Source organism: Apostichopus japonicus, chromosome 9 (genome assembly GCF_037975245.1).
Source record: "Apostichopus japonicus isolate 1M-3 chromosome 9, ASM3797524v1, whole genome shotgun sequence".
Lineage (NCBI taxonomy): Eukaryota > Metazoa > Echinodermata > Holothuroidea > Aspidochirotida > Stichopodidae > Apostichopus > Apostichopus japonicus.
The window spans coordinates 33,135,350-33,207,438 of NC_092569.1; the positions used below are offsets into that span (position 1 = coordinate 33,135,350).

Genomic DNA, 72,089 nt, shown 5'->3' on the forward strand with positions numbered 1-72,089 from the left:
TAGGCACCAATTTAATATATCTTGAGGCATCAAAATATGATTGTGATCGAGGAGCTGACGAGGAGGATGATGAGTCACATTCCGATTTATACTTTGCCTGAATTTCTAATTCTTTCAGGTGTGTTTCAGATTCGAGCCGTTTTAGTTCCAGTTCTTGTTCTTGCTTTTGCTGTTCTAATCTGATTTCTTTCTCCAGTTTGATTTTTTCCATTTCGATTTCTAACTGTTTCAGCTGAACGGCGTCACCGCCGATTTCTGTCAGAATTTCACCCTTTTTCCCCAAACATGACTCATCAAGAATTTCTTCGTCAACTAATACATCGATCAACCCATTCTTTACAACTTGTTTCCTCGTTGCTTGCCTTACGCCTAAGCTATAATATTTGGCTAATGCCATCAAATCTGGCTTCTTTAGGCCATCAAATTTCTCCCAAATTACATCTTTGAGAAATTCCTGCGGTTCGAATTCCATGTTCTCTCTCGTTTTCTCTCTAGACAATTTGAGAAACAATAATTCTCACAAATGAATTCTCTTCAAACGAATAGGTCACAAATGTTGTAAACCTTTCAAACGGATAGGTCACAAATGTTGTAAACCGTTCCCGGATAGGCCCCCAATTTTGTTACGTTGGAATGCGAGAGGTCTCGATAACTAATTTTTAACGAGACACAAGCCTGGGTTCGTTTCCGTAAGGAACACAGACAAATTGACGAGTCTAGAGATTTTAAATGAGAACGTAAACTATATTGAACAATGGAAATTTAACCAACAACAACAAATGGTAATTACAAATATATAGAAAATTACTCACAAACTTAACAAGATAGGATACACTTTAAAACACGCTGGTCTCTTCCAACGGCGATATCCCCAGCGGCCACGACCTCGATGACGACGATTCTCGGTCCGTTGTACCGCGAAATTCACTGGTCCTCGACGAAGTTTCTCGCGATCCCAGAAACAGCAGTCACCTTCTTTCCGGCGATGCTCCAAAATAGAAGACGGACTTCCAGCCACAATAGAGTGAAGCACAAGTCGAACTTCTCGCCGACTAAATATTACCAGAGTCAGTCCAAAATCAGCTTTATAGCCACCAACTCCTGGCGTAGCGAACTTCCTCAACGGAGACAGAAATTCTCCACCTTCTCCGAAATAAAGACTGTAAAACTGTAGTTTCACAGCAAAGTCCTCTTCAAACTTCTGAGTGGAAGTGTAGAATCAATCTTAGTATCGATATCTCAATCCTTCAGAAAGTACTGGCATGCTGCAGTTGAGCACTGACGATATATAGTAGAATGGTATTATAAGTGTCGTCGCTTGTATTCGTTCAGAAACTGAAAAAAACCTCCGATCTGGGCGGGTTTTTATACGATTCGCCATGTCAAGAATCATCTAGATCTTTCTCGATACACTTGACCCAGTTTCTCTATTCTTGGAAGTCCTTTGCATATCTAGCGAACGTTCCAGAGAATCCACGAAGATGCCGTGCACAGCTTACACGCGATTCCACGTAAACCGACGTTAACCCGAGACCAGCGCGTCATCATAAGAAATATACCAGAACAATCGTGTGTTATAACATTCTGACACGGTAACCCGACCTAATTTCTCAAATACTGATTTATCACGTAAGCAATTTTAAATACTTTCTATAATATAACAGTAGGTTTCTCACTAGCAGTAAGTAGCGTTAGGCTACAATGGGCCCTCGTAACACAGGAAAGAAGAAGAACATGCAACAACAACTACGAACGGGACGATTCAAAAAATATTTCATTTTTAAGGGAATGAGAAGATAGCATTAATTGAAATTGATGTCAAATATTAATATTAACCAACTTATTGTTGTTTAAAAGTTCGTAAATTGATTATTGTATGAGTCTCACAAAAGAATCAAAATAAAACATTAACGTAACTTGTTCATTAGTCCTTAATGTTTTGCATCCCTCGTAATCAACCCTAATCCTCCTACCCCCCCCCAAAAAAAAATATTATTTGTTGGTTGGAAATTAACAATTACATTAAGTAAATACCTAACGATTCTTGCCCTTTAGGACAAACACACACACATTTTATAACTTACATATTTATATTTATATAAGTATATATATATTCATATAATTGAAATTGTAGTTAGTTGTAAAATCAGAACAGTTGAAAAACTTCCAGCCTCCACCGGGATTCGATCCCATGACTGCCGCTTGTATGCAACCCGCAAGGCAGGTCTTAATCCCACTGTAGGCGTTTGTCACCTATATCGAACAATACAAATTCTGTTTTGGTGACGTATTTGCCTAACTCTAGAGACCAACCATAATTCTGTCGTCGTTGCACATTAGCAAATCTCGGATACTACGACGGATCTACTCGAGGAACGCACATGTTCTGGAATAGTTATAGTTTGAACAGTTACGGATGTAGCCTGCAATACACAAATACGAAAATACAAACGGTGTAGACAAAACACTGTATGAAATAACACACTACCCAAAAGAGCAGATTCTACTTAGAAAGTAAGCAAATATCCATCCAGATCTTCAAGCTGGACGTGCCATAGACAAGAAAGAAGAAGAAAATTCAGCAAAATTTACAATCGGGACGATTCGACAAATAATTAATTTTTAACGGAATGCGAAAATATTAATTGAACTTGATGTCAAACTATGAATGCTAACCAACTTACTGGTGTTTGCAAATTAATTATTGTATAAGTATCACAAAAGAATAATTAAAAAAGAGAAAGTAAACTGACCATTTCCCCTAATATTTTGCTAACCTCGTAGCCAACCCTGACCCTGACCCTCCCTCTCTCCCAAAACAAAGTATTATTAGTTTTATTATTGGTTGGAATTAACAATTTCACGAAAGTAGATATGTAATAATTCTTGGGATCTAGGACACACACTCACATCTTATCTATTTATATGAAGTCATTATCAGGGTTGCCGCAGAACTACGGACAAAACATTGGGTAACATTTATATATATTTACACTGTCTATATATATATATATATATATCTATCTATATCTATATATATATATATAAATAAATAAATAAATATATATATATATATATACATACACATACATATATTTGTATATGTATATATATATATATTTATTTATATATATATATATATAGATATAGATAGATATAGATATAGACAGTGTAAATATATATAAATGTTACCAAATGTTATATATATATATATATATATATATATGTTTTATATATATATATATATATATGTTTTATATATATATATATATTTATATATATGTTTTATATATATATATTTATATATATATATATGTTTTATATATTTATATTTATATATGTATATATATATATATATATATATATATATATATATATATATATATATATATAAATGGGAAAAATGGGAAAAAATTATAGGGTCTCACCCCTTTGTCATTTTTCCAGCCTCCTCGGTCACTCGTCTTTTTATGTTGTGCATCCTTGACTTGTTTTAAAACCTCTTGAGCTTTCCCTGCTTCCTTTTCTACTTCTTCCGCCCACTATTTTAGCCAAAATTTGAGATAACATAATTTTTTTGTAAATAGCAACCAAATTTGAATTTGTAAACTAGACATTGATCTTATCAAACCCCAATTTTTTTCTTTTCTCCTGACAGGTCTGTTACATTAAAAGAAGAAGAAATCTTTTAAATCTACTGTAAACTTAATTTATTTTACTGGAGTTAATTTGTTCGAAATTTCTTTAAACTCTGCAATTTCCCAATGGTTGTCGCATGAAACAGTAAGTATAATATGGAGGTCAATTTCACCCATGGAAATTGGAAAATGTGTACATGTCAAAATCTGCTAAGTTATTCAAGGGAAGGTCTAGAAGAATTCATATTTCAGGGAAAAGTGTAAATTAAACAGACAAACAGCACTATTATAGTTTCCGTTCCGCGCCCGAAAAGGGCCGCTCACATGGGATATTCTGATCTCATTTCTTCCAACTATAGTCACCCAAATAATAAGGAGGAATACCCCCAAATTTACTTTGTATATTTGTTTTCTTCAAACTTTCTACTGAATGTGCTCAAAACTTAAAGTTCGACATTTATATGACAAAAAAAATCGACTTTTATCAAACGTTCCGCTTCTTATTACAATAGTATCCCAAAAGTTCTACTGGTTTACGTAATTTTTCTATAAAATGTACACAAGTAGAGCTAGACAATTTATCACTGTCACGGATTGCATCCTTATAGTTGAAAAGAGTATCATTTTTTTATTTTCTTATTAATGTGAATGCCAGTCATTGACAAAGAAAATTTGGATTTATTAATTACTGTACTATTTCAGGCCGGTTCACGGAATGTGCGTGAATTGCATATAACTTCGATGACGGTTGAATTTACGTTTGTATTGATATGACTTTATATGACAAATACAGTCTCTACCCTCTACTACGAAAGACAATTGAAATATAAAGGACGCAAAAATTGTTCTGACGTCCGTACAGGGAGGGGCTAAAGAGGCGGGGCTTACGGGAGGGAGCCTGTGAGATGAGTTTTCTGTCGATAAGAGATCTTAGAAGCTAAACGATGATGTCATTTCCATTATTTGACTACATTAAAGTGTTTCATAAAATGCTAACCATTGCAAGAAAATTTGGGGGCAGGGCAGGTACTTCTTCGCGTGGTCCCAATGGCTACGGCCTTGTATATATTAACGAAATAAAACATTTAAAAATACATAGTAATGTTCGTGAGTAGGTATTCACATTTATCTCCTTTCTCAGTGATCTTATATTAAAGACGACAATCCAGTGCCGTTCGACTCACGGAACTTTGACAAGAAGTATCAATTACTGACTCAAGTTAACTTGTTTAGAGAAATCTCTTTCTATAATAAGAATGACTATAGCTAAAGAGGGGAATCTTATGAGAAGCAGATCACACCGTGCTGTAAAATATAGTAGCCTATCATAGCTATTTATATTTTTGCCAATTTTTTTTCCATCCCAGTTTCTTCACCGCAAATCTTATGTGTATGGGGGAGGGGGTACATTCTATCTACCTCTGGCTACGCCACTGTCTGCGAAATAATAATTTGGTGTAGGCATGCTGGCACTCATATAATATTCATCACTTGCAGTTGTCATTTGTTGGCTAATACTGTTGGGAACCAACCCTCAGGACTCCCCTGAGAACTACGGGCCAGGGACATATTAACTGATTGAACCACCTGTAGCTACGCCTTTCAATATATCATAGGTTTATGTGAAAGCAAAGTATGATATGAATGTACCTTATGTACCTATTCTATATAGAAGATAGCATGGGTGCCCCCCCCCACCCCCGAGGTAAGGAAAGGAAGGAAAACTACAATGGCAACTGTTGATATGTTAACTGGCATATCTGTATATGGCACAACTGGCAAAGGAACTTCAATATATCATCCTCACTATATGGCGCAATGAGAAAATAATAATAATACACATTAAGATTCAAGGATCTCAGAGACTATAAAAGTTAAGTGAATAAAAATGTCTGTCTGTGAATTTAATTCCTTGTGCGTCAATTTCCTTAATTGCATTTTTACGTTTTGAAATTAAATCTAGCAGATCTATGCTGACATATAAATAAACAAAAAAATATATAATGAAAACAAAAATTTGTTTGCCATTTTACATTCTTCTCGTCTAGCATCATCCAACCTACTTGAATGACGGTCTGTCTTTACGGGTCAAAAGTCAAAGGGATCTACGTTGTCCGTACTACCCGTAATCCAACATCCGCGCGGATATCCGGCGCGTATCCAGGCCAGGGGGGGGGGGGTGCACCTCTATTCAACACAACACATACAAATAAAGTGAATATTATAGCACAACCGTGCGTATATATCTAATTTTAACCTAGTTGTAGCATTACTACATATGCCTCTTAATGCAGTTTCAAATCTATGTTTTTAATTCTTTTCCAAACAAGGGTCACCCGCATAGCTGTTTAAATTCTGGACTCTTACGTGATTACAGAAAAAGTAAAGCATTCTCTATTGACAAACAATAATTGTCAGTTACTCTTTTGACCATGCTGTTTATTTAATCATACTCTAAATAAAAGGGAAAAAATGAATTAAAAGTTGTTCCGAATCCAATGAAAGTATTACACTATCATCTTCAATTATGTTTGCATTGCCATTGTGTAGATGTTTATAATATTGATGTATTGATCAACAGTTATCGAACTTGACATATATCGATCAGTATTGTCGCGTTCAAACGGATGCGGAAGCGGATGGCGATCGCGGAATAGAAAATATCGAAAGAGTTTGTCGAGGGGTTTATATTAACATCTTCGAGACCTTTACATTCCAAATGACATACATGGAACTAAAATTACGCTATTACATTTACTTAGTGAGACACATGTATACATGTCGCAGAAAACCAGGTCCGATCCTGAAGATCTTTATGTAACGGGAACCTCTTTGTGAAGCCTTTAGTTTTCCTGAAGTATATTATGACATTGAGGAAACATTATTCTCTATTCACAATTTATTCAGGGCTGTAGCTCTCCCAACCCCTCCCCTCTGGTCAGATCTATGTAGTTACTCAAGAAATTGATAGACTGTCTAATTGATGGACTGAATACTCGAAAACTGAAAAAAACTTCATATTTATGTTGGTCGCGAAGAAGAAAACCAAGAGATGAAAGATGACATAGGAGTAAAGAAAAACAATAACATAACTTAAATTATGGATAAACTCCAAGAAATAGAACGAAAGAATAAATACACATAGGAGATGAGTACAGCTATTTATAATATATTTATAATGAATAGCATTATATGGTATAAGAACAAGAAAGACACCAATGTCTTTTCGAAGGTGATTTATCCAAATATCACTTTTCGTAAATTGTTGATTCCAGTATGCTTATCAGCTGAGATGAATATTATAAGAAACTGATAACACCAACAAGTCAGGCAAAGCAAGTTTTATAATCTATCACTCTGTTTATAAATCAATTCATCTCTTTATCATTTATAATATTTAGTTCATACCTACTTATGATTTGCTCCTTAATATTTCATAAAGATGGTGTCACTAAATAAAATTGAAGCTTTATGTTATTTAATATAATAGTGCAAATCAGTGCATATTGTTTACGTTATTTTTGTAGTATGCTACTCTTTGTTTATATAATCTAGTAAATAATGGTGTTTTTGTGAGATTCAAATCCATCGAAAATAGAGAATATTTTAGCAGGCAAGATTGGAATGGGGCGAAATTAACATCATAAATACGAATCGTCTTTCCTGGAACAAAACATGTGACAGGGAAATCATCATGTTTGCTTCAGAAACTAATAATGTTCAAACTAATAGGAGTATATTCCCCTTATCTATTTCATATCTATCTATCTCTATATCTATATTTAGTAAATGCATCTGGTAATAACAGAGAGAGTGATGTCATCAGTGCATTTAAGTTGAATAGCTTTTTTTTAAATATAATATTTTAATCATTTATGCTTGGAGGAAACAATTCACATGTATCAAGTTTGAAGGATTAATCAACATAAAGTCTATAATAGACTATAAATAAAAGTTTGAAGAGTAACTGCTTTTGTGACATGCACACCAAAAAATTGATAACATTTTAATGAACTATATTTGGAGTTAGGGACAAGGTATTGACATTAGGCTTTCAACCAACAGTGAAGGATAACATTAAGCATATGATGACAGTACCTTGGAAGTTATTAGTCATTTCTAGCAATGATACAACGCCCACCTTTCCACATATTTATAAAATAAAAACGACAGGTAGCGCTTGGCTCATGTAGTGGTGTGGTGGCAAAAAGGGAAAAAAAGTAGAAAAAAAAGAAGGCAAATGGCAGTGCTGGAAAAGACTCTGGTTCGGAAATGTTGACAACTTAACCTAGTCGTTGCAATTTCAAAAGGAACGTTCAAACTTCAAGAGGAATAATGGTGTATTCTTCATTTTGAGAAAATTTGAAGAGAATAAGGAAAGTACTTATGTGTGAAACTCTTAGTTATCAAACAAAGTATTATGTTTACGTACTTCACAGGTTTCTCTTACAATCGCAAAAAGGATACATTTGAACGAAAACTCTAGTGTGTTCAGCACATGTCGTCATAAGATGTTATATAAAAAAAATGTCTTATTTTTCAACAGTGCATAGACAAGATGAGAAAAATCAAGAATGATAACAGCGATGATGGGATACATTGTCCGTATTATTATGTAAAACACAAATCCGATTATTGTTTAACTCACATCACATACTGCTGTATGTTACCTAACTTTATTCCCTAGTATTCATATTGACTTTACGATCTCATGGCGCACTGGTTCAATGCTGCCTGATTGTTATGGTTTCTTTTCACTACTCATAACAAATAGAGATCAATTCTACTCTTCCGTGTATGCGTACAACTTTAACTTGTCTCAAACCTGATTGATGACGATCTCATACATAGTTCATGAGTATATGTAAAGTAGTATCTATCTTTCAACATCCTATATACGGTTCTAACACCAACCACCACATCAAGTTCACCATTGTGTACAAAAAACAAAACAAAAAAACAATACAAGCTTAAAGTTGGTATTGTGGAATAATGACTATTGAATATAAATCAAACACATTATAACATTTCCATTAAGAACTGAACCAAGTTTTTTCTTCAAATCCATATGTTTATCTTCATACCAATTGAAGCTTATGAATATTCAGTATAAGGATATGAGATAATTCAAGGTCTCCTTAGTCTTGTCAACTGTTTCCTTGATTCATAAGATGTATCGTGTTTAGTTGAGATTTCTTCATTCTGCTGATAGACTCTCTCCAGATCACTTCATTCTATAAAGTTCATCGCTTCACACCATAAAACATGAAGTTGACGTTATTGTGTTTGTGCGTCTTTGGTGTTTGCCTGCAACGGTTGGATTTCACCGAATCATCAGGACAGGTGGTAAGTCTTCAAATATTTTCGTGTTTTCAACGTTTGGTAATAGACCATGGCTTAATTTTAACGTAAATCTCTCTGTTTACTGTTCTTTAACTTCTTTTCGAAGCTTCTTTATGCTAAGCTGCAGCAAAACTTAAACTTGCAAATGCATTATTTTCAAAGCACTTAAAAAACGACGACCTATACCAAAGCAAGACCAAAACAGATAAACGAAGCAACTCTGTGTTCTAATAATCTTGTATCATATCAACGCTTAACTATAATCCAGTTATTTATATGAGTTTTTTGTTTATAGGACTTAATTCTTCAAAACGGGAGCGATTTTATTTATAAATTAGTCACATCTGTCATAAATATACTAACAATTAGTTCGCAAGGATCGAAGTATGTTCCCCCGTTAGTGCTAAATATGTAATTTACAGACAGAAAAAGAAGAATAAAAAATGATACTATCTTGTTTCTCAAAGAAATGTGAACCATTCACTAGATATGTATCAGCCACAACAAGTTGTATAACTTACAAAAACACCGTCTAAAGACTTGTATCACCTTGTTTTAATTTTTCAATGTAAATTAAATATAACAATATTTATTCCCAGCTTGAACATATATAGCAGTATTTTATCTTTCGACGACTCAATTTAAGATAATTTTTGAAGCAAGCTCGTAAATTTAAATATAGTTGAGAATGTACAGAATTCATCAAATTTGTTCTAACTAGCTTGTTTGAAGACAGTCATGTTGTCTGTGATTTAGTGCGTTTTGCATGTGAATTAAATATTTATAACAATATCTTATCCCATCTTTATGATTTAGATTGAAGCTATTTTTTATATAATCTTGCCCTCGAAACTGTCAAGCATGTCAAATTATGTTACACCAGACAACATTAATAGATCTGATACTCTGTAATGAACATCGGTTGTAAGATTATACTAAAAATGACTTACAATTCTACTTGTACTTGTACGGTGATATAGGAAATATACATAATAATTAATTACCATACAAAACTGTAGACTGTCTTCAATCTGTAATTTTTCGTTGATTAATACTGCTTTAAGAAAAAGAACGGGACATGTTTATTGATTTCTCGCTCGTTGTCTGTCATTTGGTTAATATATTGTGACGCGAATTGATGACAACTGAAATCTCATTATGAGTACTTCTCGATATGTAAAATAGTAATTTAAACATGAAAACTTGAAAACCAAATTAACAGTAGTCAGAACTGTAAACTTTGTCGAAAATATTAGCGATCTTATAGCACTCATATTTTACTTTTAGTAGTATCGTCTGATGACGAATTGAACAAAATCCTTTATTTTTTATAAAAGTTGTCGCAATGCTATAGTTATTACACAAATATAAACATATGAAAATTACTTCAAGCAAAGAATATTCGTCTCCTTTTATTTTTTTGCAATTCTTTGTCTGTTTCACTACAATTCATTGATCAGCAAGTTTAAAATGATTTTAACAATAATTAGGAGTAAGTTATTAGAAATACAAAACATAACACCATATTTGGTCGGTAATCTTTACCATACCCTCGTGTACATCCTTACTTGTTCATTCGTATACTCAATCTATACTAATATGAGTATTCATTCTTGCGATCCTTAAACTTTGGTTTACTCATAAATAGGTCAAATACGCGCTTAAAATATTAACTTTTTAAATTGAAATTGAAATTTTTAGTTTTAGTTTAAATTTGTTACTTTGAATATTCCATCGACATTAAAAAAGAAATAGCAGTGCGTTTCAAATTGGCAATTTAACCGTTGAATGTATGTTGTTTTAAGATCACAATTAAGTTTGAAACTTTGAAATAAAAAAGCTATCGAAATCAAACTCAATAAAATTACATAGTGCAACTTTCTTTATCACTATATCTTTAATTTAATATATTTTATAATCGTTTTGTTAATTGTTAAAATAAATAAACATGTATTCTGAATAATTTAAAGTTGTACGATTTTTCTTTCTGTAAATATCGCAGAATGGGCAAACTTTACTCTCCATCCAAGCAATTTACCTTGTGGCAGTATTTTTGTTGTTGTAGATGTTCTGTTCTTGTTCCTAGCGTTATCAGGTCATACTGATGGTATTATATTCTATTACTTTTTGTTAATTGCTATACAACGTTCTAAGTTTAATCTCTCTACTATCTTTACGTGTTAAGAACGAATATTTAGTTGGGATTGATTCTTAAAGAAATTGGTATGATTCCTCGTCTATAAAGATTCCTAAATGATACCAAACTTAATAAAAGAACTTAACCTTCTGGATAATGTTATAAATACGGTTTTTGCTTTAAATATTATAAAGAATGGGGAAATTTCACTTTCCGTGATTTATAAACGACATCTAGCAATTTTTTTTTGAGAATACTATCGTTATGTTATGGACTATAGTAACTGGATAATCATTGAAAAAATATGTTTAGAACTATCCCAGGGAGAACAAATACGCTGATAACTTTTATATGTTTATCATAAACCTGCAGCTAAAATTGACTGTGTCCTTCGGCTGTGTTTTACGGTGTATACTTTTCCCTAAATATTTTTAACAGCTTTCTCACTAAAAAAATAAATCTTCGATTGTCATAATTTATGCCCATCAAACAAATGTAGGTTATTAGTACAAAATAAGCATATTAATGATCCAATTATTAATTAATTACCATACAACATGTTTTGGATTATCTTGAATCCGTAAATTTGCATTTTATTAACACTGCTATAAAAAACAGAACGGTATAAGTTAATTAATCGCTCTTTATCTTTCATTTGGTAACCAAATTTGGACAATTGAAATCTCATTTTGAGTGACTATTGACATGTTAAATAGTAACTATTGACATGTAAAATTGAAAACCAAATCAACAGTAAACAGAATTGTAAACTATGTCGAAAATATTAGCGATATTTGAGCACTTATATTAAACTTGTAGAAGTATCCCCAGATGAAGATTTTAACAAAACCCTTTATTTTTATAATAGTAAACGTATTGCTATAAGTATTGCCCAAATTTAATCATACGAAAATCAAATCACACAAGGTAAAGTCTTCTTTTATATTTGCAATTCTTTGTCTGTTTCACTACAATATATTAATCAGCGATTTTAAAACATCAACTGATTTCGTGATATTACTTAGAACAGACTACATATTTGTTTTCAGGTGTAATGCACCACGAATAACATATTTTATAGTTGTGTTATTAAAACGAACAGTAATATACCTAACAAGTCCATTTCGAATCCATCGTCGAATCTGTGATACCTAAATAACATTCTATCTACTAAGAACTTGTTGATTTGTTTACATATTAACAGAATGATCTGGGACCTTCTGAAAAGATCAGTAGAAACAGACAAAGAGGAGAGACTGAAAGTAAGTAATTGTTTTCAAAAGTTAACAATTAAGTTCTTTATGTGTTCGAATTGGGTGACAGTGTTTTTAAAAGATTTATTTCTAAGTTTTAGTATTAAACATCAAACCCGTGTTAAAGTTTAGCTTTTGCTACCTCGCCTTATAGTTTAAAAAAGTGTTTTGAGCAATGGAGTTATTTGAATATTAGCTATTACGAATATTAGCTATTACGAAATGTTAGCTTTTACGAAAATGAACTTTTTAATATACTTTTACGAGATGTCATCGCCTTTTGTGAGAAAAAAACGATAGAAACTTTATAAATATACATTTAAGATTGTATTATAATGTATCAATGTGAAGGGAAACAAATAGGTAAATATCTCTATTTAAGAAGGGCATCATATCTCTGAATTACTTATACCTGGTATATCTGGTTATTAAGAGAGTTTTTTACATCAATTTTCATCTCGACGACTATTTTATCAGGTTCCTCTTACTTCTACTACCAAGAGCCTCAGTATCCGAGAGATTGCAAGGACGTCTATGAACAATGTGATGATCAAACTGAATCTGGTATTTTCATGATTCAGGCCGACGATGCTCCTGAACCTTTCAACGTCCACTGTAATAATTCAATAGATGGAGGTGGATGGACGGTCAGTTGGCTAAATTTGTGTTATTCTTGTTTCGTGATTACGGTGTGAGCGAGGCGGGTGGGGGGGGGGGGATTGCACGGAATGTCAAATCCTAAGGATTTGTCTTCGTTAACCAATATTAATTTTGGGCTGAAGTATTGCAACCATCGGCAAACAATGAAATTGTTGTAGAAGAATATTTTTCAGTCACTCCCAGAAAATGAACTATGGGCTACGAAAGGTATGTGTATGTGTACGTATACTGTATACATCTTCGAATGACATTAAATATATATCAGCCTTTATATGAATATTATGGAGTTGAACTCATCGGAATTATAAATACATTTGATCATTGAAATCATACATGCTTTTCCCCCAACAGGTATTTCAACGTAGGATTGATGGTGCATGCTGTAGATTTTTATCGACGTTGGGACGACTACAAAGACGGCTTTGGGTTTTTACAACGAGAATTCTGGCTTGGTAACGACAAGTTATCCTACTTGACTAACCAGGGTGACTACGAGCTACGTATCGACCTGGTCAGCAGGAATGGTAATTCTTACTTTGCCAAGTACGACCTCTTCAGGATCAGCGATGAAATCAGTAAATATAGAATGACAGATCTCGGAACCTATCAGCCTGAAAGCACAGCAAGTTAGCATATTTGATATTTGCAAGGAATTAATACAAGAATAGTAACACTTGACGCATGGGACAGACATTTTATAACAAAGATGTTGCTAAAAATAGGTTAAAAAGCTTAAATTGGTAGTTTGGAAGTGAAAATCAATTATATGCTAATAGTCGCATTATACCCAAAGTATCTTTTATTCTGTTATAAGGGAAATGTAATTCTTTTCCATTTTTTTATTAATGCAAACATAAAGTAAATGAAATGCGATCATAAATTCGTTTGGATTATGTAAACAACAATGGTTTTAACCTCAGGTAAAACCTAACGTAAAAAATATAAATGAGCTCCTTACTCTTTACTCCTATTCGATGTTCATCTGAGGGCCCGGGTACCTCACTACCATATTAAGGGCTAAATTTAAGAGTACATCCGAGGAAAATCCATTTGCACGAACATAAGTCAGCGTTTTCCTTTGCCTATATTCTTCACAAAAACAAAATCCCAATGGATGTTGGCAAAGAGCAAGCAGAGGGGATTGCAATACACAGATTGTGACCTCATCCTGTACAACTGGAACTTTACCAATGCTAGCCGTGCGTGCTCTTTGAGTTTTGTCGATAATATAGGAGAGATAATAACGTACAAATTACGCAGTCGGTGACAAAAAAACAAAACAAAAAACACACGTTAAAGCCCCTCGATATATACTTTACATTAAAATCCTAAAATTAAATGAGACTTCGCAGAAGTTGAAATTTGATTAAGATTATCTCGTCGTAACATACAGGGAGAGGGATCACATGAGATCGTCTAATTCACCACTTAGTGTCAGTCTTTTAAAGATGAGGGTTCACTTCGAAACCAAATCCGACCAAAACGGGTTGGGCTAAGGGAGGGCATGTGATCCCTCTCCCTGTATGTTACGACGAGATAATCTTAATCAAATTTCAACTTCTGCGAAGTCTCATTTAATTTTAGGATTATCTCTTACGTAACATACAGAGGTCGGTCTCCCATGAGACTTTAAAGCTTGAAGTGAACACGAAGCAAGGAGAATAACTCGTAGATCAACACATTTTCTGTGTCTTCTTTGTTTTATTTTGTACTTGACTAGAGTGATTCACTCTGCTCAATGACTGTGTACTTACTTGTAAACACAATAAACCATATGGTTAACAACAAATAATATGAATTTCTTTTAGTTATTTGAGAACGTTATTAACAATATACTTTCTTTCCTTTTGCACCAGTGAAGGGAATAATTTCTGTTCTGTCATTTTGTGAACAGAAGCTTACGAACAGAAGGATAACATTGCTTTAGTAACTGAATCTTAGCATGTGTTCAATGCACGCAACACAAATCTGCCTTTTCGATAGCAGGCGTAATAATAGTATTAACTTAACAGAATGTTTGTAAATGTCTCGTTTTGATGGAGAACCTCCTTATTGTAAAACTTCGCAAACGTTTTTTCTGACTTCCATCCAGCAACTTTTAATATTTCTTCGATCGGCACACTCCTAGAGTAGGCGGCTGAAGTTGATGCGGCCCTTGTACTATGAGCGGAAAATGTTTTAGTATCAACTCCGGACAAATCCAAGACCAGCTTGATCCATCTTGCAAGCGTGTCACGAGAAACTGCAGCATGCGGTTTTACATAACTAATAAATAGTTTTGAGCAACTACCTCTTAGGTTCTTTGTTTGTTTGAGATAGAACTCTAATACTTTCACAACACTAATCGATTGATCTTCTTGAAAGTCTCTTAGTACAACTTTTATCGGACCAGATCCAGGTCGTGATTGTTTGATCTGGTCAGGGATCGTAAAGACAAAAGTACTGCCATCCCCATGCACTGTGGAGATATCTAATAGCTGCAAGGTTTGTAATCTTTGAGCGGAAACTAGTGCCACTAAAGTAACCAGTTTCAGTGTTAGCATCTTCATAGAAAGTGAACTTAAAGGATGAAGGCCTCTTAAATACCTTAACACTATTGAAACATCCCAAATGTTATCGTACCGACATGAAGGCGGTCTTAGATGATAAACTCCCTTTATAAATCTTGATACCAAAGGATGGTTGCCTATGGTATTATCAGAATCCCTCATAATTATTGATGAAAGAGCACACCGTGCGGTGTTCAAAGAACTATAACCGAGTCCGGAATTGAATAGGTGGGTAAGGAATGTTACTACATCCGTCAAAGACGGTCGAAACATATCCACCTCCCTTTGAATACAAAACTGTCCCCACTTTCTGTGGAAACCTGCATATTGTTTTGTGTTCCTTTTCGCCATGATGAAATGATAATTTTGCTAGATTCTGGTGAAAATCCTTGCATTCGGAGTGCCTCCCCGACAAGCGGCAAGCCAGAAGCCGCAGTTTGGGGCAAAGCGGATGTCGAATTGTATCTCCCGGAAGTACCAGCATGTCCAACCTCTGTGGAATAATAATTGGATTTGCGGTAAGAAGAGACACCAAAGTTGTATACCAAGGTTGGGAAGGCCAATCTGGCACAATAACAATTCCATATGCCTCATCTATTTTTATTTTTTGTATCATTTTGCCAATGAGACTAAAAGGGGGAAAGGCATAAAAATAAAAGGCTTTCCAATTTACCGAAAAGGCGTCCACAAAACATGCCTTTGAATCTGGCTTCCATGATGCATATGTATCTATTTGTTTGTTAAATTTTGATGCGAATAAATCTATGCTAGGGTATCCAAACCTAGCTACAATATCACCAAAAAACTTTGGTTGCAACATCCACTCGGTATGATGTTTCTGTGGACGTGATAATTTGTCCGCTACTACATTGTCTTTCCCTGGTAAAAAGGCAGCAGAAATCCAAATATTCCGTTCAATTGCCCATAACCAGATAGCCTTAGCAACCAAATTAGACTGCATGGAATGCGAGCCTCCCATGTTATTAACATATGCTACAGCTGTTGTATTATCTGACTGGATACGAATGTGGATATCCTTGGAGCCTAAACACAGCTTTTTCAACGCTTGTAGAATAGCTTTTAATTCCAGTACATTTATATGTAAACTCTGCTCTTGTGGGTTCCACACGCCCGACGCTTGCGCATGCGGCCTAAGTGTAACAGCACCCCACCCAAATAGGGATGCATCAGTTTGAATGATTAGAAGTGGGTCCGGAATCAAAATTTCCCGGTAGTTCCCTTTCAAATGCTCCTCCCACCAAGATAACTCTTCTAATGCTTGGGATGAGAGTAAAATTGGACTGTCAAAGTTACCAAAATTACGTTGGAGAGCCGAAGTTTTTTCCCTCTCTAAAAACCTATAAAAGAGGGGGCCATGTCGCACCCCTGGGAAGAGAGACACAAGGTAGCCAATAACAGCTGCTACCTCCCTCACCGAAGGTGTGAATTTCTGTTTTAACCTGGAAATATGACCCAGAACCTCAATTATCTTGTTTGATGTTGGCCGAACTGTCATTTCTGTTGAATTCAACATGAACCCTAAATAAATTAGTTCTCTGGATGGTTTCAATATTGATTTCTTAGTGTGAACAATGAAACCTAGCTCTTGAAATAAGCTGACTGTTTGCTGAACAGCACTTAAGCAGTCTTCATAACTATTCGCTAGTAAAAATGAATCGTCAATATACCCCATACAATCAACTCCTTGTTTCCGCAAATAGGCAAACAAGGGTTTCAGCAATTTCGTAAAAACCCTTGGGGCTGACGTAATGCCCATTGGCAAGCAAGTAAACTGAAACAGCTCATTTTTCCATCGAAAACGCAAAAATTTTCTGAAGCAATTATATACTGGAACCGAATAGTATGCATCTTTTAAATCCACAGAAGCCATATAGCAGTTCTTATGCATTAACTTTAAAGCTGATGCCAAGGAATCCATTTTGAAATGGTGATACCGGATATGCAAATTTAATCTTCTGAGATTAAATATAACTCTATTTGAACCATCTTTTTTGGGAATAACAAAAATGTATTAAACATATTTCCCCTGGGTATGCGTCACCCGTTCTATTACACATTTGGAGAGTAACTTTTCTATTTCATCTTGAATAATACTCATTTCGGCTATTGTACGTTTTGGTTGTAACGGTGGTCTCAACTGAAATGGCTCTTGGTCCTTAAATTCGATTTTGTATCCTGTTACCCACTCAAGGATAGTTTTATCAGATGTCAACTCCCGCCACCTTGGCAAGCAGTTTTTTTTATTCTACCACCTATGGCTTCTGTTGATATTAACTGAAAATCATTAACAACATATTCCTTACCTCGACAATCTAATGTCTTGGTTGTTTTGGGGGTCGGTAGTGGTTCATTTGTCCTCTGGCACGTTTGTTGCCCACCATGCCACGGTCTAAAAAATGACCAGACCCTCTAGAGAATCCTCTGCCACGAAATGTACCACGTGTGTAAGGTGGCCTTGAACCTCTGCCTCTCCCCCGATTTGCCGTACATATACGTGCGGACACTCGGTTAGCCTCAGCTATGTCTCTTAATTTTTGGGATACATCATCACCCATCAACATTGTAGTAACTGGATTTGACCGGTTACACAGATTTCTATACTCTAGTCTCAAATCTGGTCTGATTAACTCACGCCGAAAATGGTTGAGTTCCATGTTCGCACTGCCCAATAGTGCCAGCGCATCTGTGATCTTAATAAGCGTTGCTTGAGTGCCCATTTTTTCTCTCGTTGACAAAATGTCATCCATTAAGGTTGTTAATGCTGTAATTGCCTTAATATTACAAACTTGCATTTTTTGGAGCTTCACATCTGACGCTCTTGTATTGTTACGAAGGCCATTCCAAATGACCTCATTTATCTGAGTTGTCTGCAGCATTTCTAAATTAGCTGGCATATCATATTTGACCAATAACCCTTTGAGCTTGGTTTCTGCCAGGCGTTGTTTTAATACATTATCCACTAATGTTTTAACTCTGTCATCGACAGATTTTCCTGGTTTCTTTTCTAGTTCTAAGAACGCCACAAGGTCCTGAAACAATGCATCGTTATCTGCAGTAGCTGGGTTTGCCCCTTCCGGAGACAAGGGTGAATTGTTGACCTCATATATCGAGTCCTCAGGCAACAAATCATACACTGCTTCAAGGTCTAAATTCCTGCAGCTGGAGCTGCTTTCATTTTGTGACTCAAGTAGCTTTGAATTTGTGTCTTTCCCTAACACCTTGTTACTCAATACTTGAATTTGGTTCTGCATTGCTAAAATTGCATCTTTCATATCAAAACTTTGAGTAGTTTCAGTTGAGGGAATTAATCGGGATGTACCTGAGCCACCTGGCGCATCCAAAACCCCAGACATCTCATCCTCGTCAATAAGGGACATAATATCATCCTCACAAGTATTAGCCATGATTTTGAATGTTAAACCATTCAAGAGGGGTAGATAGTCTAAATATAACTTTGCTTTAAATTCCCTATTCACCCGGAACAGGAGAACACGTTTGCAATCTCACCCGGAGATTAAAATGCACGTTTTATTGTATTAGCTACAGCCTCAGGTAGGCTAAATCTTAACGTTAACTTTCTGCTGCAATCTCACCCGGAAATTGCTTTATAGGCTAAGCGTAGAGCATATAGCCTCTAATCTGTAATCGCACCCGGCGATTTAACCAACGCTTGACTCAAAATAATGGGCAACACAACAAGAACTCACCAAGTTCAACTGCACGAATTCAAAGTCAGTGTGCCACACACTGACGTTAATAGCCGAGACGATTCCCGAGACGAATTGTAGCGAGGCGTTTACCTTCAGAGGCAGAGGTTAAAAGAACTACAGTATACCAACGTTCCAACAGTATACACTACTAGTACTACACTGCCGTGCAGAACAAAACAACAAATATTTTTCTTATTCTTTCAATACTCAATAGCGCACCACGAAGTACGCCAGGATTACGTAACAGTATATAAACATATAGACAATCTGCATTCCAGGAAGGAAAGCACCGAATTATCTAACAGTATAACACTAAGCCTATTCAGGAGCCGGGAGAACCGCTGTAGACGGTCCTTCCACGGCAAGGTGAAGTTAAACACTGAGTGGTGAATTAGACGATCTCATGGGAGACCGACCTCTGTATGTTACGTAAGAGATAATATTGCTTTATGAAAGTCAACACACTTTGCCCTGTTATTAATACATATACATTTGATTAGAAGAGGAAAATAAACAAGATATGCGATTTTTTAACAATAAGTAAGACATGTTATCTTTGCTTCTAGAGAAATAAGAATATAATTAAATACAATCAACGCCAAAAATTAACAACAAGAACAACGGAAAACACATAAAATAAGTGGCTTCGAGTCACCAGCTTTTACAAATCGGAAATTACTCATTTCCCTCGTCTTTTCCGATAAAGAATATGTATAAGAAAAGCGGTGACTTATCTGTTACTACTACAAATTGAGAAACGATGAAAGTAGCCAAATATTTAAAACGTGTACAGATGAAACAATGGAATTATTTAAATAAAATAAGTAAAATGTTCCGGACTACAATAAACGAATTACCTGTACTTGGATTAAAAACAAAGTCTTTGAAACAACGTGTTTCCAATATTGTGTAAATATTGCATCATTATTTCCCTTTTGAGAATGACTCATATTGATTTTCTTAATCCACCTTGATGAAGTTTGTGGAATGCTTCATCCTTAAATCTGGTATGTTTTGATACAAGAAAATGTTTCGTAAGTTTCTCATTTACTGATATGAAGATTTCGCTAACTACAATGTATTATCTTCTTTCTTCATTCTAGATTATGACCGCATGGCTTATCATCGAAACATGTCCTTCTCTATCTGGGACAGGGATAATGACAGGTATAGTAGTGATAACTGTACATCTTATGATCATGGTGCGTGGTGGTTCAATGCTTGTTATCACTCTCACCTCAACGGTCTCTACTTCGACAGCCATGACTCTCACAAGACCATTTCTTGGTATGACCTTCCTGGTGGGCGATATTACATCAAATATACAGAAATGAAACTACGCCCCGTTTCCGCGAGATAGTTAGAAAGAAGAGGAATTCATGTAAACAAGTAGAATCTTCTCAAAATATGTTTTGCGGATATCCATTAACAAATTTCTAAACCTTACTGTTCCACAAAAAAACTATGCGACACAGACAATCGAATTCGATTATACTGAAAAGCTTCGTGTATTAACTTCACATTATTCATATTTAATAAGCTATAACTCTGTCAAAAGATTTAGAAACCTATCGAAAATAAATATGAAAAAATAACCCTTTTTATTGTATACTTGTCTTCATTGTTTTTGAAAGTTAATGATTTTTTCAACAAAACTAAAATAATGTGTAACGATCTTTATCTATGTTTTATGTACTTTGATTCACATCAGCAAAACTGAAAATTGTTGAAACTGTTTGCACTATTTCATCATATATCCCATTTAAGAGTGTAGAGTAACTTTGTATCAATTAAGACTTGAAAGACCTAAGACATTGCAGCGAGTTGTTAAGGCCTGGTAAATACAGTTAATAGTTCTTTCAATATCTTAAATAATATAACTTATACATGCTTCAAATCAACATGATCATCATCTTACGTATAAAAGAAATAAAAGCAATATGTATTAACATTCTTACAATTACAAATTTCTTTGGGCTAGAGATTTTTTTTAAATGAGTATCTTACAATACTCCCATTTTGTCTTCCTGTTAGTGACCCCAAATACATAAACAACGCTTTATGCCTTCGATGGTTAATATCAACAGCCATAAGTTCAAGTGGGTAAGGGTGTTTGATGTATGGAAGCATACTGAATCGAAAGCGTCACAAACGTGTTTGTACTGTTCAAATGTGTGTGGTTTGGGGCCATTTTCTATGAGCATGAGGTATAGTGTAGAACTACATTGTACTGTCTAAATAAATATATATACATATATATTTATTTATATATATATATATATATATATATATATATATATATATATATATATATATATAAATAAATATATATATATATATATATAAATATATATATACATGTATATATATACATATATATGTATATATATATATATATATGTATATGTATATATATATATATATATATAGTTTAGAATTTATTATTTATATATAATATATATATATAAATAAATATATATATATATATAAATATATATATACATGTATATATATACATATATATGTATATATATATATATGTATATGTATATATATATATATATATATATATATATATATATATATAGTTTAGAATTTATTATTTAGACATGGTTTATATTCGTCTGAATAATACATTGCCGCGTTTAAATATCATTTCTGATCGGATGGAATTTCCTTTCAGTCTTTTCCTTTTAATACGTCATGGGAGAAAGTTGATCAGAAAGTTATTGGCAGCTGCGTACTAGAATAATACACACAGACTTTTATTAACGTCATGATCACATGACATCATCCGATAGAAGGTAATATAACTTTAAGAAAACAAAGATAAAAGCGTTTGTGGTCTGACACAGGCGTTCGCAACGATATGGTAAACTTCGTATTACCATTTGGATATCTGACCTTGTGACCTCTTCAAATCTCCTCAGAATGTTAATTTACCGCGTTTACACTCACATAAATATCACTTTACTGTTCTGCAAACTTTGTAGCTCTGAACTTGTATAAGGTACCTCAACTGCGTCTACCAATTGAAAAATAGTTAAAGGGTTTCATTATTGGAAATTTATTCGAGAAAACTTGACCATCTACTACTTATGAACAAAAGTCTTGTAATCAAACAACTAACGATTTATGAACAATGTTTTTAACCATCGTCGTCAGTTTGACTTTATGGGACACCGTTTTCCATGTCGTGAAACACACACAGACGTCATTGTATGAACCATTCAGGAAAACCCCAACTATAAATTTGAATTTTGAAGCAGTTGTAACCGCCTATAATAAGGAACACCCTTTAAGGAACTAATCATCATAGTATCCCTCCTCTGGACCTTTTCAAGTACTTCCTTATCCTTAGCAAAATATGGGTTCCAAGCCTACACAGCATACTCCAGATGAGGCCTAACCAACTGCTTATAAAGCCTAACTACTATGTCCTCTTTCAGAAAACTGAAGTTCCTCTTTATCATACCTATAAAATCCTACTACCTCTTTAAGCAGCTTCAAGACAAAGGTTATAAGATTGCAGAGATGAGTCAATGTAGATAACTAGGTCTCTTTCAACAAAGACCTCATGTAACTCCACACCATTTAAGATTGTAGGTATACTTTTGGTTACTACTACCAATAAGCATCACCTTGCATGTATCGTTATTAAAAGCATTTGCCATCCCTGAGACCAGTAAAAACCATATTCAAATCCGTTTGAAATTTCTCAGCATAGCTTTTGGAAGAGACCTCAGAATACAGTTTGGTGTCATCAGTAAACTTCTTAGCTGTACACAAAATATCTCCGTCAATGTCATTGATATAGGCAACAAACAACAAGGGACCCAAAACAGACCCTTGTGGAACCCCACTAGTGACGTCCTGTCAAGAAGAAGCACAGCCTTTAAATTACCACCCTCTGTTTCTTATTACCAAGCCAATTCTCGATCCAAGACAGTAAATTCCCATTGTCTGGGGAATAAGCGGTGAAGGCCGTATTCAACTGTGTTCTGGAAAGCAACTTTCAGTGACGGATTCATTGCGTGGAGTAGTTTATTCCCATTCAAAGTTGGTTATGTACGTGATAATGTAGGCTAAGATATAGAGCGTTACAGGAACATTGTTGGGTTATTTCTTGTCATGAAAATGCCAGATGAGAAGTAAGGTTAGTCTGACAAATTGCAATTACTGAGTTTTTCTAACCGGAAATATGCTGACAACATGGCGAGTGATGGAATTTTCTTTGAATGTGTCTATTATAGTATTATAATGTTAGGTATTAATCCACAGTGACTTATACGACACTGATGTGGGTACAGCTATGATAGTGTATGTTGTCTCATAACCATGTTCCACTTTCCACCAGGTTGTTACCAACTTCATTCCGCTACGCAACAGATTATCTCCTATACTGCGATGTAATTTATGTGTTTCAGGGCGCCGTAACAATGCCTGGAATATTTCTTTTCACCAATGCCTCTTTTATTCGTACGATGTCACGACATTTTGTTTATGTGATCGTATTAAGACAAATGACGACGATAAAGTCATTACTGTTGATAAACATTTCATCTCCCTCCTATACAAAAAAGATCATTGGTCATTATGGCATGTGAGTTAACAACCTTTCTGTTAAAGCGTATATTTTAATGGCGAGATAACGGTTGCTATAATGTAATGAACTAGCTATTGTGAGCTGACCTTAATTAATATCAATGATTTTTTCTTCAGTAAATGAGTAAATTGTGACAAACAATACATAATTATGTAATTAGCAATTTTCTGGAGTCTCTTTTATTCATTTTTTGTTGAAATTTCGACAAATGCACACTGTTGCAAATGCACACTCTTACGCAAATCCAAATAAGAGGAATGAGTAGCTTTCTTTCTTCGCGTATGTCATATCCTCAAAATAACAGCATGCATAAATATCAGTATTTACTTTCTGAACATCCTACCTACGGAGCTTGCAGCAGCCATCATAACAGAGTTCCTTCTCTACAAAACTATGAACAATTTTGGATGATGTCAGAACATTAAAGTTCTCCTCAGTCTTGTCAAATTTTTGCTTGTTGCGTGAGATGTATCGCGTTAAACTTAGAACTCTCCATTCTGTTGTCAGTCTTGTTCTGGTTCACTTCATTCCAAAAGTCTCATTATTTCACAAAGAAAGAAAGAAGTTGACATATCTGTGTTTGATCATCTTTGGTGCTTTTCTGCAAGAGTTGGTTTTCTCTGAGACATCTGGACAGATGGTAAGTTTACATACATTTCACGGTTTTTATCATTGTCGTCAAGGCTTGGTAAATGTGAAATTCTGCTTCAATTATTGCCAGATAATTCTTTGCTTTCTCCTGACATTATCTTTGACTTATTTTCAGCTCATTCATATAATTCTGCAGATTTTTATTCTTTCTGCAATCATGTTGGATATTGACTGTAACGTCAGTAAATGTCGTATTAAGAACATTATAGGCACCCACCTATAAGCTTTGGTGAAACCGTAAACAATAAAGCCAAGATAGATGTGTGTTTTTATTCAACCTGGTATCCTTTCCAACACTAGCAAAACAACCTTAACATTTGCGTTGGAATCAAAGCATTATTAAAATTCCCCGTTTAACGATTGTGGTAAATCTAGCCCATTCACCTCATTATAAAATACTTCATCATATTTTCTTCAAAGTACATTAAATTATGACTGATTTTTTGTTGTTGAAAATTACTAAGTTGATAACAATTGTTTTGAAAAAGGGAAATGAAGTCAAGAAGATCAGTGCAAATCAATTTGATAAAAAGACAAATAGTTCGTTTGAAGCGATTAGACCCTTTTCTTTTCGTAATACTGTATCTAACGATTTCTGAGTCACTAGTAATTTGATAAGATTTATTACAGTGTTATTCCTCTTGTCATTTTAAATGGAGAGCAAGTTAAATTTGGCATGAAAGTACGTCGTAAAATAACCCCCAAATCACTAAAACGTATCATGAAGCTCGTTCCGTAACCTGTATATTGTTAACAAAATTCGTAATTAAAATTTCACATCATACAAACAAACTCTACGTGATATTCACTCTTAGTTAGAAATTATAAGATGTAAATACTGCAGAACAGAAATGTAGAGATATTTTGCAAATTCTAATTTGTTGAGAAATATTTTATATTGCTAGTTGTATTTAGTATACCTGATTGTACGTTTACTTCCACACTTTGTACGGATTTAGAACTTTCTTGTGTGATTCTAATCATTTTATTTAAATTCATAGGCGTAGGAGGCGGGGGGGGGGGCTGGGGGGGCTGCAGCCCCCCAACCAAAATTTTTGGTGAAAATTCGGGCAATAGGCTGATAATTTTTCGGGCACCTACTGAAAGAATAAAAATTTGCAGTGTGTTTTTCAATTTGTTTTGGTGAAAATTCGGGCAATATGCTGATAATTTTTCGGGCACCTACTGAAAGAATAAACATTTGTAGTGTGTTTTTCAATTTGTGTTGGTGAAAATTCGGGCAGTATGCTGATAATTTTTCGGGCACCTACTGAAAGAAGAATAATTTGCAATGTGTTTTTTCAATGGTTAAACTGATATTATGATTGTAACGACTTCGCCAATAATTATAACCAATATGGAAGGGTAATAACACGGAAAATATAGCCAGAATTTTTCTTGCGCTTTGCGGGCGTTCAACATCTTAATGTGCATATAGGCATTTATCGGTTATTTGCATATGATTTCCGTAATAACCGATGAATGCCTATATGATATGCACATTACATTACTTGTTTTCATTGTTTTTGAAAGTTAATGATTTTTTCAACAGAACAAAAATAATGTGTAATGATCTTTATCTTTGTAAAAGGCACTTTGATTCAAATCAGCAAAACTGAAAATTGTTGAAACTGTTTGGACTATTTCATTATATATCCCATTTTCATCAAAGTGTAGAGTAACTTTGTATTAATTAAGACTTGAATGACCTAAGACAATGCAGCGTTGTTAAGGCCTGGTCAATACAGTTAATAGTTCTTTCAATATCTTAAACATATATAACTTCACAACAACATGATCATCGTCTTACGTATTAAAGAAAGAAAAGCAATATGTGTTAACATTGTTACAATTACAAATTTCTTTGGGCTAGAGATTTTTTTTAAATGAGTATCTTACAATACTCTCATTTTGTCTTCCTGTTAGTGACCCGAAATACATACACAACGCTTTAATTAGGCGTTCGATAAGTCAGGGTTCAAGTGGGTAAGAGTGGCCTAATCAACGTTTGATGTATGGAAGCATACTGAATCGATAGCGTTGCAAACGTGATTGTACTGTTCAAATGTATGTGGTTTGGGGTCATTTCCTATCAGCATGTGAATCAGATGAATACATGAGGTATAGTGTAGAACTACTTTGTACTGTCTAAATATCTTTGATAAATGTGAAAAGACTTAAATGATATATTCTTCTTTCTAAAGAAAGAGATGAAGATGACATCTTATATGACAACTGATATGTATAATATATATATATATATATATATATATATATATATATATATATATATATATATATATATATATATATATATATATATATATATATGATAGATGGCATTAATTCCGGGTGAAGAGTGCTCAATATACCTGGGTATAGAGCTGGATAGATATAAATAATGTACACCCGTACAAGGTTTGCGCTATTACTCGAGTTTCATGCTTCTTCGCAATCGTCAGATAGCTAATGATCAGGTTGTCTGTCTGTAGCGTGGTGCTGTTATTTTTCCGCTTTTTTCTGTGTCGTCACTTTGACAAAAGCTCAGTTCTTTTATTCAGCAGATTTTGGTTTCTCAGCCGAAGTATTTCCACCTTCTCCTCAATGCAGAGATTACATTGATCCGATGTACGCATTTGTGTATTAGATTGTCGGATTATTTTCCACGTGATGCTAAAATCTTTGCTTCGCTTTTTGAGCTCCCAAACGTATTTTGATAGTTCTGTTTCCTTCGCGTGTCTTTCGTGGTTGAGTGATTTTTTGTGACTGTTGTACCTTAGTTTGAACGGCCCCCCTGATAATCCAACGTAATTCTTTTGTTCGCCCCCCGATGTTACGTCCGCTCTGTATATTACTGCCTCGGTCAGACATTTACCTCCGAGGGGGCAGGCCTGCTTGTCCCTGCAGTTGCATTTTCTTTCACTTGCGTCTGGTTTTTCGTTGCTGATAATCTTGCTGTTGTGTGATCTAATGATTGATTTTATGTTCTTGGTGCAGCTGTAGCTTATCTTATTCTTACTGGCGATTTTAATATTCATGTGGATGATCGCACTAGTACTGATGCGACTAAATTTACTGATATAATGAATACGTTTAGTCTCCAGCAACATGTCTCCATTCCAACTCACGACTCCGGACACACGCTTGATTTAATCATCACACGATCCACTAACGATATCGTGTTGTCATCTCCACAAGCTGCTTTAAAGGTGTCTGATCATTGGTCAATTAGATGTTATCTTGACCTTCCTATTACCAAACATTCAACCAAAGAAATTAAATACCGGAAATATCGAAGTATTCATATTGATCAATTTTGTACAGATATTTTGCAATCCTCATTATGCACAGCTGAATGGCTTGATTTAGAGAGTTTAATTGAATGCTATGTTCGTACTTTAACATCTGTCCTTGATATCCACGCACCAGTTCTGACCAGAGTAATTACCGTTAGGCCAACAGTACCTTGGTTCTCCGATCATTTGAAAATACTACGTTCCGCTTGTCGAAAGGCTGAGAGAGTTTTCCGCAAATCTAGTCTTGAAACTCACAGACGGGTCCATCGCTCTTTGCGGAATGAGTATTCATTCCATCTGGACTATGCTAAAAAGTCCTTTTATACATCAACCATCCGGGACTGTGAAGGCGACACCAGGAAACTGTTTACTGTTGAAAAGTCATTGTGTAATAAAAAGCAAGTTGTTTCTTATCCGCCACACCAGAATACTATGGAACTTGTTAATGACTTCGGACAATTTTTTATATCTAAAATTGATAAAATTAATGCAAACATTGATTCCATTGCTACTGGTCCTTTTGAACCTTATGTTCAACAGCATTTCCAATCGAAGTTGACTGGGTTCAAGCCACTTTCTAACGATGAAGTTCGCACAATTATCAAATCCTCCAATACGGCTACCTGCAATCTTGACCCAATACCCACTTGGTTACTTAGAAAGTGTCTTGACCCCCTTTTGCCTGTATTGACTACCATGATAAATCTTTCACTTAAAGATGGTAATGTTCCTGACAAATGGAAGATTGCTACCGTTACTCCATTGTTAAAGAAAGCAGGTTTGGACCCTATCTATTCTAATTATAGACCAATAAGTAATTTGAGTTATGTTTCTAAGTTAGTTGAACGAGCTGTAGTTAATGAGATTGTCTCACATTGTTCATCACATGCTCCTTTTCCTGATTGCCAATCTGCGTACAGGCAAAATCACTCCACAGAAACTGCACTTATGAAAATTCATAGTGATATATTGATGAATATGGACCAACAACAATGCACTCTTTTAGTCCTGTTGGATTTGAGTGCAGCGTTCGATACTGTTAACCATGATATTCTTATGAACATATTGCGTACCCAATTTGGTATTGTTAATAATGCACAAAAATGGATTGGTAATTATCTGTCTTTCAGAAAACAGCATGTATCTATAGAAAATATCTCATCGAAACATTTTTCTTTGAATTGTGGTGTACCACAGGGCAGCTGTCTCGGTCCTGTTCTTTTTCTTTGTTATGTTTCTCAGTTGTTTACCATTGTCTCTAAACACCTTCCTAACGCACATAGTTATGCTGATGATACACAGTTATATTTATCTTTCAATGCTGGTTCTCTGTTATCTGAGGAACGGGCTGTTCTGGCAATGCAATCACTTATATTCGAAATAAGACATTGGATGATCAGCAATAGGCTAATGATCAATGATTCTAAGACTGAGTTTCTTTTAATTGGGACTCGCCAACAAGTTGCTAAGACTCGGGTTCAGATGATAAAAGTAGGTAACGTGGATATTAAGCCATGTGATAGTGCAAAAAATCTTGGGGTTTATCTTGACAGCAACATGTCAATGGACATTCATATTGGAAAAGTTTGCTCAAGGGCATACCATGGACTCTATAATATTCGTCAGATCAGAAAATTCCTGGATGAGGACTGTACTAAAACTCTTATTAATGTTTTTGTAATTAGTCACATCGACTACTGTAATGCACTCTTGATTGGTTTACCTGATTATAAGCTTCGTAGAGTTCAAATGGTACTTAATGGAGCGGCTCGTTTGATTTACGCTCTTCCTAAATTTTGTCATATTACTTTTACTTTACAATCTCTTCATTGGTTACCTGTACAGCAACGCATTGAATTTAAACTAATCTTGCAAGTATTTATATGTTTAAAAGGTCTTGCACCTAAGTATTTATGTGATATGATCTCGGTGAAGTCAAGTTGTTACTCTTTGCGCTCACATTCTCGAATCACACTGCATGTTCCTTGTATCAATCATAATACATTAGGCAATAGGGCTTTTGCCTACAAAGGACCTCGGTTGTGGAATTCACTTCCGGTGGAATTGATGCGTATCGACTCCTTGACCCTAGATGCTTTCAAGATAAAGTTAAAAATATATCTGTTTAAGCTTGCTTATTCTGATTGACCCGACTGGTTGGCTTTTTCCTTGTTAAGCGCTTTTGAATGTTTTGTAAAAAATTTGCGCTATATAAATGCATTTATTATTATTATATATATATATATATATATATATATATATATATATATATATATATATATATATATATATATATATATATATATATATATATATATATATATATATAATATCATTTCTGATCGGATGGAATTGCCTTTAAATCTTTTCCTTTTTATACGTCATGGGAGAAAGTTGATCAGAAAGCTATTGGCAGCTGCGTACTAGAATAATACACACATTCTATATTAACGTCAGGATCACATGACAACCATATGGTAAACTTCCTATTTTCATTTGGATATCTGACCTTGTGACCTCGCCAAATTTCCTCAGAATTTGTATATCAATACATTTAATTTCACCGCGTTTACACATCACATAACTACCACTTTACCGTTCTGCAAACTTTGTAGCTCTGAAATTTCAAAAGGTACCTCAACTGCGTCTACCAATTGAACAATAATTAAAGGGTTCAATCTTGGAAAGTTATTCGAAAAACTAGATCATCGACTAATGATCAAAGGTCTTTGTAATCAAACAACTAACGATTTATGAACATTTTTTGTAACCATCGTCGTCAGTTTGAGACGAAGTATTTGACTTCATGGAAACCGTTTTTCATGTCGTGAAACACACAGGCGTCAATATATGAACCATTCAGGAGAACCCGACTATTTGAAGCAACGTAGGTTAATGAAAGGGACATTAACACTACTGTTATGTCAGTCATTGCAGACATGCTGTATCATATCTAACAACAATACTGGCTAAGTTTTATCACTGGCAGAAAACCACACTAATGACTTTTTCAAGTTTTTTCCAACTTGAGATAATTACAACTCTTTCTAGTACAAAGATGTAAGATTGTAACAAGTCACACCATTTCAAAGAGGAATCATTCAGTAACCAGCAATATTTACTTGAGTTGAGGCAAGTCAATGATGGTACTATTTAGCAGGACTATAGCAGGATTCAAACCTAATGACACCAATATTGCAAATTCCATGATCTTCTCATACCAGGAAGTTGTTATACTGAGCCACAAAATGGCTACGCGTCGTTAACCTCCAACTAACAGCTGGGCAGCTCAGTCAGCAGAGCATAGCACTGTACTCCAAAGGTTATAGGATCAAGTACCATATGATCAAAAACATTTTCAACTTTATTGATCATATCCCAGTAAGCTTTCTGTTGTACACGTTATTAGTTTATTTCAATGATTTCTTTCAACAGAATACAAAAAAGGATGAATTTCCAATTCCAGATGATATTGTGGGCAAATTTATAAGCAATTAGAATCTAAATATGTTTCCAACCATATTAACAAACCATTACTACCAACCTCAAAATTATTAACTCACCATCTCTGGCTTCGAATCATTTAATGTTTAGGTCACCTTATGTGTCAGCTAATTTCCTGCTCTAATTTGTTTAAACTGATTTGGTGATATTTATTGCAACTTTCAAATCCCTTCTGATTCTTTCATGTTTTTCTCCTGAAATATTAAAACATGGAAAAACAATTAGGAATAAAAAATCTTCCCCAAAAATTCCAATTATTCTTAGAGTCCTAAGGACTGAATCTCTAACCATGTGGAATAGTAAAGTAGCCATAGAGCAATCCTGTAAGACTTTAAACATCTCTGTGAACTGGTTTTATTGACATAAGGAATACGACATATCCTTCCTTGTATCTTTCAAACTTTATTCAATGAAAATATTGTCCGAAGATATCTTCTCATTGCAGGATACTAGCTTCTTGATTAAAACGAAATCCAATAAATGCTTTTCATGATATGCCGTGATAAAACATGATTGACAATCTAATAAATATATACAATAACAAACTACTAAAATGCTGATTAATTTCTCATCTTTGATTACATTTGGTGTGCTTAAATTCTTGGCTTGTTTGTGAAATCTTTTCATCGTTCGTTGCTGCCTCTGCTGCTTCTCTCTCCAGCTCTGCTGCCATCGATTAGCCACAATTTATAATAAGAAGTAAAATAATGAACAAAGAGTTTGACCACTGAAACCTAACAGATTGATTAGGTTATTCTTAAATAATCTTAATCTATTTCATGTTAACACAATGATGGCAATGGTATTAAAGAAAACATAGTGTAACATAGATGATATGTTCCATATCAATATAACCATTCCATTGTACATTCCTCAAAATATTTCTAACTTAATTTCCTGTTTACTTGCTGGAATTTAAACATTTTTCCCCAAGGTTAACCTCATTCGAAAGTTAATTAATTTATATGGAGAGGATATAAATATAATTGTTGTGAACTTATGAATATGAAAGCTAGATATATCGAATATTTATTATTAAATGTGATTTAAAGTAAGTGTATTAATGAATAATTGTCATAGAAAATTCAAGTAAGCTAAATGTAAAGTTAACTTGTCTGAACTCTTCAGCGCAACTTCCAGTCCTAATTCAGCACAACGAATATAAAACGTGTAATATGGTTGTTTCTAATATAAGCACATGTGCGCAAATCCTTCCCTTTTTAAGGGGAATGTAGATCATATACGGAACCGTCTAGCGTAGCTGAGACTGGCGACTCTACGATTTCCCAAAAGTGTTTTTGTGTCTGTTTTTTGGTTTTTACGCTAAACGATTGGTTTAATATGGAGGTCCATTTCACCAACAGTAATTAAAAAAGGTGTTTGAATCGTATTTGTAAAAATCTACTATTCCACATCAAAGTCTGCGAGAATTCATATAACGAAGAATAAACTGAACAGGCACAACATGCAATTTATTGTTTCTGTTCCACTCCCGAAGGGCCATATCCGTGATACATCCTGTTCCCTTTCGTGCAACTATAGTCATCCCGGAAATTACTAGGAATATTTTGAAAGTTTAAAGTATTGTAACAAGACTTATCTTGAAATATCAATTATATTTTCTCATTATTTCCACTGATTATGCTCAAATTTTATAATACGACATTTTGATTTCCAAGTTTTGACTTGTATCAAAAGTTCCATTTATTATCTCCTACGTACCCAAAAGTTTGGTTTTTATATATAACAATGTATTTTTCATCTGACACAATACAAAGAGTCAGTTAAGAGATTTAGTACTACCTTGGAATGCCTCCCTATGGTTGAGAAGTGTATCCATTTTATTGTGTTCATTTTATATACATGTCTGACATTGACAACGTAAGTTTTGATTATTTAATACAGTACTATTTCAGACAGTTCACAGAAAGTGCGTGAACTGCATAACTACTATACAAGGTTAACTTTATCGCTTTTACTGATATGAATTTGTATGAAACTTTCTCTACCCAATGTTACGAAAATCAATTCATGTTATAGGCGGAGGGGCAAAAACTTGTGCTGACGTTTGTACTGGGGAGGAATCTAAGAAGAGGGTGGGGTCATAAGGGGAAGAGTGTCCTCTCACCTTTTAGAAACTTGTTTCATCATTTCCATTATATTGAGAACATTTGACTTTGCGTTCATGTGTTTTAAAAAGCTATACCATTTGCAAGTAACTTTAGGGGGCAGGTTTCTGTGGTCCCAGTGGCTACGGCCTTGTATGTATAAAATATGTAAAACGTTTAAAACACATAATAGTATTTGAAGGTTGGTATACGCATTTATCTCCTTTCTCAATGATCAACTGGAGATGTGTTTTTATTAAAGACGACAATCTAGTGCCGTTTGACTCACGAAACTTTGTCTAGAATTAAATGTCTCGACTCGAAGTTAACTTGTTTATGAAACCTCTTTATATGCTTAATAGGCAATTCGCTCAAGAGAGAAGCCTTCTGAGAAGCACTTAACGCCGCGCTGTAACATAAAATAGCCAATCCAGTATCACATATGATAGCTATTTATTTTTATTTGGTTAATTTTCCTTGCCGTCCCAATTTTTGTCCCTGAACATGTTTTGTATGAATGTGTGGGCGCGACAACTTCCCCTCTACCTCGGGCTACGCCACTGTCAGCGAAATAACACATTTGCGTAGGCATGCAGGCAATAATTTCAATCATTCATGCAAATACATGACTGGCAGTTGTCTCCGTTGGCTGAAACGCTGAAACTGTTGGTAGCCAACCCTCGCGACCCCCTGAGAATTGGGGACCAATGTTAAATGAACCACTTATATATAGCTACGCCTATAAAGTAGCTTTATGTCCCCAAATAAGCTCTAGCTACGCATCTGCTGGTTAACAGATATTATTTTCATTAAACAAATTGTATAAAAAAATGTTATATCGATGTACCTTTTCATAGGTCAAAACGTGCTCCTTAGATTAAATATCTTATATTAATGAAGAAAAATGTTTCCTTAAAATTTACGGTCATTATTGATGTAATTCTTACAGTCAATAAAAAATTCAGTCAAGGCCCAGTGAAACAGCTGACATGTTTATTCAATCAGATGTGAGGATACTCGATTCCGCAAACAGGGTGTGACGTAGGCATCATAAAACAAGGAAGTATTGTTCATATAGAATACCACTGACAAACTTCGAATGTTCCAAACTGTGTTTGTTATATATTAATACATAGAAATTGATAGTGTAGAATAGATCATACCGTACATTTCACGGTATATAAGATGTATTGTACTAGTTCATGCATGTTATATAGTGCTGATTAGTTGTTTCACTTCCTGTCATTTCGATACTGCTTTAATTTTGCCTTCCAACCAAAAGCGAAGCAACTTAGCTAAAATAATCACTCATAAATGTTTCTTAAAAATATCGATAGTAGCTACTTAACCAGAACAAGTAAATCAACATTCCTACTGATTTCATCGGCTTTGTAGCATTGACGTCGTTTGACACACAACTAAAGAACATTTAACATGAACCACACTAAATGTATTATAGATTAAAATTGATCATCGTAATTGATATTCGTTTGAAAAAGTTAATACATTAACATGTATTGAATTACAATACCGTTGCTGTCATTGGAAGTAGTAGCACAATAGTCAATAAGTATACAGTTGGTTTTATGCTGTAGTGATCAATTCAACATTATGCAACTGAAGCTTACTGCAGTATTGACTGAAATTCAAGATATTAATAGCTGTACAAAAAAATTAAATTGGATTGCTCATGTCGAATAGTCTTCTTTACACACAAGCCAATAATACTATAAATGTGCAGCACATTTGTATAAGCTGTTCACCAAATCATATTTTAAATAAAATGATGGCATTAATGGACATCCATACTACTACGGTCACTTCAATAAGGTGTTGGACACCCCTGAATAGATACCCTGTGTCATTTGCCATCTTGCACTTCATCGAATATATTTTCGCATGTCATTTATACAAACTCGAAATCATGGGGAAGTGTTTCAACGTTTTTTTGACTGTTTTGACGATTTGGAGCTCGTTTGCAACAGAAATGGTAAGTGTTTCTTTTATTCAATATACTTTATATATTACTCTATTGAATATCTTCTGTTTCGAAATTAAAATAAGTTGCGTCAATGTGTTATTGAGCTAACTCTGCTGATATTGAATTATGTGACAAAGAGAAGTGTCTTCGAAGAATGAGGAATATATCGATAAAAAATCCTGATAAATTTCAGTTAGAAGACTTTCAATTTAAAATATTCAGAATTTTAACTTCGCGAAAGGACAGCAGTGTTTCGAAAAATAACAAAACGTCTTTAATTTAACCACATATATTGGAATAAAAACAAAAGATTACCTCTAATCGGTTCTTCTTTGATTAAATACAGTATTCTTAAAAATTTGTCCACATATAAAATCCTTAAAAGAAAAGCTAATTCATATATCTCAAACGTGTTTTCGTTACACAACAATTTTTAAAAGTCAATAAAGTTTCGTAATATGGCCAGGAAAAAGTAAACTCTTTTCAACATATCTTTTACAGCACGTCAGTTCACAAGGTTTCCCTCCAATAGCCAACCCCACCTTTCACAGATACATACCAACACGTTACAGCACTCAATTCATATAATGAATTAATGAGCTTTAATACACCTGCAGATCATTCTAGTTTATAAATTTACACTCCATAATTTTGGCTACGAGTACGATAACTAAAAAAGAAATTCATTTATTTCAGCGATAACTGAAAAATAAACTTTAAATGTTTTTTTTTTTAGATTCATGAGTTAAATTTTCTTCTTGTTAAAAATCCAATCATGAGATTCCCTCTTTATACAGAGCGATAATCGGTACTTTGTGTATCGTTAAATGTTTTCAATCTTTTTTTTTTATTTGTTATAATGCCTTGCTTTTATTTTTGGATATAAACTACCTACGAATAACTTGGTTTTCATCTGCGTAAAGGCAACTTCCTTTTTCAGCTCTGTTATTTTGATATGATTTCCGAACAGACATTTTATTTCTCGTCTTTGTTCAAGTTATCCTTATAATACATTAAAGCAACATCTGCGTTAACTAATCAAAACCAAAACATTTCTATATGATGATCCAATCACAAAGATGCTTAATTAACTTCCATTTCAAATAGTGAACAGTTAGGTAACTACAGTGAACAAAACTATCATGACAAAGTACATCCATTAAATTAGATATCTACTTGAAAGGGTGGTTCAGGTTTAATCAAATTTGAAGAAATGCTCATTTTTACGTTTGATTACATTGTTGCAAACTCTCATTTAAACGTAACCTTTTCAGATTTAAATTAAGAGCACCTAAATATTTACTTTCTTCACATGTTCATGGAGACCTCTTTAAAAGATATTGTTATATGTGTGCCAAAGTTTAAACAAACAGTCTGCAACCAAAAAAAAAAGGCACTTTGAAATGTATTTTGAAAATATTATATTAAGATCACAATTCTTGTACATGTACATATTCCAGGAAACAAAGTTGAATAACAATAAATCCAACTGATGTACACGTCAGTCTAATTTAAAACTAATATATGGAAACTAAAAAAAGTGAAATGTACAAAATTAGGGCTGAAAATAGAAAATTTAAGTTACACGGACTTATTTTAGAACGAATAATCAAAGATAAAAGACTAGAAAAAATAACAAATGCTATTTTGCAGGCACTGCGTTGTGGTTTTAAATTTCTTAAAGAAAAGAATGGTATGATATACGCGATCATGAAAATTTCTCCAGCGATTTAAGTGGCTAGCTTCCATTTTTGTCTCTTTTCTTGTTTCTCATTTCCTTCAGTTAGGCTATATATTGTTAGATATTCCTAGGGAATTTCATCCCAACACTCCTTTTTTTTCAAAATATGATGGATATTAGAGCAGAATAAATGTTAGACATGTTCATTCATTTTATTTAAAATGATAAAGTTTGTCAAGAAAAAACTAAGTCACAAGCCTTTTAAAGCGACAGTTAAATAATATTGATTTCCTCAATTATTTTTCGAGAAGTAATATAACTTGACTAAAGGTAACTCCTTGCTACCGACTCAGAGTTTAATGTCGTTTTACAATGCCAAGATAAGAGGTTAATTTAAAGGAAGAAATACGACTTTGATTGTGAATGGGAAACTTAATTGAGATATTTTTTATATATCGTTAGCTAACTAAAACAGCAACAGAAAATTTGCACATCCCTAAATATGCTCATATGGCATGCAATTAATTAATAAAATAATAAAATAAATAAAATAAAATAATTAATAAAATAACTTTTCGTACAAGTTACTTTTATGAACATTATGCCGTTTTTACTTCTGTTTTGATTCTTGTGAGATTAAATGAAACACCTATAAATTATCGTATTGTTTGTCGAATGTTTGCGACTTGTTTAACTGTATTTCTAATTAACGTGTCGCGCTATTATAATACAATGTGTCACGACGTTGACGTCTAGTAAGCATTAGCGGTTTAGTGAAAATAATGACAACTAATATTATTGTAAGAGCATTGTTTAAAATTGATACTGTCATTACATGATCTGTACATTGAATAAACTAGAAGATAAAATGGATTGAAAGTCTCATTCCAATGGAGAAGACGTTATAAAATCATACTCAAATTAATATCGTAGTAACATGTTTCATTTGTCTTTGGGTAATCAATCCAGACAAAATATAAGACAAAAATAAAAACTGTTTAAATGCCTTATCAAATAAAGACAATTGCAAGGAGGAATTGATTTTTTTCTTCCATTTTATCAGTTTTGTTACATTATAGCTTCCATCTTAGGCTGTATTCCAGACATAGTGCGACAGGCAAATCTAACATTTCAACCAATCATACGATAAACACTAAAGGCCATATTACTAGCGGAATAACTCAGTGCAGATGTAAAGAACTTTTCTAAAACTAATTAAATGTAAAATCAACGCCAAGATATTCTCATGTATGTCGTCGTTTATATTACTGATCAGGTTTCTTATAATGGAACCACTGACAATGTACTCCATCTATAACATGTATGCGATGGGAATAGTCACCAATCCCCACCCACACTCTCCCTCTTCGCTGTCTTCCATCACTCCCTCCCTCCCATCCTATTCACACCCTCCCTTCGTGATACCATGTGACTGGTCGTTGTAGTGAAAAAAAAAAAAAACTTTTCGTGTGTCGTTTTACAGTAACATGTAATATAAATATAAATTAATACAAAAGGAAACTCTCCCTATGAAAAACAAAACAAAACATGGATGACAGCCTTTTACAAATTAAACAACATAAAATACATTACACTGTATTTAAAGGTCTCTTTTCTAATACGTTGCCAAAAACTAGAAAGTATTATCTTAACATTTATCACTACTCCATATATGGTAATAATTCGCTTTATATGTTTAAGGATATTTAATTAAATTCCTTTATATCATATTTTGTTGCTATCGTTCGAACGAGCATTTTATTCAGGGAACAAACGGCATGTGGTACTCAGCATACGGTGACAATAAACACAATGTTTTATACAGATACAACAATAATGTCGCACATCTTCTGTGCTTCCAGCATAACATTATCGACGAAAAATAAACTTTGGCTATTTCGCAAACAAATCGTCTTGACCGCTTCAATCTCTTTGTGGAGAGTATTATACTGTGTACTTTACTTTGTTGGCAGCAGCAAAGTATAAAATGTAGATTTTAATTTTTCATGACTTTAGGTAAGTGTGATACCATTTTCAGTATCCAAGGGCCATATTCTTTTAAAAGGATACTAAATCGTGCTACATAGTAACTCTTGGCATGTTCGACGTTTTAAAGCTACTGATACGATGAACCATGTGAAAACATTGTTTTGAAGCACTTTCACAAATTTGATAGAGATGAAAACATCAGAGAGCTGATAAAATTGCAGGAATGATCTAAAACTTGTTTTCTGGTTTATTTAGAGAATTGTCTGAATTCACTACTGGGAATGCTATACAATATGTTTTTGTCTTGACAGATAACATCGTCATTTCATAAAATTTGAACTGTCATATGCTCGGCTGTTCTAACATGTCTTTATCATTATTATTAGGAATTAACGAACAAGATAACATGTGTTTGTTAAGCTCCTCCGATCTTTCATACTTTAACATTTTTGGAATTTTGGTCATGAATGACTTGGTCTAAAAGAAAAAGGATTAAATTCCTCGTTTCTTCCTTAACTTCTTCTTTTTATATTGTCCTTTCTGTTGACATTCTTTATCTCTTTCAATTTCTATCATCATCATGATCATCATGGTATTAGATCCAATTTTAATGCAAAACGTCTATTCTTCTAACTGTACCACGTATATTTGTTGAGGTAGCGTTACTATTGTCTTACATTCGCGGTGCCATAACGTACTTCTACCATGACTTCGAACAGTCAGGCCACTTAACGTTACATACATAGAAGTCTTTGTAGCGCTTTATAGTTAATTTCACCAGTCTATGTGACTAAATGTACATAACTACAGTTGTAGCTTACCACACTAACTTGCACAGTGCTTCTGAGTCCTCAGCTGAGAATAACATTCATAACACGTAGACACAGCCTACTGAATCATTCCAAAAATTGTGTATCTTTTAAGAAGCTGCAAGGAGTGCTTGGATGCATTTTTTTAGAACATAAGTGACTGTTGAAAAGGTTGTATTTTGAGAATCACGTTTGTGTATCACAACTTGTTTCTGGTTGGTTAACAAATAATTCAAAGACGAGGCACTTCTAATTTTGGCTAGGCTTAGTTGTCAGTATAGCCGGCAAGTGTTAGGATATAATTTTCACGGAAGTTAAAAAAATAAAGAAAATATTGTGGTTATGTCTTTTCTTCATGAAGTCAGTTTTATTCATAACTCGATGTCATCTTTGGCTTTATGTGACGACATTTTGTATAAGACTTGCAGCTTAAGATTTTAGCGTAGTGGGTCAAACAGAGTAACGAACAGAGGTAACAGAAAGAATGGAGTTGTGTCTTTCCAAGAACAAAATGCTAGCACACAGTTTCCATCTTGTTGGGGACTATGATCATTTAGTTAGAGTTTAGGGCTAGTGTAATAAAATAGGCACAAAGGAATTATCAAGTGGTTACTGTTTCTGAGTTGTGCAATATAATATTTTACGATAGTCGATTATAATTCTGATACTTTATGTATAAAAGTATGACTTAAAGTGCGATTTGACATTCATTATGTCTGTTTAAAAATTATAGGTATCGGTATGGGGCCGATATTGAGATTGAAATATCGGATATCGGCCAGGTCCGATATTGGCGATATCGGCACAGCACTAGAAACAATTATTTCAAATAGAAGCTTATTTTAGCTTCTGCAGCGCTATTACAATTGTTTAGTTCGTAAGATACACCAATCAATGGCCATTAACTTACCTTACAAGTAAAATTACACCTTTCAAAACTCAGTTTCATTGTGCACGGTAAGTATCAAGACACGGTAATATTAGTCCAACAAGAATAGCTGGGACGATTTAAATGATCCCTATGTGTTAAAGACTGTTAAACACAAATGCGTTACAACTCATGTCTGAAATGTTCTAATGTCAAAATATAACTTGAACAAAGAACATCTTTCTGCATTAAGCGACAAAGCTGTTTAAGGAAGCAGCCAGCTACTGCCTTTGTTCTTTACGTGAACTTACGTATCATGTGCCAGAGTAGCTGTACAACCGGAAAAATGTCAGTAATCTAATGTTTCCTGGAAGAAAGTTGTACTCTGAATTCCTAAGTGATCTTTGACATGTAAATTAGATATGGATTATAGACAAAAGAAAAACATCATTGTAAGTGGTTATCTGGAGACTTTATCAAAGTATAAATCGACTTAATCTTAAACTAACATATTTTGGACCAGTTTGCGAAAAGTTTTTCTTTCCCTCGAATTGGTTTTTATTAACGTATGATTTAATCTGATCCTGCTTATTGTTGACTGCAATACTATGTTTGTCTTGTAATGAATTTATTAAATGTATTTTATTACACAGATAATTGTCAGTGCCGAGGGAAGATCTTCAGGTAGGTATATTATTTATATTATATGATTTATCTTATAATAAGAAGTAACCTCTGTAATTTATATCACTTATGTATTGTAAACGTTAACAACTCAGTTGGACAACTTGAATGGCTGGAAATGGCTCTTTAATGGTCGCTCTTGACGTTTTGTTTTCAATCTTGTTACTATTGAATTTCCATTGCATGCTGAAAACTAATCAAATATAACGCTTCAAAATAGTTACATCTGAGAATTCAATTACGGTGACGTCATTTACTTTTAGTGGTGATATCTTCGACTATATAGTAGTTGTTGAGTAATAGTTGGTATTAAAACTGATGTAATGCCTTAAATCTCTTAGTAACGAAACCGGTTCTGTTACAATTGGCTCAAAAATCTTAAAGTAAAAAAAAAAAAAAATTGATTCGTGTAGCGCTTTTTAACAGCGATAGATTTAAAGCGCTTTACAGACGTTATATTACCCCGGTCAATGGTAACCTGTCCCAGAGACAATCCCTCCAGTCGGCAGCAGTTATATACTGCGCCCAATAACAGGTTACCTCACATGTACCCATTTAACCCTTGGGTGGAGAGAGGCAATTGAGAGAAAGCATCTTAGGCGATATTTTCGTTCGCTGAAACGATTTTCGTCGCAATAAAATGTTAACTTTGTTTTACTTTCCATCCAGGTTCTTCATACTTTGTTTTTCAACAACCTGCGTATCCGAGAGATTGCAAAGAAGTATCGGATGTATGTTCCTCTACACACAATACATCTGGAGTGTACCTAATTAAACCTGATGGTTATCCAGAACCGTTTGAGACTTACTGTGATAATGATCTTGATACTGGTGGTTGGACGGTATGGCTGATTACGTGATGTTTCCTTTTCAACTTGAAATAGATATGTAAAAAATTACTTTTTTACAATTTTGCATACAGTAATATATAGCGGTGTAATAAAAATCGTTATTTCAAATAGAATCTTGATATTTGTTATTGGAGCTAGTGTTTAAATCAATGATGTTATATATTTTAAAATTTAAGAACAGTGTAGTTCTTCTTCCAAGTAAACAGTAAACTTCTAGCCCACACACTATAAACTGAAGTTAGAAATATAAATTCTTATTTCTGTGTAATAATTGTTAGCAACAAATCGCATGCAGAATGGAACGTTAACATTTAACTTCTTTGATTCTCGTTGTAGGTACTACAGCGACGAAGATTGGATTCTGTCAAATTTAATAGAAGTTGGAAAGACTTCAGAAATGGCTTTGGCTTTCTAGGGAGTGAGTTCTGGATCGGAAATGAGAAAATTGCCTACTTAACAAATCAAAAGCGGTACCAACTGAGAATGGACTTTGAGAACGTTGCTGGAGAAACTTACTATGTAACATACGACGATTTTCGTATCTCAGATGAATGGGGGAAATATTATATATCAAGTTTAGGTACATTCATAATATCAGATGGTAAGTGTCTTTTACATTCTTATTCAATATAAAGCCAAATAATAAGAATATCATTTATGTCAAAAGTAAACGTGCATAAACTGAAAGGTGTATTCTAAGAACGAATTGATCTTTTGGAGGTAGACTTTACATATCAATTATCTTTTCTTACTTTGAAGAAACTGCTACAATATATATAGTTCGAGTACACATATAGTAAATCAGCGAGTACAATGACGATACAACACATATATTAGCGATAACAGTATAATCATATGATTGCGAGTACAAGCTCAAAGCGCGAGTTCAAATACTTAATCTTGCATTAGTATCTATACTATATTTCCAAAATGCCTCCATTAGTTAAAGTGTGATTACGCACTCACTACAAGACTGCTTCGTACTCAACACTAATATTGGCTCTGACCAAGGAACCGTATCTACCGTTTGTACAACAGAACGCTTACACTGAAAACAGTTACGTCCCCCAGTTTCATCAGCGCAACCAACGCAAACGAAATTTGGAAGTTTCTATTAATTGTCATTTTTGTCAGAGAGCAGTATACTTTCACCGAGGGAAAGCCTGTAACAAAAGCTATGACTATCTGGCTTCAGTTGTACAACAAATGATGGGGTGTTATCTCGTAATGTTCAATAACTATTAATATAAATGTGACAAAGGAACGGTCACTGAGTGATTTAAAATGTTCTGAAGTCATTCGAACTGCTTCTGAAAGTGTGTTACTTTCCTTTAACCTTCTTGACAGCCAACTATTGAAGTAATTAAAAAAACCTTTTCTTTGGCACTTGTCATATTCGTTGTGGTGTATCAGGTTACTTTTATTTACCCTTTCTTCCCTTTCCTGTTGTCTAGAATTAAAAATTGAATGGTGTCCAGCTAATGAGATATTTAGCAATGAGACATGTGAGAGGACTTGTGAAGACCCCGATACTTGCATCTCGGCTACCTCTCGCACAGAATCAGAGCAATGTGTTTGCGTCGGCGATTATCTGAGAGAGCAAGGACAATGCATCCCTCTCAACCAATGCAACTGCTTCGTTGATGAAAAAGGAAGTGTATTAGGGGTCAGTACGGTTCTTTCAGGACTTTTTTAAGCTTTACTCTTACTTCATTGTCCATATCATTAGAAGAAAATCTTCTATTATTTAAACTTGTTGATTATCACATTACATTTACAGATAACCGAGTAGCGCTCACATCGCGGTTGGGAAAGGGGCATAAACCCCACCTCCGTCGCCAGTTCTGGCAAAACTGTTGGTCAGGAACGTATTACATAAATCAGGAAGATAAGACATACGAGTTTGCATCCCCTTATAAACCAAAAACAAAATTCATGGATACTTCATACCATAGTCTTGCAGTTACAACTAATTGTAGGCCTAATGTTAAGTCGCAATAAGCCGTTGAATGCAACATTTGACGGCTACCTTTGTTCTTGATAGCGGATCCATAGGCCCCCTACATCGGAGTTGGTTTCAAAAAAAAAAAAAAAAAAACATAAAACTTGTTTAACATTGGTCATCCATTGTTGAAATCCTGTTCATTTCACTGTGAAAATGTGTGACAAATAATTTATTTACTATTTTTTTTTCTCTGAATATCTTAAATTAGGAGGGCAAGTTTTACATCAATTCAAGATGTACACGAAATTCAACTTGCCAAGACAACCAGATTATAGAGGCGAGTTACCAGTGTAGTGATCACGCAACCTGTGCTGAGAGGAACGGTGTCCGTAAATGTTACTGCAATCCAAACTACGAAGGGGACGGAGAGACGTGCGTACTCCCAAAAGATTGCTATGAGCTTTATGTTTCCGGTACACGCAGTGATGGTGTTTACACCATTTACCCTGATGGTTGGTCAAGCGGCATTCAGGTTTACTGTGAGATGGAAAGTAACGGAGGAGGATGGACAGTGAGTTTTGCAACATTTAATTATTTAAATTTTGAACTTCCTCACATTATACTTTACTTTCCTCAAAATGATGCACCGCAGATCTCGTTGAGATGAACTTGACCATTTTAGGAAAAAAAATAAAGAAAAAAAAATACTCTTGTGAATTATCTAACTTTCACAATATCCATTTCTTTGTTAACTACTTTACGGCTTTGGATGTCATGCATTATACAGTTGGAGTACCTTTTTTTTCTTCATTTTATAGGTTTTCCAGCGACGATCGAGTGCCTCCGTTGAATTTTATCGTGGTTGGTTGGACTACAAGAACGGTTTTGGTAATAAAAATCAAGACCACTGGCTAGGTAACAAATATATCCACTCTCTGACCAACCAGAAAACGTACCAGCTTCGTATTGATCTAAGGGATTCCGCTTCATCATCGTATTACGCCCTCTATTCGACTTTTAGCATTACTGACGAGGCAGACAAGTATCGACTATCAGTTGGATCACACAGTGGAAATACAGGTGAGTAGTTGGTGTTCTAATCATTGAAGCATACATAAATGTGGAACGATTACGTCAATTAGGAAAAGCGTAAAGACCCCCCTCCCCCCCCCAAAAAAATATAACAACACAAAGAAACGTGCCAACCAAGGAGGATCACGTGACGTGCTCCCCTATAGCAATTCATTCTTGTAGTACTCCTTAAATGTTTATTCTGCAACAACTAATGTCTTGATCTCATAGCTACCGTATTTCTGGCTAAATGATATATGAGTTCAATGTTTACAGCAATTTTCAATTCCAAACATTGCTATTTTCTTTCAAACGTTTGAACTACAGTTGGAACGCACGTAGGTTTACAGGACTGTATACAATGTGTGCAGACATAAGAAGCAGACGATTAGATTCGCTGTTCCTTGGCAACACAGGTCTCCTTGCCGTGTTTGCACGTAACAAACACCTAACAATATATAAAGCTATGACAGTAGATATTCTAATAGTAGCCAAGCTCTATGTATTTCTGACACAGAGAAATTAAATCTCAACATCACTATCATCCCAACCTAAACGAATATTCTGAAATTTGACGTAAATGTCTGTTGCCTTACGCGCGCTGTTGCCTACGAAACTCCCAACACTTACAAAGGGGTTAATAATATATGAGTAGTACCTGGAAGTATGTCACATGTGCCTTCACGTAACTGTGGTATGTATATTCGATGATTCTCATATCTGTAAATGTTGAGGCGCTATGTTAATATAATCATGTTATATATAAAGTCATGTAGGGTTTATCATTCATAGAACATTGAAACAGAGGAATCAGAAAGGATGTAGTTTTCAATATTCGTCTGTATAGATTAGAGAAATTGTAATCAATCAATCAGCCTGTTCGAAGAAGTTATACGTACGAGACTAGATGGCACATGTCGATAAGAACTAAATATTTAAATTTCAATGGTCAATATCATTCAAGATTTTCATAAATGTAATATATCGACGTTTGGTGAGTTTCTCGAAACCTAAAATATTAGCTTCTACATTCATAGTAAATTCTCTTTATACAATGTCGGTTCTATTCTTCATTAAAACATATTTATTTCATGATTTGTGTATAGTGTAAATTTCAATCTACGTTTATAGTCCAACGTATGAGCTCAGGTTGAAAGATACAAAGATTACAAAGTGCTATAGATATAGGGTAAAGAATTTAAACAATCGATGGCAATAACACCCTGTATACCATGTATACAGTAGAACAGGGAACTTGGAGCCGGGCAGATATTATATTACAACCATAATATTGACAGAAAAAATTATGCCGTCTATTTGATTTTTGTTTTATTGGGAGATGGCCTTTTCAGCAAAATGCAATTATTACTTTGTATGTAATAAAAACAAGTAAGATTACTCAGGACTAGATCCTTCAACGATACCCTTGTTTTCCTAAATTGAATAAGATAGGAAGCTACATCACACAGCCCCCCCCCCCCCTCACACCCTCCTTATCTAAGTTCGAAGAGAGCCTTAGTTAGCCTATGTGGTACAATAAAAAAAATAAGTACTGGGTTGAATGAGGGCATAAATGAAAAGTTGGTTATGCAAATTAAATTATACATCATATTATTCAACAAATTACAACATTAAACACCGTGACAAACAATAATTTATAACTAGAGTTTGACAGAGTTAGTAAGCTTATTTTTTACCTTCAAAATAACAATCAAATAAATAAAAGAATGAATAGTAGTGTTAAATGCCGATAAATAAATAAAAATGAAAGAGCGATATTAGCGACTCTAGTAACCCAAACGTAGTATTTGGTTAAAGTAGTTTCCCCATCTGTATGTTACTCCTGTAGCGGCACTGTATTTCAAGCGGAACAAAAATTAAAAAAAAAAGTATAAAAACGTCCTTGCAAAGACAAATTACCTACTTATTTATCTTAGTTAATGAACACAAAAAACAAACAATAAGCGGAACTGACGTTATTATCTTGTCAGGACAAGAACGCACTGCCCTCTAACTTGTATACACTGTTCGATCGTTCAAAGTCGATAAATTGAACGGTTTATTTAGTCTTTCTTGTTTCTTGCAGGTAATGACCGTTTGTCTTACAACAACAATAAACAATTCAGTACAAAAGACCAGGACAACGACGGTAGTAGTTACGACTGTGCAGAGGGACATCGCGGTGGCTGGTGGTACGGTTATTATTATTATTATTATAGTTACTGCCGTTATGATTACTATTGCTATTATTACCCTTATGGCAGTTACTGTCGTTACTGTGGTTATTCAAATCTCAACGGAGACTACGACGGCTCTACTCGAGGAACGTACATGTTCTGGTACAGTTCTAGTTTGAACACTTACGGATGCAGCCTACAATACACAGAAATGAAAATACGACCTGTGTAGACAAAACACTGTATAAATAACAAGTTGCACAAGAGAGCAGTTTTTACTAAGAAAAGTAAGAAAAGATCGATACATATCTCTGAGCATCGGACAGCTGAACGTGCCATAGACAAGAAAGAAGAAGAAAATGTAACAAAAGTTACGAATGGGACGATTCAACAAATATTTCATTTTAAGGGAATGAGAAGATAGCATTGATTGAAATTGATGTCAAATATTAATATTAACCAGATTGTTGTTGCTTAAAAGTTCGTAAATTGATTATTTTATGAGTCTCACAAAAGAATAAAATCAGAAATCAATGTGAACATGTCCATTTTTCTTTTCGTGTTTTCAATTCCAACCCTCACCTAGCCCCCCCCCCCCCACCCAAAAAAATAAAATAAATAAAAACTGGTTTGTCAGAAATTAACAATTGCGTGAAAGTGGTTTCTAGGACCACACACCTACATATTATATCATACATCGATGGAAGTGTAAAGATTCAATGTGACATACACTTGAAAGGATATATAGATATATTTTATGTTAATTCAATGGAGGTAAACGACAAAGGCAAATGAATATATATAAATGAAAATCGTAATGAGTTGGAAAATCAAGAACAGTAAAAAAACTTTCAGCCTCCACCAGGATTTTCCAACTATATATATATATATATATATATATATATATATATATATATATATATATATATATATATATATATATATATATATATACATACATGTGTATATATATGTGTATACATATATAAATACAGTGGTTTACGGCGTATGGCACTTAATGATGGTGAGATTGGGCATGCTTCCGGTAAGCCAACCGACGGTACTGGGGCCTTGAAACAATAAGCCCTTTTGGCCCACTGGACAAAACTATGGCCTTTCTCGACAAGAGGATATTGGCGCTTTCGGCACCTTAAACCTGTAGCACATTCTACGCCTCGCAACCACGACGAGCCGGTTTCCAGACGGATAGGACCATCTTCCTTTACTAAGCCTATTCTAGCCTATACTGATAGCATAACTAAGGGCGTTTACGCCTAGCTTTTCTTGCCCCCTCTCCGCATTCTTATCATACAATTCGTCATTCTTCTAACAAACTGAAACAACACGGAAGAGCAAAGAAACGGAATTGCTCAATATATTGTTCATTAATGTTATTAGTCACCAATTACTCTCAACAAGAATGGTTCTCCTTATTATCAAAGTGCTTCGAATCATGGATGTGTTATACCGTGGTTCGACCACGCACTCTGTTAGTCTACATGTGTATACCGTCCTATATCTAACTATTGATCAAAGTCACTAGTTTGTGGAGGTAGTACACAAGAACTAACGCGATATCGTCGCCTCATGCTATTGGATGTTTTGTACGAATTCATTGCAAATATATATGCTATGCATAGGCATTACATGAACAATTTGATGTCGCATTGTTTCGAAGAAGTTCAACAAGTCTAAATTCCCCTTTGTTTATTTAGTTTACCCGGACAACTCTCCCCCCCCCCCGGACGAATTCCCCCCGGACGATTACCAATCGGACGATTCCCCCTCGGACAATTCCCACTCGAACAATTCCCAATCCTGACAATTGCCCCCCCCCCCCCGGACAATTCCCACCCGGACAATTGTCAAACTTGACAATTGCCCACCGAAGACTTCCCACTCCGGACAATTCCCAACCATGACAATTGCCGCCGGACAATTTCCCTGGACAATACCCCTCCTCGGAAATGTCGACGATTGATTGACAGCCGATGTAGGAGGGTTTAAACTATTAGTCCAGTAAGAATGGGGGTTTACCAAGAACTAACTGCAAGAGGAGATTTCTTTTTTACATATTGTTGTTGCTTCCCCACTGAAGCATTTAAAGATATTGTTCGAAGCCCGCCCACTCATGAATAATAATGAGATTGGCACCACAAACAATAGGGACCATATACTCACTATGGGCAATCCACCACCTAAGTATGGGGATAATGAAACCTTGCGTCATTGACTTTTCAACGAAATTACATTTGGCCCGCCCCTCATGAATATAAATGAGATACGATAAGGTACTAACCTACGCATGTACCCACCTCCTAGCAATGCCACGAAACAAGTAAGAACAAAATCGGCCATTCGGTTACCGAGATACGGAGTCCGTCCATTTATGAATATTAATGAGATTGGCACCAAAAACGATCGGGAAAATTTACTCACTATGGGTAACCTACCCACCAAGTATGATACCGATCGGATCTTGCATCATTCAGTTATCGTGATTACAAGCCGGCGTCACAGACACACAGACACACACACATATGCAAAGAAAAGTCAAATAGTCAAAGAAAAGTCTACCCGGAAACAAATGCAACCATAGTGCGCGGAAAGTGCGCAGAAAATGTTAAGGTTATCTAGCTAACATGCATGTGCAGGGGCGTATCCAGGATTTTCTGACCCGGGGGGCGCCAATTACTATCTAAGCGGAGCGCCACCATCGGTTGGCGCGCAGCGTACAAGAAAATTTTCTGGTTTTGATACCTCCAGATCACCGGAAATGGCACTTTTCGGGCTTGAAAATGACCAGCCAGATGTACACTTTTTGCCTGAGACTCAAGTATTTCCCAATAGCTTTTTTTCCCCCATCCATAACCTTTTTGAAGATTGTCACCAGTCACAAATCATGTTCGACCTCATCGCATGTCCTGTGGATGATTGCTTGTGTAGGTGATTCTACGTCGCGTTCCACAATATCCGTCAGCCCCACTTTTCAAGGTTTTCCCTATCTACATAAGACATTTCGTTGTTTACATTAGCATCCCGCACTATACTGTGCAACTTTCACGGATCGAAAGGTACACGATGGCATACGATGTAAAAACCGAAGCTGGCTTATATGATATTGACATTAACATGTTGAACGCTCGCGGAGCGCGAAAATTTTGGGTTATTTTTTTCGGGCAAGTCGTTACAGCCCCAAATCAAATTTGGCTCCTACGCCCATGACTTCACACATAGACAGTTTTGAGGCTGTTCATCTTGGAACACCATTTTCATGCTCATTGATATAAGGTGATATCTGCTGTTTGCTTTACAAATTTGAGCAGGCGCGTAGCGAGGAGTTTGCCAAGTGAGGGGCGAAGCCTGTTGGCAAACTATCTAAGCGTAGCGCCACCATATGTTGGCGCGAAGCGTACAAGAAAATTTTTGGCAGAAAATGCCTCCCAGATCGCTGGAAATGGCACTACCCAGGACCATTTGTTAGCGCGAAGCGTACAAGCAAATTTTGGCCGAAAATACCTCCAAGATCGCTGGAAATGACACTTCCCCGGCCTTGTAAATTGCATCTAAGCCTTTTTTTTTTGAAATTACTAACGATATCATAAAAATTATGCTCAAGGGGGGGGGGGGGTGGGGGCAGTCGCCCCTTCCCGAAATGCGTCATGTTCCCCGACGACACGGTCGAGTTAGAGACCAGCCACAGTTGGTTTCATAGCAGGTTTCATATACACACACACGCGTTATGATAGACCATATATAGTATATATGTACATATACATTATTGAGAGAGGACAAAATGGAAACGTCAAAAATGGAGTTGACGATGTTAGGGGTAGGGTGAGGCGCACGCCCCTTCCGAAATGCTTGATCAGTCACTGGCTACCCTGTGTATATGATAGGGATCAGCGCTGTAATGATGTCACTGTTTCTCCTACTCTTCCAGGTGTCTTGGCGTTTTTCTTTTACTCCCTCCTTTTCTCCTTTTTCTCTCTTTCTTCTTTTTCTTTTCCCTTCCTTCCTCTCCTCTTCCTCTTTTTCCCCCTTTTTTCTTCTCTTTTTTTCTCTTCTCTTTTTCTTACCCGGGGGGCGCGCGCCCCCAACCCCCCCCTGGATACGCGCCTGTTGTGGAAGGAGTAAATAATTCTCACAGCGTCAATGAAGCTAGGACGCGCGAAGCGCCAAATCTATTTTGTCACAAATTTACTAAATTAACGCCCAAAATATTATCATTGTGTCAGTGTAGCTAATAGTATACGCAATGCACGCGAAACAAAAAAGTGTTTTTGGTACTTTGTCTTCTAAATTACAGCCCTTTCTGCTTTTCAATTCAGCGGTGTTCGTATGTTTTACTACATTGCAAAATTATTACATTGTCAGAGTGACAGGACGAAAGTGGTAATTCAGATATCTTTGTAAGTAGACCAAAGTAAACCAATATCTCACAACTTTATGTTGAAAAATTAAGCGAAAGTCACTCTCTACAGGGCAGACATGGTTTACACACAGAAAACGGAAATAAATAAATATATCATTAATACACGAGAATCTCGCACAAAGATAAGAGTTGTTCGTATCTTTAACTTCGCGATTATTTTTTTCTCAGGTGAGTTGGGGTTGTTGGTTATGCTGATATAAAATAACATAGTACGCACACACACTTTTATTGGTAACTAGCGTTATAAATTCGTCCCAATTGGTTGCTCCCGAATTGACAATTATCTGTGGGCCAATTGTCCGGGGAAAATAATCCTGGGGGGTTTCCAGGGGGAATTGTCCTGGAGGGTAATTGTCCGGGGGGTAATTGTCCGGTGGGGAGTCGACGGGGTGGGAATTGTCCAGGGGGAGTTTTCTGGAAAAATTTCGGTCAAAATTGACCTTTAATCAGTCATATTTACAACGTTTTCGTTGCCACGTTGAGAAATTGCATCTTGCGATCCTTATACTCCGCCATACAAAACTTCGTATGATTTTGAATACTCTAAAAGTCTAAATAAATGCCTAATAGATCTACCGTACAACGTTCGCCAGCTTCATTTCGGTTTATATATGTACTAATTTTGCTATTGGGTGGGTTGACCCTGTTCACTAGCTTCAAGTAAGTTTATATTAGGGGCATAGCCAGGGGGGGGGGGGGCAATGGGAGAAACTGCTCCTCCCTTTCAGTGTCGAAAAAATGTTAATTTTTTTTTTTTTTGCATGGTATTTTGTCAGTGCTCTTTTGATCTTGATACTCGTCAGCTCCGTTAACTCGATTATAATCGTAATAACATTCACGCCCACTGATTCAGCTTCTTGGTTAGACAGTTGCAATTAGCTAAATTTAGCCTATAGCCTCTTACCAGCCTACAGTTGGCTACTGCGTAATAAAATACATATAGCCTACCTAACCGCACTCGATGGAGTGTCACGAACCGTATTCACAACGACGACGACAACAACGTGCGTTCTCATCCTTTATGATGCGTCATAAGTTGTTGCACGAACAGCATGTTATGAAGCTAAGCTAGCAATCGTACGTGATACGCACTTCCTATAAATAATTATTACACTGCTAAATATGAAAGTTAAAATTGTCCATCAGTTAAGTTCTTCAAATGAATTAAAGTCCAGACATTGGACAATAAACAAGAATCATCCTACTGGAAACATTGTAAACGAGCACTATGTTTGTCTTTCTGATAATATGTAAAAGAACATGTAAGAGAATAATTCAAACCGGAAGTAAAATCGCTGATAATATGATATCATATGATAATGATGAAACTGGCAAAACATTGCACCAGAACGCATCTAAGAACCTTCAATTGTTCAAAAATGTCTCAAAGGGGAGGGGATACCCCCTCCCCCTCCGTATACGCGTTGACGAGTACCAGCGGGGTGGGGGGTGGGGCGGCTAAAAGGCAGAAGTCGGAATTTTCTGGCTTCAAAACCCATCCAGTTGGAATTTCAGCCACTACACCCCTCCCAATCATCAGGCCTTAGCTACGTCCCTGGATACGAGATTAATAAAGTGTTCCGGGATATTCATAATGGTACAAGAATGTTAGTTGTTTACCGTTCACAATTAATTAGTGTAAATAAAATGAAGCCAATATAAAGCTACATCATCTTTCTTTCTTATTTGTCCTCTTTTTCTTGGCGGCGGAACTTTTGTATTCCTTCAGTCTGTTGCATGATGCTTTCGTCCAAACTGTTATAAAAGGCTTTTCTCTTTTTGTTTTGTTTTTCAGTGGTCGGACTAAGCGAATCATGGCTCGATCAGGCTTGTGCGTTCATCAGCTATTCATCAAGTATGCAGGAATTTAAATGCTATATTGTTATTTAAATTAAGACTGGTGTATCCGATCTATCGATGCACTGTATTGGCCTACACGTGCAGGCCTGTCTGTGTACACTACACATGGGCCTTCAGTATACAGCCTTTCGCAGACGTTAACTTAACCACTATATCTTCGATGGGACTGGGGTTGAGAGTGAAACAAGTTGTTTGTCACACAGGCTCGTTTTTGGGTGACTTTTCTTAAATAGTAACTTCAATTGCACACTTTGGAATAGATGATATTCTCCACAGTTTTGGTACTGATCGAGTTATCTCTATGTTAGTACCAATAATATTTACGGACAAATGATCCTTATCGCGGTTTCCAGTAGTGCAATGTTATATATCTTATCATTGACAGATAATATAACCGGAAAAACTCGCGTTTATTCCACATGAACAATTAGCTGCTGGGGAGTTGAGTCTGGTATAAGTCAAAACGAACAACTCCAGCTCGTAATATTATACGGATTTGGGAACTAAATTCAAAATTTTCGGAACTAAATTAAGGAATTTCGGAACTAAATACAGGATTTTCGGAACGAAATTCAGGATTTTTGGAACTAAATTAAGGAAACTTAAAACAGGACTATCGGAACTAAATTCAGGATTTTCGGAACTAAACTCAGGATTTTTGGAACTAAATACGGGATTTTCTTGCGTTCTCGGAGTGATTGGATTCAAAAAGGAACATGCGTTTATCAATGAACTGCGTTTGGCAAACCTCTGCCCCGGATAAGGAGGCTCTCTGCCTATACGCCGTATGGAACACAAACAATCAAACGGCGCCATTTGAATTCCCTTGCCCTGGATACTTTCAAAGGATATCTTTATTTCCAATCTAAGTTGTGTCGGATTCTATTTTTCCATCGTGGTGATCGCCTGATGTCTTACTTTGCCGGTCCGTGGTAAGTATCTAGGGACAGTAAGGGGACCGAGGGGAGGAAGGGAACAGATGAAGAAGAAAAACCGTGAGTACACTTTTCTATACTAATGTTCCGGATTGTCTTACTAACACTGGAAGAAGTTGCACTCAAACAATTTCATTGACGTACATTGAGACCCATTGAAACCCATTGAAACCATTTATTCAACAGGTGCCAAACAAAGCGTAATAAATTACAAATCCCAACGTAATTATCAATAATTATTTGTTATTCCAAACTAACTATACGCACATTCAAGATAAGCCATTTAATCTATCGATAAAAAAGTGTACTTAAAACTCGGACTTATCTAAACAATTTTTAAGTATCTAATTACAAATGGGAAATTAAACAAATGTTATCGATACAAACTTGCTTAATTACTTAACTCCATTTTCATTACAAATCTCCATAACTTATCTCGCGGATACGTGGATCAACTTTAACCAGCGATTAAAAGAAATGTGACATTTCATTCTCCTTTTTAAGAGAACAATATTTAGCGCATGCTTCTACGTTCTCTCCACGTTCTTCATTTGAAGACTACGAAAGTATCCATTCTTTCTTTTGCCTCGTAGCTAATGGCGAAAAGAACAAATTTACGATTTTGCTGTACACCACTTTTAAGTTTTGTTTTTATAGCAAGCGCACGTTTGTAAAGAATTTTGGGGAGAACACTACTATGTAGCTGAAGGCGCTACTATGACATGACACTTGCATTTAAAGTTCAGAAATAACTTTTGTTTTGAAATATTTAATTAAACGAAACAGTACATGATTTTGCTTTCATGAAAGTATGTCGCTTGAGTATACAAGCGTTTCACCCAATTATCCACACCGTGCCTCGTTAGGAAATATCTCAAAGAAATGTTCTAGACATCAGCTCATTTGGTTTTACTTTTCCAACCACATACATTACCTTGACATTCCACCACACCATATCTTCCCTTCCCGAAAAAAAGTATGACTTAGATATAACTTATGCAATTGTGCAAAATAATTGCGAACGGAAGACCACGAAAGAGATAAAATAGCCACTGTTTTTATATGTAAAAACGCACTATACCGTACGGCAATTCCATACCTGAAAATAAAACCGCGTCAAGTTCAATTTGCTATGTGCACTTTTTCGGTGATGTCAGTATACCGTACGGTAAGTTATCGAATTGTCACAATATTGCTTTACGCTTGTCACAAGTTGTTTGTATTAATGTTAAAATGTAGGCATAAGAAAGCTCTATTGTTAGTGTTGTATAGGCAAAATGTATTCATAGATACATCTATTATGTAAGTGTTTTAGGCCACATATATTCATAGATACATATGTTATGTTAGTGTTGGAGGCCACAGATGTTCATAGATGCATCTATTATGTTAGTGTTGTAAGCCACATGTATTCATAGATACAGCTGTTATATTAGTGCTGTAGGCCACATATATTCATAGTTACAGCTGTTATGTTAGTGTTGGGAGGCCACAGATATTCATAGATACATATGTTATGTTAGTGTTGAGGGCCACAGATATTCATAGATGCATCTATTATGTTAGTGTTATAGGCCACATGTACCCATAGATACAGCTGTTATGTTAATGTTGTAGGACACAGATATCCATAGATACATCTATTATAATAGTGTTTTAGGCCACATATATTCATAGATACATATGTTATGTTAGTGTTGGAGGCCACAGATATTCATAGATGCATGTATTATGTTAGTGTTGTAGGCCACATGTATTCATAGATACAGCTGTTATATAAGTGTTGTAGGCCACAGATATTCACCACAGATATTCATACAGCTGTTATGTTAATGCTGTAGGACACAGATATCCATAGATACATCTATTATAATAGTGTTCGAAGGTGTTAGTCCTTAGAAATGAGAAGGAAACTATCATGTTTAATTGAATTGAATGTCAAACCTTTTTTACAGCAACATACATAGTGGTGAAATACGATGATAGTTCATTAGAAACCAGGCAATCTGGTACGGGTATCAAGTGGGGTAACGATGATGACTTCTTTACAACAGTTAGTGTCTGAAAGACTTTGGCAAAGATAGCTACTTACCATGAAGGCAACCTTTTGCAAAGCTACTTGTTGTATTGTTGATTGTATGTGACTGGATGACGGCTCTCCATATTGGTAAACGAAAGACTAAATGAACAAGAATTGATCGTTATTACATTAACCTCATTTATAGACATAAAACTATTTATCCTGGTATTTAAAGGAATGGGAGAAAATGCAAGCACTGATAGGTAAGACTGGAAAGGAGGCTTGAAAAGACGAGTCATGGAAGCTGAAAGTGCTAACACTACTATAACATATGTGTCTATGAATATATGTGGCCTACAACACAAACAAAACAGCTGTACTTTTTAATATATGTGGCCTACAAGACTAACATATAATAAATGTAGGCCCCTATCTATGAATATAGGTGGCCTACAACATTGACATAACAGTTGTATATATGAATACATGTGGCCTACAACATTAACATAACAGTTGTATTTGTGAATATCTGTGGCCTCCCAACACTTCGTAATATATGTATGTATGAATATATTTGGCCTCCAACACTTACATAACAGATGCATCTATGGATATCTGTGTCCTACAACATTGACATAACAGCTGTATCTATGAATATATGTGGCCTACAACACAAATATAACATATGTATCTATGAATATATGTGGCCTCCAACACTAACATAAAAGATGTATCTATGGATATCTGTGTCCTACAACACTAACATAACATATGTATCTATGAATATATGTGGCCTAAAACACTTACATAATAGATGTATCTATGAATACATTTTGCCTATACAACACTAACAATAGAGCTTTCTTATGCCTACATTTTAACATTAATACAAACAACTTGTGACAAGCGTAAAGCAATATTGTGACAATTCGATAACTTACCGTACGGTATACTGACATCACCGAAAAAGTGCACATAGCAAATTGAACTTGACGCGGTTTTATTTTCAGGTATGGAATTGCCGTACGGTATAGTGCGTTTTTACATATAAAAACAGTGGCTATTTTATCTCTTTCGTGGTCTTCCGTTCGCAATTATTTTGCACAATTGCATAAGTTATATCTAAGTCATACTTTTTTTCGGGAAGGGAAGATATGGTGTGGTGGAATGTCAAGGTAATGTATGTGGTTGGAAAAGTAAAACCAAATGAGCTGATGTCTAGAACATTTCTTTGAGATATTTCCTAACGAGGCACGGTGTGGATAATTGGGTGAAACGCTTGTATACTCAAGCGACATACTTTCATGAAAGCAAAATCATGTACTGTTTCGTTTAATTAAATATTTCAAAACAAAAGTTATTTCTGAACTTTAAATGCAAGTGTCATGTCATAGTAGCGCCTTCAGCTACATAGTAGTGTTCTCCCCAAAATTCTTTACAAACGTGCGCTTGCTATAAAAACAAAACTTAAAAGTGGTGTACAGCAAAATCGTAAATTTGTTCTTTTCGCCATTAGCTACGAGGCAAAAGAAAGAATGGATACTTTCGTAGTCTTCAAATGAAGAACGTGGAGAGAACGTAGAAGCATGCGCTAAATATTGTTCTCTTAAAAAGGAGAATGAAATGTCACATTTCTTTTAATCGCTGGTTAAAGTTGATCCACGTATCCGCGAGATAAGTTATGGAGATTTGTAATGAAAATGGAGTTAAGTAATTAAGCAAGTTTGTATCGATAACATTTGTTTAATTTCCCATTTGTAATTAGATACTTAAAAATTGTTTAGATAAGTCCGAGTTTTAAGTACACTTTTTTATCGATAGATTAAATGGCTTATCTTGAATGTGCGTATAGTTAGTTTGGAATAACAAATAATTATTGATAATTACGTTGGGATTTGTAATTTATTACGCTTTGTTTGGCACCTGTTGAATAAATGGTTTCAATGGGTTTCAATGGGTCTCAATGTACGTCAATGAAATTGTTTGAGTGCAACTTCTTCCAGTGTTAGTAAGACAATCCGGAACATTAGTATAGAAAAGTGTACTCACGGTTTTTCTTCTTCATCTGTTCCCTTCCTCCCCTCGGTCCCCTTACTGTCCCTAGATACTTACCACGGACCGGCAAAGTAAGACATCAGGCGATCACCACGATGGAAAAATAGAATCCGACACAACTTAGATTGGAAATAAAGATATCCTTTGAAAGTATCCAGGGCAAGGGAATTCAAATGGCGCCGTTTGATTGTTTGTGTTCCATACGGCGTATAGGCAGAGAGCCTCCTTATCCGGGGCAGAGGTTTGCCAAACGCAGTTCATTGATAAAGGCATGTTCCTTTTTGAATCCAATCACTCCGAGAACGCAAGAAAATCCCGTATTTAGTTCCAAAAATCCTGAGTTTAGTTCCGAAAATCCTGAATTTAGTTCCGATAGTCCTGTTTTTAGTTTCCTTAATTTAGTTCCAAAAATCCTGAATTTCGTTCCGAAAATCCTGTATTTAGTTCCGAAATTCCTTAATTTAGTTCCGAAAATTTTGAATTTAGTTCCCAAATCCGTATAATATTACGAGTTGGAGTTGTTCGTTTTGACTTATACCAGACTCAACTCCCCAGCAGCTAATTGTTCATGTGGAATAAACGCGAGTTTTTCCGGTTAAATTATCTGTCAATGATAAGATATATAACATTGCACTACTGGAAACCGCGATAAGGATCATTTGTCCGTAAATATTATTAGTACTAACATAGAGATAACTCGATCAGTACCAAAACTGTGGAGAAGATCATCTATTCTGAATTGTGCAATTGAAGTTACTATTTAAGAAAAGTAACCCAAAAACGAGCCTGTGTGACAAACAACTTGTTTCACTCTCAACCCCAGTCCCATCGAAGATATAGTGGTTAAGTTAACGTCTGCTTATAAAGGCTGTATACTGAAAGCCCATGTACAGTGTACACAGACAGGCCTACGCATGTAGGCCAATACAGTGCATCGATAGATCGGATACACCAGTCTTAATTTAAATAACAATATAGCATTTAAATTCCTGCATACTTGATGAATAGCTGATGAACGCACAAGCTGGTACGACATTCGTGATTATCTGAATCAAAGAGGTATACTTACCCTGCCTGCCTTTTATAACAGTTTGGATGAAAGCATCATGCAACAGACTGAAGGAATACAAAAGTTCCGCCGCCAAGGAAAAGAGGACAAATAAGAAAGAAAGATGATTTAGCTTTATATTTTATTTACACTAATTAATTGTGAGCGGTAAACGAACTAACATTCTCTTACCATTATGAATATCCCGGCACACTTTATTAATCTCGTATCCAGGGCAGGCGCGGCGGAACGGGAAAATTATTGGGGGGGGGGGCTAATGTGTGGAGACTATCTAAGCGGAGCGCCACCATCGGTTGGCGCGGAGCGTACACGAAAATTTTGGGTTTTTCAAACCTCCAGATGGCCGGAAACGGCACTTCCCGAGTGTTTTATGCTGCGAATACCTAGCCCTCAAATATGGGTCTCAAGCCTGCAATTTCTCAGATTGCACGTAAAAATCTGTAAAAACATTGAAATTTGTATATTCGATGGTGTTTTAAGAGAGTAGCTATTACTCGTAGTGTACTCGCAAAGACGTTTTTGAGTGTAGTAAATTACTACTTGCAATTAAATGCAATAATTAAATAAATGTCATAAGAAAAAACCCTCCCGCTGTGACAATCGCGGTGATTGTAGTTGATGAAAGGAATCCCTCGAAACTTTTCCATATGCAATGCACAAATGAAATGAGCACCCAGTTATCACACTTAAGGGCACTTTAGAAGGATATACCCTACGAAAGATACATCTCCAGTTAGAAGGAAATGTCCTTGAAGGATATATCCATGGGAAATGTGCTACCATTAGAAGGATATATCCTTCAGGGGATGTTGGAGAACTGGCTGAAATGAGGCAAGTCATTGGCCTAAGACGAAGTTGTGTTGCACTTACCGGTACTCACACTCACTGCTTCCACTTTTCACGGGGCGTGAAGACGCGGTTGGGTGACAATGTGGTCTATAGCCAAGGGACGGGCCGAGGGTCCCCCCAGCATTTACTAAAATTATTACACCTGTATAGTATACGTGTGCATCGGACAGATCGACAAGTATGCATTGAAAAATGGGCAGATGCACGTTTCGGAGCCTTGGTAAATAATGGGGGGCTTATCATGCATTTGCCCCTCAACTTTTTCATTGGGTGCTGAGCCCCCCCCCCCCAAGCTCCCCGGTTCCGCCGCCACTGATCCAGTGACGTAGCTAAGGCCTGATGATTGGGAGGGGGGGTGTAGTGGCTGAAATTCCAACTGGAGGGGTTTTGAAGCCAGAAAATTCCGACTTCTGCCTTTACCCGCCCCCCCCCCCCCGCGGGTACTCGTCAACGCGGATACGGAGGGGGAGGGGGTGTCCCCCTCCCCTTTGAGACATTTTTGAACAATTGAGGGTTCTTAGATGCGTTCTGGTGCAATATTTTGCCAGTTTCATCATTATCATATGATATCATATTATCAGCGATTTTGTTTCCGGTTTGAATTATTCTCTTACATGTTCTTTTACATATTATCAGAAAGACAAACATAGTGCTCGTTTACAATGTTTCCAGTAGGATGATTCTTGTTTATTGTCCAATGTCTGGATTTTAATTCATTTGACGAACTTAACTGATGGACAATTTTAACTTTCATATTTAGCAGTGTAATAATTATTTATAGGAAGCGCGTATCACGTACGATTTTAGCTTAGCTTCATAACATGCTGTTCGTGCAACAACTTATGACGCATCATAAAGGATGAGAACGCACGTTGTTGTCGTCGTCGTTGTGAATACGGTTCGTGACTCTCCATCGAGTGCGGTTAGGTAGGCTATATGTATTTTATTACGCAGTAGCCAACTGTAGGCTGGTAAGAGGCTATAGGCTAAATTTAGCTAATTGCATCTGCCTAACCAAAAAGCTGAATCAGTAGGCCTGAATGTTATTACGATTATAATCGAGTTAACGGAGCTGACGAGTATTCAAGATCAAAAGAGCACTGACAAAATACCATGCAAAAAAACCCAACAGGTTTTAACATTTTTTCGAAACTGAAAGGGAGGAGCAGTTGCTCCCACTGACCCCCCCCCCCCCCCCTGGCTACGCCACTAATATAAACTTACTTGAAGCTAGTGAACAGGGTCAACCCACCCAATAGCAAAATTAGTACATATATAAACCAAATTGAAGCTGGCGAACGTTGTACGGTAGATCTATTAGGCATTTATTTAGACTTTTAGAGTATTCAAAATCATACGAAGTTTTGTATGGTGGAGTATAAGGATCGCAAGATACAATTTCTCAACGTGGCAACGAAAACGTGGTAAATATGACTGATAAAAGGTCAATTTTGACCGAATGTTTTCAATTTTTCCAGAAAACTCCTCCTGGACAATTCCCACCCCGTCGACTCCCCACTGGACAATTACCCCCCGGACATTTACCCTCCAGGACAATTCCCCTGGAACCCCCCCCCCCCCCCCCATGATTATTTTCCCCGGACAATTGGCCCACAGATAATTGTCAATTCGGGAGCAACCAATTGGGACGATTTTATAACGCTAGTTACCAATAAAAGTGTGTGTGTGTACTATGTTATTTCATATCAGCATAACCAACAGGCCCAACTCACCTGAGAAAAAATAATCGCGAAGTTAAAGCTACGAACAACTCTTATCTTTGTGCGAGATTCTCGTGCATTACTGATATATTTATTTATTTCCGGTTTTCTGTGTGTAAACCATGTCTGCCCTGTAGAGAGTGACTTTCGCTTAATTTTTCAACATAAAGTTGTGAGATATTGGTTTACTTTGGTCTACTTACAAAGATATCTGAATTACCACTTTTGTCCTGTCACTCTGACAATGTAATCATTTTGCAATGTAGTAAAACATACGAACACCGCACTGAAAAGCAAAATGGACTGTATTTTAGGAGACAAAGTACCAAAAACACTTTTTTGTTTCACGTGCATTGTGTATACTATTAGCTACACTGACACAATGATAATATTTTGGCCGTCAATTTAGTAAATTTGTGACAAAATAGATTTGGCGCGTTCGCGCGTCTTAGCTTCATTGATGCTGTGAGAATTATTTTCTCCTTCCACATGCATGTTACCTAGATAACCTTAACATTTTCTGCGCACTTCGCGCGCACTATAGCTGCATTTGTTTCCGGGTAGACTTTTCTTTGACTATTTTTTATTCCTTGCCAGAGGCTATAGGAATCTATGCAGTCACGCATGTGTGTGTGTGTGTCTGTGTGTCTGCGACGCCGGCTTGTAATCACGATAACTGAATGATGCAAGATCCGATCGGTATCATACTTGGTGGGTAGGTTACCCATAGTGAGTAAATTGTCCCTATCGTTTTTGGTGGCAATCTCATTAATATTCATAAATGGACGGACTCCGTATATCGGTAACCGAATGGCCGATTTTGTTCTTACTTGTTTCGTGGCATTGCTAGGAGGTGGGGTACATGCGTAGGTTGATACCTTATCGTATCTCATTAATATTCATGAGGGGCGGGCCAAATGTAATTTCGTTGAAAAGTTAATGACGCAAGGTTTCATTATTCCCATAACAATATGTAAAAAAGAAATCTCCTCTTGCAGTTAGTTCTTGGTAAACCCCCATTCTTACTGGACTAATAGTTTAAACCCGCCTAAATCGGCTAGCAATCAATCGTAGACATTTCCGAGGAGGGGGTTGTCCAGGGTAAATTGTCCGGCGGCATTTGTCATGGTTGGGAATTATCCGGAGTGGGAATTCTCCGGTGGGCAATTGTCAAGCTTGGGTAATTGTCCGGGTGGGAATTGTCCGAGGGGGAATCGCCCGAGGGGTAATCGTCCGGGGGAAATTCGTCCGGGGGGGGGGTGTCCGGGTAACCTAAACGGACAAAGGGGAATTTAGACTTGATGAACATTTTCGAAACAACGCGACATCAAATTGTTCATGTAATATCTGTGCATAGGATATATATTTACAATTAATTCGTACAAAACATCCAATAGCGTGAGGCGACGATATCGTGTTAGTTCTTGTGTACTACCTCCACAAACCAGTGCGTTTGATCAACAGTTAGATATAGGAAAGGTACACATATAAACTGATAGATTGCGTGGTTGAACCACGGTATAACACATCCATGATTCGAAGCACTGTGATAATATGGAGAACCATTCTTGTTGAGAGTTATTGCTGACTAATAACATTAATGAACAATATATTGAGCAATTCCGTTTCTTTGCTCTTCCGTGTTGTTTCAGTTTGTTAGAAGAATGACGAATTGTATATGATAAGAATGGGGAGAGGGTGAAGAGTCTGACTAGGCGTAAAAACCCTTAGTTATGTTATCAGTATAGGCTAGAATAGGCTTAGTTAAGGAAGATGGTCCTATCCGTCTGGAAACCGGCTCGTCGTGGTTGCGAGGCGTAGAAAGTGCTACAGGTTTAAGGTGCCGAAAGCGCCAATATCCTCTTGTCGAGAAAGGCCATAGTTTTGTCCAGTGCATGGGCCAAAAGGGCCTATGGTTTCAAGGCCCCAGTACCGTCGGTTGGCTTACCGGAAGCATGCCCAATCTCACCATCATTAAGTGCCATACGCCGTAAACCACTGTATTTATATATATGTATATATGTATGTATATGTATGTATATATATATATATATATATATATATATATCTATATATATATATATCTTTATCTTTATATATATATATATATATATATATATATATATATATATATATATATATATATATATATATATATATATATATATATATATATATAAATCCGACCGTTAGGCAACACTTCATGTGAAAAAAATAGCACTTAGGGCACCATTTGACTTAGGGCGACATATATACTGTCGCCCTAAGTTCCTCCTTTTAAATTGGAACGATAGAGTTACATTCTGCAAATATTGTTGGAAGCGAGTCAAGGGGGGTTGAAAAATTTTCGTTTCTATTAAGATTTATAAAGATTAATTAAAAACTAGGTAAATTAGAAAGCATTGAAGATGGGCATTCTGATATGGCTATATGTGCGTGTGTTAAAAACAGCACTTTCGGCAACATTTTGATTATGGCCTTTAAAATGAAAATCGATATGTATATGTTTATTATAAAATCACCCTTTTAAACATATTACCCAAAGGAAAAATATATTAGCCTCTTTTAAGCAATGAATCGCGAAAATGAAGATATATTGCCAATATTGTATTGCACGGTATCTTATTGCACCGAAGAGAAGCCGGCCCTCTATAACGTTACGCTCTTCGCGCAGTACAGCTATACGTACGTACGCGAACCTCGATCGTGCCTAGCTAGCCTATCGAGTATATGCCTAGATACAGTTCATCCAAATGCAGATGTGCGAGTCACACGGCGCGGGAAGAACGGTAAGTTAACTATTTGTGTAGTTCATTTAATGGCATAAGCGGCCGTATTATATTTTCGAAGCACACTCTCCTTGGCTATTATTTATGGCTTTCTCCTAATTACGCCAGCTGGTTAGGTCTATAGGCTGTGCATAACGTTAGGCCTAACTTAGTTAAAACGTAACTATGCCTATCATAAGCCTAATTGATATTATCGTGTATTACTATTAGCCTAGTACTTGGTAGTACTAGGGCAATTCCAAACGTTTCGCGTCAGGGCTTCAGAAACTTAGAAGAGAGTTGTGTTTGGAGTATGGATAGGTTTTTTCACAATTTTGTTTTCCTTTTTGCTGAGCACTCATATGAATATATATTTGAGCTAGGTTGAGCTTCATTGATAAACAATGATTCATTATTTGACCGATTTTGGACTAGCCTAATTATAAAGTCCTAGTGCCTACTGCATTTTGTATGGAAAAAAAGGTCATTAATTGCAACAAAACATTTATCTTGGGATTTCTCTGAAAGCACTAATTCAAATCACCTGTTAACAATACCACCAATACTATTGGCCTATGTGGCAAATACCACCTGTAAGCTTGGAAAAATATGGCATTATCGCTGCCCGCGGGGGAAATTTATTATAATGCTCCAAGAAGTCCCACTCAAAAAAAATGATCAAAGAGTTCCATTGACAACACAAATCATTTTTTTCTGTAATACAAAAGTTCAATAAAGTCCTTTGTAAAATTTTTTCAAGATACTGATTACACACAATTCATTAAATCATACCCATAGCAACCATTGTAAGCATATCAATTCCTCAGCGCCATTCCCTGTGCGGCACCCGAACTGAGTTCGACCGCCACAGTTTTAGGCCTATGACTTAACCATATAGACCATTTTCCTACAGCCATATATGTGAAAAGTTTATACCGAAAAAACTTAGTTCAAACTGCACTAAACAGAGAAATGTGTTGTCTCTCAAGTTCTGTTCTTTTCTTAACAATACAGTTTAAAATTCCACCGGACTTGGGTGATTTACGATGCAAGGTTAATAAATATCAAACTCAAAACCCTCATTGATAACACACAGTAAATACTGAAGAAAATCACCATTTGATAGCCGTACTTTGCGTAACCTTCTTCTTGAATATTCATTGACAAATTTAGTTCAAACGGTTTTGGGAAGTATTTTTTCTTTATATATAATAACTTTAAATTGATGTTAAATTCATTTTCATTGGTCACTATCTTCAATCGGACCAAGTACAATCCAATCGAATATCTTCTTAGAAAAATACAAGTTACGCTTTCTTCGGTGGGCACGCCGTTACGTAATATGTGTATCCTGTACTCTGCAATAGGGTACAGCCACACAATGCACAGTGTTCACCTACAACGCCACAGCCGAGATTCGCTTTCAAAACGTCATATTATATCGAACTTAATATTATTTCAAAGAAAATGACCGTAGAATATGCATCATTAAATGTTGAAGCAAGTAATTACCAATTAACTTATCTAATGCAATCCTAATTATAGAAACACTGTTTAAGACCCCCTCTGATGAATGGAATAGTTCAACCAACTTGTCCGCACAGAGCCACAGGATTTTCGGTCCAGGTGATGAGTCATACGCGTCGGTCAGTAAGAGGGCTATTTTGAAGGATGTTTAGTGTGCATTTTAGAAAGAAAGGAATTGATATGTCTGATTGATTCTGCTAACTTTCCAGAAATAATAAATCCCAAGAAAAACAATCCCAAAATTGTAAAAGCTTGGACGGACACATGATGTGCATCTCAACAGTGACTGGTTCAATATACCCTAATGTTGAACAGAAAGAACATTTTCAAATTTATCACTGATGAATGATGTTGCGAGCAGTCGGGATTACTGCACGCTTCAGTTCTATTTAACCTTTTCATTTATCATATTTTAGCATTTAATTTCCGGTCACGCTCAGGAAACAATTACGACATTCCTTCACGGTCGATTTGTTTACTGTAAGAACTATTAACCGTTTTTTCTCAGGAAAGCTTGATAGTCTGAAGTTATTATAGCGTGTGATTTTAGTATACTGCCAAAGAAGTAAGTTGTTGTTTTTGTATTGATATTTTATGTAGAAGTAACGGGAAATTCAGTATGTTTAGTTTGGTTTAATTGCACGTCTTTTTCGATCTAATGTAGTGCAGGGTTCACTTGCGCGAATTCAAATTATTCTGTTTATGTATGTATATGTATATGCATTGATTAGATGCATTGATTATGGGTTGTTTTTTTTTCTTTTTGTAATTCAAGCATATCTGTTTAGAAACAAAGTTTAAAGGCTATCATTAATTAGTTTTCTCTTATATTGTTTGATCCCAGATTGAATGAAACTCATTGACGTAAATAAAAGATCAGATCATACAGTTTTAGGCAGTTGCTAAAACTCTGGGTATTCTCTAGTCTTCGCTGGTCCAAATATCACAAAGTGAGAATGAAAACAACTCTTTATCCTAATTTTTAGTTGATTTTCCTTGTCTGAACCTTCCTTACAGTACTGTATACATCTGGGAAATGGACAGAACAATTTCTAAAGTATATCTATAATTTTGGGAACTGTAGTACCCTACCCTAGAAGGGGAAAGTTGAAGGTCAATAGTGCAAAGGAATAAATAATCTTGTTTGATAAGAACTTTAAGTACATGGGAGGGGGGTGTAGAATATCACTTCATAACATCCCTCTTGCCTTGAGAAAGTTTTGAACAAATTTCTCTTTAACTTGTGAAGTAGGTAAACATCAAAGTTACATCAAACAAATTTCATTATAAAAGGATCTTACATCATGAATATAAAAAGCATATGATAAAAAAGAATACAAGTGAAAGATTTTTGGTCAATGAGAGGTTTGATGTAAATGAAAGGAAAAGGGCTGTTCCAACCCTTAAATTTTTAAAATGTATTTTACACTTAAACAATAGCATATTTATGCATTCTACTTTCAAGACTCATGTTTTGTGAAACACACTAAAAATATGTCACCATTTTCCATAGGTAATGCTACACATGAATACCAATGGTGCTCTCGGAATATAAGTCCTAGAAAAGTATCTGCAAAACTAGGTACAGTATTCTACCATTTAAGCAGACATGAGAATCATTACCTTGAAATTCAAGATTACTTTGTCAGAAAGAACACTGATAACAGTATATTCATTTGCTGTCTCTGTTAACTGAGCATTACTATACTTGACGCATCAAGTCTTTGCACATAATCCACTACACATAAATTATTAAATGCAAGTGTCATGGACCAAATCAAAGGTTAAAGTAAAAGCATATGTACATATCAACCTGCAGAGACCTATGTTGCTAATGTAGAGCGAACATTGTAGTTACCCTTTCCCCTTCCCTCTCCCACCTTACACAGTATATGGCATAGAACGGCATACAGCTGTTAGTAAATATTAACACTAACTCGAACCACATAAAACTACTCCAACTGTAAGTATCTATTCCAGTTCCTGTTACACTGTGCTGCACTGTGCCACGCAGTATACAGTGCCATTCTTACACAGATTCACTTTTATCTTTTATCTGTAATCAATCCTAGGGCAATTTCTGTCTCTATTGCTCTTCTGCCCAGCACGTATAACTTGTTAAGATGAAACCAGTACACTAATTTACATAGCTGTTTTAGTCACGGATGCTTTCACACAGAGGTAAAATAATTGTTATCTAAGATGTGGTTATTAGGATGCCAAATTTATGTCTATCGAGAAACAGAACTAAAGAGTCATCTGCTAAACCTGTTCTATAAAAAGTATTATGTTTATGGTCATGCATGTTGGAACAGGTGTTTACATTCATGGATATGTGAGTTGGTGGATTGGGACATTTATACATTTCATGGTGAGATCTTCCCTCACTGCCATTGTTTAGGTGCACACATTGCCATGTCAAAGATTTGATGAATTTACTGTAACTTTAATGACTAGAAGTCTTGGGATTTGTCAATATATTATGGCATTCATAGTATTGAATTGAATGCAACAGATGTATAGTGGTTTGATGTAGTGACCTGTAATTGGTATGGCCTGAGGCTGTTTTCTTTCTTGAATGTGTAATCATGGAGCTATAAACAGAGGTGTAATAAACTGGTGACTGTCAACCAATGTTCCAATTACAAAAAAAAAATTGTACATGCACATGTGCATGTAGGTTAAACAAAAATTACCTGCACAAACAAATCATTACCTGCACCACAAGTGAAAAATACAAAAAGGGTGTTTTCAAAGTTACTCCTGGGTTTTGTTTATGTAGGCCATTTCGGGACACTGAATATTTTACTTGCATGCACATGTATTCACACATAGCTTACATGTGTGCATGCACACGTGCGCACACACATGTAAGCTATTTAAGTAACATGCAGTCAAAAGTTACATGCATTAATTTTGGTGCTGTCAACCCCTTGTATTCACATGTCACCACTGGTTTGGCAGATTTGCTTGCAACTCTCCAATCTTTTCGAGCAATCACTAGTAATTTCACTAATATCCACTATAAATTTAAATTTAATCGCTGAGTAAATTGTTGGCCAAATCCACAAGTTGCAAATTTTATGCTACATCACACCAAAATAAATCTACACATGTTTTTTAAAAGGTATATACTGACCTATCAATATGAAACATTTGAGAGATGCAAAAACTCATCTGCACATCTCAAAAAAAGTATTTCTTTCCTACAATGTGAAACACATTTGCCAATGGTTGGTACTATTATGAAGAAAAGGCCTACAGTAGCTACAATATGAAACTCCTATATTTTTTCATTAAAGGCATACATGTAAATAACATTTTTGGTAATGTACATACACAGTAACTCATAGAAAATGACAGGCTAACCCTTTATTATAACCTATATACAAACTATGCCATTTAAACTGCTTCTGTACACATAATACACATGACTTTATCCACTATTTGGTTTTGGCAAAACATTCCTGAACAATCCATTACACAATAAATATCTTCTGCTTGTGAACAAATACTTCTGGCAGATATTGCATTACTGGGTGGAATATCATGATAGTCTTATATTATAAATTAATAAAGAATGGACCCGCCCCTTGCTGTAGCTGCAAATCTAAACATCCCATTTTGAGTTGAAAACCTTGATCAGTGCGTGCAACTGAATGAATTTCATAGCTCTCAAATCTGCTTGTTAAAAAATGTGACTTGTTTTCATTTGAATCACTCTAGTTGTCAATGGTTGAGGTTGAATATACAACTCTAAAGGGGGTTCACAATTTCCCTTTCTAGTTTCTAATCTACCAACCTTTTTTTATGCAAAAGAGGAACTTCAAGTACAGGTACAGATGCAACAACTGGCATTTCTAGTGAATATTTCAAACCCATTGGGAATCAATTCACAATGAAAATCAGACCAGTTGTGAAGCAATTCAACTAAAATTTTCAGAATATGCTTATATGTGGTGAACCATGCATACAATAAATTTGGTAATTTTTAAAACAGGTTCCTGGGTAAATTACTGAACTTCCTGCATTGTCAAATTTAAAGGATTTTTTTAATGCATATTTCGTAGAAAGTTATTGATATAGCCTATCCCTGGGTAACTGTAATTTTTGTGGAGCTGGTTGTTTACAGACACTGCAAAGAGCCCAGGGTAAATATTGGATCAGGTTTTGAGGCTTTGCGCATGTGTAGTTTAAAACTCTGAAGTTCAAACAGGCTTACGATATGCGCATAAAAATAGTGAATAGTGAACTGTGGAATTTAGCAAGAAAAAAATAAACCTATGGAGTTGGCGACAGGGAAGTACAAATATAAGGGCTAATGAATGGGGGACTGGGCGGTGAAAATTGATTGAAGGGGCAGGACAGGCGAACAGAGGTAAAACAGTGAAGCTAGTAAGGTACAGTACAGCACTTGACCAGCTGCCCTATAGTGTAGAATATATCTGCACAGTATGGGATTGGGAAGTGATACGATAGCAACTAGGGCCCAGTAAAAATAAATGCAATTGTTGTTCGATCGGGACTTAATTTTTTAGTAACATTACTGGGTTAGGATACACTTACCCTACAATATTATTACAACACTTGCTTAAAATAATACTTTATGGCACGGTTATGCTTTGATCTCATTGGGGAGAGTAAAAAAAATGGAGACAGCATGGTTTCACTCACCAATTAAATTGCCAATTGCACATCAAAAAGTTACACAAATATTTAAAACCACTGGTAAAAAAATAAACATCAGCTCTGGTCTGGTCTCTGATCCTCAGGGTTGTCATCTCTGGGAGTGGAAATATTCCTATGATTTTCTTTGCAAATCTAACTTCAAGCCTCAGGTGGCAACTAAAGGTATGTCTTGAACTAAGTTAAGCCATCTTGATGCAAAGTTCAAACTTTTGTCTTCAGTATGTTGTCTTCAGTATGACGCCTTATCAAAGCGATGAGCCAAACATTCGATCCGGGTGATCCTCCTTTCGCTAGACCGAGCCCAGAAGTAGCCTAACGTCAGGCGATGCGTGCATGGTTGGGTCTATACCTCCAGAAAATAAAAATTAGTGCCTATGTGGATGTTTCAGTGCTTTGAAAGTAGTTCCGCTGTTTTAAATCCGCTCTTGCACCATGAAATGTTTATTGCAAAAGCATTATAATTTTATGATATTTTTCTAACCGATGCAACTTAGATGTCGTGTAAAGAGAAGTTTGGGGCCATTAAAAAAGGCTTTTCACTAATGTACTAACAATGTTGATAAATGGGGATTTTTAGTCCAGTTTATTGATGACTTTATTGTTGAGTCTAAATTTGTCTCAAATACTGT

At 35.6% G+C, this 72,089-nt stretch overlaps 3 protein-coding genes across 9 annotated transcripts in view; 2 read left to right on the forward strand and 1 right to left on the reverse strand.

Moving 5' to 3' along the window:
• The first annotated feature begins 8,804 nt into the window (after nucleotides 1–8,804).
• On the forward strand, nucleotides 8,805–48,066 carry LOC139973182 (uncharacterized). 2 transcript variants are annotated; one of them, XM_071979674.1, is made up of 8 exons: nucleotides 8,805–8,984; nucleotides 12,323–12,380; nucleotides 12,849–13,018; nucleotides 42,676–42,940; nucleotides 43,794–44,005; nucleotides 44,553–44,855; nucleotides 45,103–45,364; nucleotides 47,442–48,066. In XM_071979674.1, the coding sequence occupies exons 1-8, from the start codon at nucleotides 8,904–8,906 to the stop codon at nucleotides 47,762–47,764; spliced, it is 1,674 nt and encodes a 557-aa protein (XP_071835775.1). In that variant the 5' UTR covers nucleotides 8,805–8,903; the 3' UTR covers nucleotides 47,765–48,066. The 2 variants fall into 2 exon arrangements, with proteins under 2 accessions (XP_071835775.1, XP_071835777.1); XM_071979676.1 differs by lacking the exons at nucleotides 8,805–8,984; nucleotides 12,323–12,380; nucleotides 12,849–13,018 and adding exons at nucleotides 35,337–35,466; nucleotides 41,458–41,488; nucleotides 42,158–42,330.
• Nucleotides 14,514–19,748, reverse strand: LOC139973184 (uncharacterized). Of its 2 annotated transcripts, none has more exons than XM_071979680.1 (2): nucleotides 19,309–19,737; nucleotides 14,514–16,073 (listed from the first exon to the last, which is right to left on the reverse strand). In XM_071979680.1, the coding sequence occupies exon 2, from the start codon at nucleotides 15,929–15,931 to the stop codon at nucleotides 15,032–15,034; it is 900 nt and encodes a 299-aa protein (XP_071835781.1). In that variant the 5' UTR covers nucleotides 15,932–16,073; nucleotides 19,309–19,737; the 3' UTR covers nucleotides 14,514–15,031. The 2 variants fall into 2 exon arrangements, with proteins under 2 accessions (XP_071835781.1, XP_071835780.1); XM_071979679.1 differs by having other exon boundaries at nucleotides 15,934–16,073; nucleotides 17,905–19,748.
• A 16,736-nt stretch (nucleotides 48,067–64,802) lies between the features above and the next one.
• Nucleotides 64,803–72,089, forward strand: part of LOC139973185 (uncharacterized) — a 14,040-nt gene continuing 6,753 nt past the window's right edge. Inside the window, exons 1-2 of one of the 5 annotated variants that reach the window (XR_011795159.1) lie at nucleotides 65,272–67,336; nucleotides 71,544–71,622. Coding sequence is in view for 3 of the 5 variants with exons in the window: in XM_071979683.1 (XP_071835784.1) it covers nucleotides 65,049–65,265 (217 nt within the window). In the remaining 2 variants the exon portion in view is untranslated. The other 4 variants (XM_071979683.1, XM_071979682.1, XM_071979681.1 and 1 more) reach the window with 4 other exon arrangements.

Excerpts from the sequence above, each read along its gene's own strand:
- LOC139973184 (XM_071979679.1), bottom strand. The coding sequence starts at position 19,005 with ATGGCTAATACTTGTGAGGATGATATTATGTCCCTTATTGACGAGGAT.
- LOC139973182 (XM_071979674.1), top strand. The coding sequence starts at position 8,904 with ATGAAGTTGACGTTATTGTGTTTGTGCGTCTTTGGTGTTTGCCTGCAA. Across the intron at positions 8,985-12,322 it reads CCGAATCATCAGGACAGGTG|AATGATCTGGGACCTTCTGA; the intron begins GTAAGTCTTCAA and ends ACATATTAACAG. Across the intron at positions 13,019-42,675 it reads TAGATGGAGGTGGATGGACG|GTACTACAGCGACGAAGATT; the intron begins GTCAGTTGGCTA and ends TTCTCGTTGTAG.